Source organism: Silene latifolia, chromosome Y (genome assembly GCF_048544455.1).
Source record: "Silene latifolia isolate original U9 population chromosome Y, ASM4854445v1, whole genome shotgun sequence".
Lineage (NCBI taxonomy): Eukaryota > Viridiplantae > Streptophyta > Magnoliopsida > Caryophyllales > Caryophyllaceae > Silene > Silene latifolia.
Window position 1 is genome coordinate 262089737 of NC_133538.1, and position 72089 is coordinate 262161825.

Sequence of the window (72089 nt, forward strand, 5' to 3'; positions counted from 1 at the left end):
AGTTCCTCGTTATGTTCGTTTTGACATTTTGTGGCTGGGAGAACCTTGAGTTACTCCCCACTGACTGTGGCGTTCATGTTTACATGAATGACAGGTATTAGTGGTGCATTCATGAGGTAAAGACATGTGTGAGCTAGCGAGCACTTTGGCCTAGTAGTTGGTTTATTAGGATTGTTTAGACTTACCTTTTATTGTATTGTCATTCGAGGGATATATTTTCCCTCACCTCGACTATCACGTTTGTATAATTTAAACTTTATTTCCGCATTCTTTATTTGTGTTTTGTATTTTAATGAACTCGCGCTTTAAATTTTAAAAGTTTCAAAAATTTCCTATTTTTCCGCTTGAATTTATAAGTTTTGTTTTCCGCGTTATCGCGGGGTGTCACAGTTGATATCAGAGCCTATGTTGCTCCCGACGCACACACGTATACCCCAATTTTAAACTTGAACTTGACCTTAAATAACAAATGAGAGATAGGTAGATATAAGGACCTAAGGTGGTAGTCTATAGTGTGTTTGCTCTTTGTTAGGTTCTAACATGTTTGTTGATTGTCATTTAATAATTGTTGTGCCCTTGGATCAATGACCGTGGGCTTACCGACGTGAAGATCAAGATTTGGTGCCTATTGCCGGGAATTGAAGACTTGTTCAACCTTTGAAGAATGCTTCTACTTCTTCGAAGATATTTCTCATTCTTTGTGTACCTTGTCTTATTCCTTGCTTCTTTATGCTTATTTCTTCTCCTAAACTTTCTTTTCTTTTTCCTTGGGAGTTAATCTTGTACCCTCCGAATTCTTTATTCCTTGCTAATCCTCCTTTAACGCCTTTTGATAGTTCTCTTTTGTGGACTGCTAACTTTGGTTGGATAATTTGGCTTTGTGGAGTTTGTTTGTGGTTGGCCTATAACCCTAGATTTGAGAGGTTGTAATGTTAGAAAGACTTCGCTAGTGTGGTAGGATATACCTGGATGTTTCTTATGCGTAGTTGCTTGACATGAAGTGAGTGTGCTTGATTAATGGAATTATTAGTGTTGTAAAGTGTGAGTTGCATATGTTACTAAGGTTATGGAACTTGGCCTTGTTGTTTATACTTGGAATTTGAGAATTTGGTAACTCGAGTTTTGTTGCTTGGGTTTTGACATGGAGTATAGTTTATGATGAGAGCTTGGAAGGAAACACCTCTAGGACGTTGTTGGCCATTGGTGATGAAAGTGTTACTTGGAAATTTGAGTTGAACTCGAGGTTAGCATAGTCGGTATACTTTTGTGAGTGTTGTGATGATTAATGGGAACCATGTTAGGTGAGCGTTATAGCTAGTTTTGAAATCTTATTTGGGTATCCACTTTGCGGTAACGAGGATTAGTAGCCAGAGTTCTTGAGATATGATTATAAGTTGGGATCGATAGATTTTGAGCTGAGATGAGTTAGATGTTTTGGGTGGTTGTCTTGTATTTTGGAGAATGTCACCATTTATGCCTTAGGTTTCAAGAGTATAATAAGATCTCCTTGGGATGATAAAATGTGCAAAATAACTTTTGAATTTGGATTTTTTATTGATGGTTTACCATTTTGAGAAACCCGTAGTTGACTCTAGTTGGACATGTGTATAGCTTTGTTGGAAACTTTGACCTTGATCTTGTAGAAGTTGTTTGTGGATGTTTGAGGATTTGGAATGATGAGATCACACTTATTGTGGAATTACCTTGTTTCATGGAATAGCCTAGGATGAAGTAACGTAAGTGATTTGAGGAAATCCTTGGGAGTGTTGTGGTTATAAGTTTTGTGGTTAGGAAGTTTTTGGAACCGTTTAGGATGATGTTGTTACTTGAGATTGGAGTACCTGGCGTTTCCTTGTTATTTAATTCCCATTCTTCTTTGGCCATAAGCGTTACCGTTCATACCTCTCTTCCTCGTTTCATCATGCTCCTCCTTTAAATTGGATGCTCGTACCTGTGAAACTCTATCTTTGACATCTTTGTTGATTTGACTTCAATTCTTACCTCTATGGAGTTCGTCATAGCTCTTTTGTTGGTTAAGTTGGATCCTTTCTTAGCGTACCTTGTATTTATGCTGTCTAAGTTACTCTTCTTTTCGTACAATTTCTAAGCTTTTCAAATTACCATTTTTGATTCGTTGTCAAAAATCTATATTACTCTTACAAAATTTACCCATTTTAAAAGGGTTGAAAATAAAAAAATGATTTAGTTTCCTATTTGTTCTTTGAAGTATAAACTTACTATCGTGATTTTGATTGCTAAACCCGAGATTTATTTAAATTTTTCCCAATTTCCGTTAACTTTGATCTATTTATGATTTCTTTGTCAAGGTTTAATATTACATTTTCAGAAATTTGACTCCCTTTTGAGTTTAAAGGTGAAACCTTCATTTTTTTATTTTGCCTTTTGCAAAAGAAAATTTGAGTGGATTATCTTTTTTTCTTTTGATTTGACGTTGATCGGATGTTAGAACTCGTTATTGGAGACGTTTGATAACTTGTTCTATGCTTGTCGATGAATTGATTTTGTTTTAAATTTGTCTTTGACTCGGAAAGTTAGCGTTCTTGTGTGCACGACAAGAGCAATTTCGTTCCATGAATGAGACTTACACTTTTGAAAACTCTACGTTAATGTTTTTGAAAATTTTGATTTTTGATTTATAAAATGATTTACATTTCGATCTGGTTATGTCGGAAAATTTTATTTGAAGCTTTTGAACGAATTTTAATTCTTACGATAAGTAACCTTTTAATGTTTTGGTCACCGATTTTAAAAGTTCAGTTTTATTTTTAATAACCTTTCTTTTCTACCTTCAAGTTTCGACGACGAAACTTTTTAAAAGATGGGGTGATTGTAACACCCATGAATTTCCCATTTTAACATTTAAAATTTATTAAACCGTTTAATCACTTTATTATATATTTTTGAATTATTCAATTTAATTAATTTTATGTCAAACACGATTTTTATAAACGTATTATATAAAAAAGCTCATTTTTAAAAAAATATGTATTATTAAATTATACCTTTGAGTCATAATTTATACAAGAATAAATGTGTACATATTTTTGGTCAGATAATAATAAAGACAGTAATGATAATAATTCTCGTCTCAACGTCCGTCTAGCTGTAGACCGTCACATTTTACTTTGTACCCACTTTAATCCGGACCAACCATTTATCGACAACACCTCACACCCACCTACCCTTTTTCACTATACTTTTACATTATTATTATTATTATATATCATTATATATTATTATTATTATTATTATATATTTGATGTTGTTGTTGTCATAATACCCGCAACCCCACCCTTGTATACTTACCCCCTTACCCTTCTTCTTTTCGAAAACAACAAACAACAGCAACAATTGTACAAGTTCAGCTGCAACTTCATTTCAGCCATCTTCTACCTCAGATCTCAACCTCATTCCTCAACCTTTTTCGCTAATTCTCGCGCCATTAGCTTCCCCTTCTCATCCTCCTTCTCTAAAGGTAAGAAAGACGCCATCTTGCCCTCTGTTTCTGTTCGGCCGTTCCTTTATGGCTCGAATTTCCTTGCTAAACTCGTGTTTTGTGTTGTCTAGCTGCAAGCTTGGACGGTCTGGAATAACTTTGAGTCAGAATCGAGTTCGTTGAAGAAGTTATAAGGTAACGGTGATAGTTTACTCGACAAAACGTCGAAATTCCGTCTTAAGTGCCGTGTTATGTGTCTTTGTTTGATAAAGTTCCGTTCTTTACGCCTTTCCTCATTTGCATGCTCAATTTTTATCTCGTTATTTTTGTCTTTATGCTCGGATTCGCTGGTTGTGTTCATGAAGATATTGTGTCGAGGTTCCGTCTTAAAATAACGTTTGAATCAGACTGTTTTACACGAATTTCGAGCTGGGTTAAGTTATGTTTGATGAGTGTTATTCATGTTTAGCTGCGTTTTATTTCCGTCTCAATCCCACTTTATTTTTCCGTCTGGAAACTTAGCTGGTATGGACTGTCGATTTTAGTTTGGAACCGCGACAAGGGGTTTTGTGAGCCCTGTTTTGGGGCATTTTAGTACAGGGTTTGGGACTGTTTTTATGGATTGAGCAGGCTGTCATATGCTGGTGGGCGACTGTTTTATGGGTTGCTTATGGGTTGATAAAAATGTGTGCTTATACCTTATCATTTCATGTTAGGGTCGTAATTTGGCTAGGTCGTATTCTATGCGTTAAACCCGTCTTTTGGTTGGTGTTGGCCTCGGTTTGGGGACTATGTTGGGGTCGTATGGCCTGGTTGTGCTTGGGCTATGGCCTATTTCAGCATGGATTAAGGTTGGTTTAGCATGGCTGAAATTTAGGGTAATAATGGTGACTGTTGAGTGAAGATATGAGACGGTTTGGGTGCGTGTTTGATCTCTGTTTTGGGACGAGTGGAGTGAGTTGTTTTCGATAAATGGTTGGTCCGGATTAAAGTGGGTACAAAGTAAAATGTGACGGTCTATAGCTAGACGGACGTTGAGACGGGAATTATTATCATTACTGTCTTTATTATTATCTGACCAAAAATATGTACACATTTATTCTTGTATAAATTATGACTCAAAGATATAATTTAATAATACGTATTTTTATAAAAATAAGCTTTTATATAATACGTTTATAAAAATCGTGTTTAACATAAAATTAATTAAATTGAATAATTCAAAAATATATAATAAAGTGATTAAATGGTTTAATAAATTTTAAATGTCAAAATGGGAAATTCACGGGTGTTAAAACTGGTCTCTGGCCTCCCCCTCCCAAAGACGGATAAGGGCTCAGAATGACAGCAGATTGGGTCACCCATTACTGATGTGCCGCAGTATGTTGCCAAGGTTAGATGCATTATAAGAACCTCCTGACATGAAGCTTTCCACTTGGCATATTAGGGGATTTAATGATCCCCTAAAGCACCAAGAGGTTAGGAATCTCTTGGGTAGAAATAAGTTGGATATTCTTGGGCTTTTGGAGACTCATGTGAAGGCCCACAATGCTATTCCCATTTCTAAAAAGTTTGGCAATTACAATATTATAAATAATTACCTGGCTCACTATAATGGTAGGATTTGGGTCTTTTGGAATCCTAGAACAATTACAATGGTACTATTGCTATTCACCAACAGGTCGTCCACTGTGAAATTATCCATAATGCTACTAATCATAAAATGGATATTTCTATTGTCTATGCCTGTAATAATGCTACTGATAGAGAAGATCTTTGGAAGGATTTACTTCGAGTGTCGTCTTCTACCAGCAATTGGATTATATTGGGAGATTTTAACATTGTTAGAGATGTTTCTGAATGTCTTGGGCCCAATCCTCCTAAACCTTTAGAAATCTTGGCTTTTAATGATTGCATCAGGGACTGTCAGTTAGATGATTTAACAACCACTGGCTATGAATATACTTGGACTAATAAGCACAATGATGGGACTAGAGTCTGGTCTAGATTGGACAGAGTTTTGGTATCACCTTGCTGGCTTCAAACTTTCCCTACTTCTTCTGTAACTGTGTTGGATCCAGGGATATCTGATCATGCTCCCTTGATGGTCAATGTCTTTGAGGATCAGCAGTATAGAAAACAATTCAGTTTTCTGAATTGTTGGATTGACAATCCTTATTATATTGCTTATGTTACTGAAGGGTGGAATACTTGTTACACTGGATCTCTCATGTATCAAGTGTTTAAGAAACTTACTGCTGTTAGGAAAAAACTTACTCAGCTCCACACGTAGGACTATACTGAGCTCTCTAAGAGGGTTTTAGAGGTGGGGGATCAGCTTAAATTGTGCCAGCATAGTCTTAGAGATCACCCTACTAATGTTGCTCTTATGGAGGAGGAATCTCATCTGATTACTAAGTACAGGACACTTAAGACTGCTGAACTTGGCATGTTGCATCAAAGGGCTAAAATTCAAGGTATTAATCTCAGTTACTGTCCCTCTCAGTATTTCTTTGCTAAAATTGCAAAGAGAAAACAGCAGAGTATTGTGGGTTACATTTTAAACCATCATGGCATTAATGTTAAAGGTGTTGATAATGTTAACTCAGCTTTTGTGGACTATTATAAGGATTTACTGGGTACTTAACATACTATTCAGAGTTTTGACCATGAGCTGGTTACTAAAGGAGCCTGTATCAATTCTGATGATCATCACCTTCTTTGTGCACCTGTTACTGCCCTGGAAGTTAGGAAAGCTCTCTTCTCCATTGGCAATAACAAGAGCCCAGGTCATGATGGGTTCTCAGCAGGTTTTTTCAAGTCTGCTTGGGACATTGTTGGGAATGAGTTTACACTAGCTGTTCAGTCATTCTTTAAAACTGGAAAGCTAGTGAAACATGCCAATATTACTGTCCTTACCCTTATTCCCAAAAAAGATGTTGTATCCTCTGTCAAAGATTTTTGACCCATTGCTTGTTGTACTGTTCTTTACAAAACCATCACTAAGATCCTTGTGGCTAGGCTTAAACCTTTTCTTAGCTCACTGATTGGGAAGGAGCAGGGTGCTTTTGTTGAAGGGAGGTTTTTGAAAACATCATGTTATCTCAGTCTTTGATCAAGGGATACAGTCAGCAGAATTGTTCTCCAAGATGCCTAATCAAAGTGGATATTAGGAAGGCTTTTGACTCAGTTCAATGGGCATTTATTGAGAGTATGCTGTGTTGTTTAAATTTCCCCCCTCAGTTTGTCAAATGGATTATGGGATGTATTAGTTCACCCTGTTTTACTCTAAGGATTAATGGTGGACATGTAGGTTTCTTTAAAGGAGGAAGGGGTCTGAGGCAAGGTGACCCCTTGTCTCCTCGAACCTGTCTATATATGCACCAAAAGACTCATTCTCATCCTGTGGGAACCTGATGGTAACTAGCATGAGAACGGTCTTAAGGAACTGATGAACCCTAAGACAAAAGACAAACTAAAATAAAGCAAATAAAAATATCACCGTGTTCCCGGCAACGGCGCCAAAATTTGACAGGCTAAATGACACACCTATCAAAGATAAATCAACTGGCCTAAACTAATGTAGTAGAGGAAGTTGGGATCGTATCCACAGGGAGACAATTGTGTTCTATTTGCTAAATCTAAGTCTGTCTAAGTCACAAATTGGGGGTTTGATTGTTTTGTTTACTAAATAAAATAACAAATAAAGAGAAATTAAATGTATAAAAAGTATTTCAAATAATAGGAGAAAAAGGTTAGGAAATCGGCTCACCATGGTCAACAACGGTCAGAGGTAGGGTCAACGGCCAAGAAAAATACAATCTAAGGGTAATGAATAGGTCCTCTCGGTCCACTATTTGTTAGAAATCTATATCTCATTAATTAACATATTCATATATGTGATGATATAATTTAGTCATAAAATTAAATACAAATCTTATGCATGCAAACTAAAATAGATAAGTGAAGAAATCGTTTTCCTTACTATAAATTTCGGATTAAAAGGGCACCAACAAGATCTCCTTCTTGTTAGTTCCTGAGCATTCTAAATAATGGATGAACAAAGATTCAAGTATAGAATCTCTCCCAAAAGTGAATACCCAAGGAAACCTCTCAATAACAAATATTATTATGATCTAGTAATAATAAAAGTCTAACTTAAAAATGACACAAAATATTAATTTGTCTCTCTACTATTTCGGTGGAGAGGAGAAATTATTTGGAGTTTATTTCTCTAGAATTTACACAAATTGTAGAGAGCATGCATTTTTCTTACACTAGAAAAATTATGATAAGAGTGAATGAATAATTGTAGAGGAAACACTCTCTATTTTTCATGGTGAAACCGGTTGAAGGGAGTATATGTGCCCAATGCATGGGTAAGATTTTCTACCCAAGAAAATGATAGGCATGCAAGGCTAGTAGTTAGCTTTTATGATTGTGTTTTCCACTTAAAACAATTTACACAATTTTTCCACTAACTCCCTTCAATATTTCGGTACATGTCTATAAAATGGGAGGTCCATTTTATTTTGTCATTTGTCAATTTGTCACATGTAACATGTTACATGACATGTCACAATGTAATGTATTTTTAACATATTAAAAATCAACATACTCATAAAATACGTCATTTACAAAATCGACTAGTAATTCGTAATTACTTGTACCAAAATGGTTTGTCAATTATAAATCACAACATCTTGTATTTATAATAAATCATTCATTCAATCTCAATTCAATATCAATTGTTTCTTAAACAATAATTTTATCCAAGTAATAAAACAATTCGATTACTTAGACCGTATCTAATTTAATCGAATTACAATAAGACACGTTAACTTTACTCACAAAATCATCCGTCAATTTTAAGCAATTTAACTAACCCGTATCGGCATACGATTAATTAAATAATCAATTAAGAGTATTTCCCTATAGGTATGACCTAAGGGGATCAACTGATCACCACCGTCGCACGACAGTAATGTCAAACTCTAGTCAGCCAATCATTACCGATATGTGTGGACCAGTTGACTGTAAAATATTTACATCCCACAAGTATTCTTAAAATGAGACTTAAACATGTGATCATCATGATCGACAGTTGTGATCGCATTATTGTCGGAGGGCACATATTCCAACAATCTCCCACTTGTCCTCGACAAGTGTGCGTCACCAATTATCTTGTCCTATTACTATCTCCCACTCAATGCAAGGTGTCTTTCAGGTCGTACTTGCAAGTGATCATATCGAGAGTGGTTTTCTCGATCTGGAGAATAACTGATTGACCGGAGTTTATCTACCATAGATACCTTCCGAGCGTGGCCACGCATTTCCAGTTCATTACTCCTCGAGTGGCCCTGAGATATTGTTATAACCCTGACAAGGGGTGGACAATTCCTATCGCACTTATTCCCTTCGACTAGCCACAGCCATCATAACCCAAAATATGCCCATTTGACCCCATTTACGAAGGTCGTAGTAACACAAATCAAAGTTAATCTGAAACTGTGCCATCTTAGGCGAATAGTCTTTAGTCAAAAGAATCGACTCATTAGAATACTATAGTAGCTCTCGCCACGACCAGGCTATATAAATTTGCCAGAACTCTATAAGCGGTCATAAGGCCCGACAAGGTGTTCTTAACAGCCTGCCTATGTGATCGACTAGTCATTCTCATATGACTCCATGGCACTTGAACTTGCCATCAATCGCATCACACTCTAGTCACTTCGAGACGTCACCTCATATAAGTGACTATGGGCGAATACAATGTTAATCCGAGTTCACTTTAACGGGGTTCAATATTGTCTCTACAACCCGTTTGGATGTAAGAAAGTATAAAAGGAGTTTTCTGATTTAAAAACTCGAACGATAAATGTGATTATCACATGAGTAGTCAATACTTGATTACTACTTCATATTCTATAATCCAGTTTGATCTTGAATGTAGTTGTTCATCTCAATTCAATTGAAATGACATGACTCTTCATGTTAAGCCTATGAGAAGGCTTTGGTTAGTAGGTTTTATCAACTTCTTGTACCTCACTCAACCTTACTACATACTCGTTTTCCTTTGTAATGTATACATTTGCATTACAAAACTTTCTGAGTACGTGTCGAGATCTAATCAAGACATAGGCCCTCTAGCCTTAGAATAACTCCCACTGTTTTCACAGTGTGCGGGAATCATCCTTCTTGCACATCTCATGATTGCAAGTGTACTCAATTTCCGTTGTAAATATTTCTCATTGTTCTTTATTGCCTAGAACGATTCTAGAAAATCTATTTCTTAAATAACATAGCCACAATGGTATCTTTAACCATCCTAATGTGTTTTGATTATGGTTTTGTCGGAAACCATGCGCAATCTCAATTGTCAATTGTCACTTGTGTAACACCCTTACACAAAATTGCATCAAAAACACTTTGCATTACATCCTTAATGCTTCTGCAAACACTTAAGGGTAATCTTTATGGCTTACTTGGTAACTATTACTTAAATTCGATTTGAAACAATTCATCATACTCAAAGTATATGAAGTGTTATACATCATTTCCTATTTAATTGATTCGGCAGCGGAAGCAAATGGAATCAATCAAATGTGTTCAACTTGATTGAACTAGTCATGAATCTTATCAACATAAGACTTCTTATTTGACGCTAATATTATGTGGATTTATCTCCACAAATCCGGATATTAAGATGTATTATAATACTCCAAAAGTCTTAAATCATGCCCAATGATCAATATGTCATCCACATATAAGACTAATTAAAATTTCCGTAACTCCCACTAAACCTCATGTATAAACACAACTTCGAGAAAAGTTTTATTAACATGATCAAGACAGTGATTCCAACTCATTGATGTCCTACTTAAGACCCTCTCTTAAGTTGCACATTATCTCAGGATTGCAAGAATCTACAAAACTCAGGATATGTATTGAATACATTCCTTCTAATTGAAGAAGTGGGTTTTAGATTCACTTGCTATATGTATATCATCATAATGAAACACAATCCCTAAGAAGATCCAAATATACTTAAGCATTTCAACTAGTGCAAAAACCTTTGCTACCAATCAAGCTTTGAAATCTCTCTTTATTAGTGCAAAACCCTTTGTCACTAATCAAGCCTTTTATTTCGGATTTTCATGGTTCTAAGCCTTGTATTGAGTTGTGACTTAAACATTTTCATGTAAGTCATATGTTCATTACTTTCCAGAAGTAATTAACTTGAATCAAACAATTTCTTTGTAAGTTGTAAGCTCTTTACTTTCTTAAAAGTAACATGAATTCATCATCTTCAACAAGTGATGACTTTAACCTCCTAGGTTTTGAAGAAACAACGTCTTACACAAAACGTAAAAAACGTCTCATGTAGCCAAGAAAGACCAGTTTCTCGCGACATAACATTCTTTTGTGGCTCTTGAATAATTTCTCCCACTCTGTCTTCTAGAAACAAACTTGTATTCTCAAAAGACAGCTTCACAAGCCGCAAACTCGTTGTACTCGTGATTATAGTAAGGAAAAATGAGCATTTGTTTCTTTGTGAAAACTTACAAACATGGTACCCTACCATTTCATATCTCATATGATTCGTTTTAGATTTAGTGGAAAAATAATTTAGACAAAATGATAAAATCCCCAAAAGGATCAAGTAACTCAAAGTAACTTGATCGAAGTCCAAACCATATCGAATAGCGTTTGATTTCTTTATCCAACCACACATTATCCCATAATGTGTGCTAAGAGAGATTAATTTGTGATACTATATCACATTTCATTTGGCTTGCATCAAGGTCTTCACTTGATAATCCCATCACGACTAAATCGTGATTCCTTGAACTCTTTGAACTTCTTCAAAGATTTCTCTATTTACCTCATTAAGTGAACACATTAGCGTCAACTTAAATCGTTGGTAAAAGAAAATGATCAACCTATTTTGGATCAATGATTTACAACCTCGATCTCCTTTTCAACCAAAAGACACGAGACATCTTGCTTTGAATATAAGATACGCATATACCATAAGATCTAATGGTTTCAAGAGTACTCGATAACTCTTTGCGTTCATCATTCCAGAATTTAAGGTTCAATCTTGGGTTACCAATTTGAGTCTTGCATCATCTTCATGAAATATCATTCTAGTTTGGTTTAGAATATAATCACCTTGATAATGGGCTAGCCATACATCAAATCATGATGTATAGGGTCACAAAAGTGAAACCTCTTTTGTATCTTAACAAGTTTATATTCTTATTTAGAGTTTATGCACTTAATAGTCATAATTAAGTACAACTATAAACCCAAAACTAGATTGAGTACACAATAACTTTATCTCTCGACATTATTTGATGCTAGTCGTCATATTATAATCATCTTATGTATCAAGTACAATAATGAAAACCACCACTGGTTTCTAATATTGACGAAGTAGTACTAGCAAAATTTATGTCAATTAAATAAATAAAGAACTAAGTCTTATTAGATGTCCCACAACTAACTTGCTTATTCTTTAACAACTTGGGGTAGTTTCTTTTCTAGTGTCCAACATTTAAGACAATGGAAACTTTATTGGTCGGGATTGATAGGTTTAGTATTGTTATTCTCAATATCGTTACTTTTAACATTACCTTGTATCAATTCCATTCTAATTTTACTTCTTTAAAACCTTATCCTTTTCTTAACGGTTTAAGAGAATGCTCCCACTCATTTCAATGAGTCTTTGCTTTGAGAAGCAAAATTATATTCATGAAGACTACTCTTCATTCGTTTTTTTAGTCTTAAAACTTTCATTGAAGTGGTTGCGGTATTTTGGTCTATTACGATTTACTACAAATCTAATTACCAAAACAATTTATCGCTTCAAGGTACTTAATTCAATTAAGTATATGAAAAAAAATCCATTGTAAGTAGATGTGTTAGTCAAGAATCAAAAATCTGTTTGATAATGAATAACTTTTATCTATACTCTTCAAGAGAGATCCTTAGCAATGGTTCATATGAGGTTTTTAGAAGAAAATTCATATTTGTCTTTAGTTACGATGTTTTAATGGAGATTTGAATTAAAATCGAAATGATATCGTATATGAATTGTGGTAAAGAAATAGAACAATATAATAACGGAATAATGAAAACAAAACATTTATCGTTATAATAATACTTGTAAATAACAAGTAAAGCATTTACATAGTGACCTCTACCCAACTATGATAAATGATTCCAAGATCCAAATTCATATTAACTTGGGGCACGGTGTGCCGAAATACCCTTTATTAATATAACTCGGTGGATTAACTCTTTAATCGATTCTACTTTTAGAACTCTTGGTCGATAAAATTACATTAATATTTATCTTTAGCCCGAAACACATCCGGAAATCGTCGTGAATACTTTCGTTGAGTTCAACCCAAATTTCGAATAAATGTGTCCATGATCCAAACTCATATCAACTTAGGGCACGGTGTGCCGAAATACCCTTCATTAACAAAAATTCGGTGGATAGACATTTATCACCCACTTCCCCTACGTAACAAGGTTTGTACCTCGGTGTGGCCGAGTGCACTCCCTTATGAAATAGGTTTTCATGGTTTCTACTTTTTGGTAAGGCTAAGTCTCAATTGTTTATTTAGTGAGAGGTAATATCAATTTATTATCTATCACGTTTTAAGTGAACTAAAGCGGTGAACTACGATAATTGTAATTGACACGGTCGATAAATTCGATAAAATGATAATGCATGTTTTAGTTATGGCGATTTAGCGATGCATGCAACATATAAATAAAATGCAAAGCATAAATAAAATCCTAGTATGGCCTTCCTAAAATAGAAAATCTAATTAACTATTACATATTCGGAAACCAACTCCATTGGTCCCTTGAACTTCGGTTTTGGCACGCATCTCGAGGTAACACCGTCTTTATGTATCGTCTTCCTTGAGTGACACCGTCTTCAAGGAACTCCGAAATAAATAAATTACATAACAAATTACATAATTTCCTATTATACATTTGTAATAAAAATAAAATAAATCTATTAAATTACAAAACGGTGATACGAGATCACAATAAATTACAACCGAATCGATATTCCCATACATTTCGGGTAATACCAATTAAAAACTAGGGTTATTTCATGAGAATAATCCAAACTAAGCCCTCTCTTCCTATATTAATCCAACCTAATGTTTAACTGAGAAAAATCCGAACTTTAACATCATTTAACTTGTACTAAACTGATCTAATAATTTACCTGATATCACAAGTTTTCCAACAGGTGACTATATGGGGTCTATTTCTTTTCTATTTTTTCTGGTTTCTTTTCCCCTGGCTTGCTAATCTTCATCTTCCTAAGTCGATAATTTTCCTCAAATTAAAAACAAAACCCAAATTTCATCAAAATCCTAATCAAATAACCTTTACATGACCGTATTTCAAGCATCTTGAAAAGGAGAGAAATGAGATTGTTCCTAACAATATCATAATTGATGTGGTATTTGCGAAGTCCGTGTCAGTTTTGCACCCAAGGTATTGCCACAGTGGATTGTTCAATATATAATGTAATGATCAGAAACATATAGACAAAGGTGGTTTCCACCAACCACCGTATGTCGCTATTCAATCAATCATGCCGCCATGATCTACGGAAACCACCAACCACCGTCTGTTGCTATTCAATCAATCATGCCGCCTCAACACAACCACAAGCGACACCAACGGGCAAATATCTGGCTGCTTAATGCATGTTTTGATTAGAAATGTACCGACTAAGTCTCTTACATCGTTATTTTTCCATAATTATTAACTTTTTTTGTAGATCTGCTATTTAAAGTGACGATTTTTCCCTAAATATTAAACATTTTCTGTTGGAGGAAGTAATGGGTGACCGGAAAATGGTAGTGAGTTCGGAAATGGGAAGAGGAGAGGGGTGATCGGTGGCATTCGTTGGTCGCGGCTGGGTTGCATTAGTGGTGCTGGGTAGGGTGGCCGTGGGGTTTGGAAGCTTTGGGTTTTTGGTTTTTTAATTTTACAGTGAAAAGAAGAAATAGAAGACAAAGGGGGTGAGTAAATGGAAGGCATTCTAAAGTGAACCGGACAACCGGTTGTATAGGTAGCAGGTCGTCTAGTTTAATTTGAGAAGAGCATGGTTAAAGATAGGTTTATTATGAGTTAAAATGTTGGTCAGATTATTATGAGAAGGAGAGGCTTAATTTGGATTATTCATGTGAAATAACCCTAAAAACTAAGGCCATACTAAGTAAAATTACATAATTTAAAAAATTACATAAAATTAAATTATGACAATCATAAATAAAATGCAGCATTATAATATGTGTGAATATGCCCAATTTTATGCTAAATCGCCTTTAAGGAGCCAATATCGTATATTAATTGGTTTTTACGGATTTGCGTGATTCAACCTTTTAAAATCACAATAAATTACATAAAATCATATTTATGCACAAGTTAATTACCCTAACCAACTTAGGACTCAAAATTAGTCTCCACTAACATTTGACAATAATTAACTTATATTTCTTAAATTTTGTTCATTAATGGACTCAAAATTACAATAAAAAGCCATAAACTCCAAATAAATCACAAAAATTTCAAATAAATTCAAAATTTGAAATTTAAACTCATGAACATTCTGGAAAAATACCATGACACTCATAATGTCCAAAAACTTAGGTTAAAATTTTGAAAATTTATCGGAAAAAACAATGTTGCGGTTTATCGGATTTATCAAATATAATCATAAAAACATGAGGAAAATTATATTTATCAACTTTTCAATTTTAGATCTGAAATAGGTAATAAAATGCAACATGTGACGTTTTTTCTTAGTCATGAAGTATGTTTTAGCAATTATTCACTAATTAAAGTAACTATTTATGCTATTTTTCATCAAAAATTCATAAATCATGCATAAAGACTTAATAATAGCCTATTGTTTTACACACATCTTGTAAAATTTCATGTGACAACATACTAAATTTATATGACCAGATTCGAAATTTATCTCATATTAACCTATTTTCATTTAAATTCGATTTTTATCATGAAAAATCCATATTTCGAGCATAAAAACTCCAAAAATTCTGAAAATTTACAGGTCATCTAAAAATAATATATGTGAAAATGAGATTTTTATCATAAAATCACATTTTTAATGCCATTATTATATAAAATGAACAATAAAAATCCATAAATTAACCAAAATATCCTAAATACGTTTTAGGATCAGAAACTTTAACATACAAAATTGATTTCGTGATATATCATAATAAACACAAATTTATAAGTTTTATATGTTAATCGTATAACTCGGAAAAACTATAACCAATTTGCATGCAAACAACCTAAGGCTCATGATACCGCTTGTTAGAAATCTATATCTCATTAATTAACATATTCATATATGTGATAATATAATTTAGTCATAAAATTAAATACAAATCTTATGCATGCAAACTAAAATAGATAAGTGAAGAAATCGTTTTCCTTACTATAAATTTCGGATTAAAAGGGCACCAAAAAGATCTCCTTCTTGTTAGTTCTTGAGCATTCCAAATAATGGATGAACAAAGATTCAAGTATATAATCTCTCCCAAAAGTGAATACCCAAGGAAACCTCTCAATAACAAATATTATTATGATCTAGTAATAATAAAAGTCTAACTTAAAAATGACAGAAAATATTAATTTGTCTTTCTACTATTTCGGTGGAGAGGAGGAATTATTTGGAGTTTATTTCTCTAGAATTTACACAAATTGTAGAGAGCATGCATTTTTCTTACACTAGAAAAATTATGATAAGAGTGAATGAATAATTCTAGAGGAAACACTCTCTATTTTTCATGGTGAAACCGGTTGGAGGGAGTATATGTGCCCAATGCATGGGCAAGATTTTCTACCCAAGAAAATGATAGGCATGCAAGGCTAGTAGTTAGCTTTTATGATTGTGTTTTCCACTTAAAACAATTTACACAATTTTTCCACTAACTCCCTTCAATATTTCGGTACATGTCTATAAAATGGGAGGTCCATTTTATTTTGTCATTTGTCAATTTTGTCAAGTGTAACATGTTACATGACAAGTCACAATGTAATGTATTTTTAACATATTAAAAGTCAACATACTCATAAAATACGTCATTTACAAAATCGACTAGTAATTCGTAATTACTTGTACCAAAATGGTTTGTCAATTATAAATCACAACATCTTGTATTTATAATAAATCATTCATTCAATCTCAATTCAATATCAATTGTTTCGTAAACAATAATTTTATCCAAGTAATAAAACAATTATATTACTTAGACCGTATCTAATTTAATCGAATTACAATAAGACACATTAACTTTACTCACAAAATCATCCGTCAATTTTAAGCAATTTAATTAACCCGTATCGGCATACGATTAATTAAATAATCAATTAAGAGTATTTCCCTATAGGTATGACCTAAGGGGATCAACTGATCACCACCGTCGCATGACAGTAATATCAAACTCTAGTCAGCCAATCATTACCGATATGTGTGGACCAGTTGACTGTAAAATATTTACATCCCACATGTATTCTTAAAATGAGACTTAAACATGTGATCATCATAATCGATAGTTGTGATCGCATTATTGTCGGAGGACACATATTGCAACACTATTAGCCCTAGAAAACTAATTTAGCTCTCGCTCTAACTAGGATGATCTATTGTTTGTAACATGTTTAACTCTTTCCAATCTCGCGATCTAGGTCGGAGTTTTCCAAATCGAATAATCAATTACGTGCACTTAGTCAAGTAAATGCTATTAAATGCTACAATTAACAACACAGATTTATATGTATGCCAGACTTAATAATCTAATTATGAGCGTCTTATAACCATGACTTCCCTAAATCCTAGCGAAGGAAATTTAGCTATGCATAATTGAGTTAACGAAATTAACAATAATAATGAAAATCAAATTAAGCATGATGAAAATATGAGAATAACAATTAAACATAAAACAAGAAATAATAAAAGAGGAAGAACGAAAATAAATTAAGAGAATTAAATGAAAAACAAAGATTGATTAATTACCGAAATAAAGGAAGAAAGGTTACAAATTTTCAGATTCGAAATTAAGAACAAAGTAACGTAACAGCAGTTTTTAGCAATGAAGATAACCAAATAATGTTTACTAAGTCCTTCTTAAATAATAAGAGGAGTAATGGGCCGAAATTATAAAGCCGATTTCGACCAAACTAGAGATAGGTCGATCGACCAAGAAGAACAGTCGATCGACTTTTCTGTCGTCGCGCAGTTCCTACAATGCATACTGAACTTCAAACGGCCGCCGTTTTTCCGTTACTTGGGCAAATTGAGTGTTTTCGGTGGTGTTGGAAAGCTAACAGGACAAGCTTTCATCTCCAATTTGAATCTCTTTATTATCATTTGTAAAACTCGAGTTATGACTCTTCAAAGTATGCATTAACAATATGAAGCTTTTAACGTCACTCCAAACTATCACCAATTACCAAGTATAGGTCTAACTCACCCCTTAACCTCTTAAAATGTTTTATAAGCTTCCTTAGCAGTAGAAAGTCCGGTATATAGCTCTTCCAAATCTCCATATGCTCAAGAACCAGCTCGTAAATGCATAGTTTGGACACTTTTCCTGCAAAAACCAACATGCAGTACCAAAGTAACAAAAGCGGGGGAAAAGGCATATAAAACGACTCTTATAAGTGCAATATGGAAGCTAAATGCTATGTCAAATGAATCAATAAGTGTATACAAAATGCACTTATCAGCTAACACAAATCCTACGAAAGCAAAAATATACACCCGTCCTAATCGGACACTTCACAAAACTCAAATAAGGCAATTTTACGTCGAATTAAGCGCTAAAAAGGCCAAAAATTGAAAAGCGGCCACGACAAAGCAACGTGACCCGATCACGTCCTAATGTGACCTAAACTGTGTTTAGGGAACATGTCAAAGCAAGACGGCTCAGTTCGAGCCCAGACAGGTGCTTATTTCGTCAGCATAATAACGTATGACAAGGGCAAAATGCAAAGTTTTCACCCCTCGCATACGACAAGGGTTTCACATAGCAAAAAAGGTCTTCCCCGACTAAAATGCAACCTAGTTAGGTCCACAACTCGAGCAAACAAGCACAACATTGCGAAATGAGATGGTTTCACGCCTCATTCGCGTTTTTCGCACATTGGAGACGGGAACGGGGACCAAAATGCAAACTAAAAGCACCCCTATACTCCTAAACAGGTTTCTAACCTAATTCAAGCATCAATTGCACTCAAAAATGCGCAAATAAAAATGCCCAATTTCAATTTGAGACGAATTAGGGTTCGTCCTAATTCAATAAACACAAATACAAACAAAACCAAGTGGAATCGAGAGGATTGACATACCTTGAGATGGCATGATGGTAATAGCACGAATACAAGCAACAAGCGAGATCAACAATGGCGGTTTTTGAGAGCTTTTGGGTGATTTATATCGAAGAAGACGAATGAATGAAGAGCGAGCTGCTCTCGCGTCTCTTTTTAAGAAAATAGGGGAAGCCCCTTATGTCGCCACAGAGCTCGCGCCTCTTTGGGGTGACTCTATCATTTTCAGCAAAGTTTTGAGCTTTGGCCCAAACACACGCACAGTCATCATTTTTCGCAAACACAAAATTTCAAATGATGGAATTAAAAACCGTTATTTTCCTCACAACTACAAAAATGGCGAAATTTAAACTCGCTATTTTCACAAATTTTCAAATGACGGAATTAAAAACCGTTAATTTCCTCACAATTACAAAAAATGTCAAAATTCAAATTCACTATTTTCACAAAAAATTCAAATAACGGAATTAAAAACCGTTATTTTCTTCATAATTGCAAATAGTGATATCCGAACTCGTTATTTTTTTAAAATCCAAATGAAGGAAATAAAAACCGTTATTTTCTACCTTTCAAACTGCAAATAGCGAAATTCAAACTCGATATTCTTGCGAAAACTTCGAATGGCGGCAATAAAAACCGTTGTTTCTCCTCAAAATTAAAAATGACAGTAATTGAAGCCGCCATCCGCAGGAGCCAGGCCTAAGTTATAAGAGGCCTATCTCTCCCAAACACTAAAAACATCTCCTATAAACACCAAAAATTCCGCAGCGGAACCCCTGAAGACCTCCCCACAGAGTCATCCTTCAACAAACTAGCAAATCTACCTGCATAAGCAGCAATGACCGGGCGTCAAGCAAATCGAAATCTGGCACCTTCGTCCCCCAGCGGCATCGACATCGCTCCCCGGTGGTTTGGTTGGACAAATAGCCTCTTGAAATAGGCCCGATGATTCAGACCATTTCCCGCAGTTGATCACTCGACCACCAATGGTTGGCGAGTCTCTACGCACCGACAACAGATAAACTCTTGAAATAGGCCCGATGATTCAGGCTGTTTCCCGCAGTCGATCACTCGACCTTCAATGGTTGGTGAGCCTCTATGCATGAGCAAGGACAAATTAAGGACATATCCTGAAGACGCCTTAGGTATAACTCCTTCATATGGCTGACGAGCCTTTATACGTAGTCTAACGGACTTTAAACGACCCGCACCGGCAGTCGACAGACTCTAAACTGTTCCCGACGATAGGTCTTGACTCGAATCCCCGAGTCGCCTTGACGCCGCCTTTATCGATGACAAGTCCTTGGCTCAAATGCTTTTGAGCCGCCTCGACGTCGCTTTGGTCTTCAGGTTGTAATCTTCGATTGACCTGGGCTATACTTTGACTTTTGCCTTACCTAAGCCCAGTCAAAGTTGGGGCTTTGTAAATACCCGGTATCTGTGGAATCCCCAAAAAACACCCGATGATTATCGAACTACAATATATTTCGGAAATCGCTACATTTGATCGACGGTTTTTATAACTGTGTGTCGGAAAGCTCAGAAAACGTTTTCAAAAATGAAAAACGTGTTAAAACATTTAAAAAACACCTGGAGTGTTTTATGCACGATGACGGGGTTGCAATGACACTAATTAGAGTCAAAACTAATACCGGACCAAAAACCGACTCAAAATTCAAATCCCGACTCAACACAAAATCAAACCCTAGTCAAACACAAAATACCACCCTAAATAGCACCCAAACACATGCTTACATGGCTAAGCAAACACAATCAACCACAAAACACATCCTAATAAAACCTAGGATAGAACAAAACACAAATTCCAAATTTCCGAAAAAGACAAGACAACCCCTTGTGTCGCCCACGTACTAACGCCTCAAGGCCTATATGGCCACGTCGCCCAAAATGCACAACACCACACATTCCTCTATAAATACCCCTCAAGCACCACCATTTACAACCACGCGAGAGTCCGTCCCTTCTTTCTCCCTTCAAATTCTAGACCTCGACTTCTAAAGTCAAAAACCGACGCGTGTTTTCGACCTACCGATTGAAAACACGAGCCTTACACAGTGTTTGATACCGTCATCGTGCATTAAAACCACTTGACTTACCACTTCGACCAACTACACCTACACTAAAGAAAAACAACACTCCATATTTACAAAACGATTTTTTAAATCGAGCTTTCCGACTTTATACTGTTTTCATGACTTTAACATCATAAAACATGCATAACATGATTCAAAACTTGGAATGATCGGGCCAAAATTGAGTTTTGGCCTCAAACATAGGCTGGTTGCCTCGCCTAGGGGCTTGCGCCTCATTTGGATTCTCAGGTCAGAACTCAACTTGTTTGAGTTTATCATTCCTTATGTTTTATTTCATTTTTCTTTCTCTTCTCAAAATGATTTTTGCCATTTCAAATCAGTTTTATGAGAAACATTTTTAACCATTACTGAAATCATCCTTGGTTATTTATACCATGAAGGTTTTACCCCGTGTAACGATGATATTATTGGTTAATAACAAATTTATGGAGATTTGAATATTTTCATCTCCTATTTCTTTTATTTTTCATTTATTCATATTTGCAAACATTTTAGCCATATTCATAATCATCCTTGGTTCACATATACCATGCCGTTTTAATCCCGAGTACAATGATAAATATCGACTAATTACAAAGCAATGAACTTAACATAACTAGTTCATATCAAACACTTTTCATTTTATTTCATTTTATTTATCCTCTTTATCTTGACCATATCGGATGTCACCCTTGGCTAATATATATGCCATGTCGATTTAATTTGAGCACGGTGATGAAACGGTTAAGAAAATACATTTTACATGTTTATTTACAAAACTATCCGACGACGAGTATCATTAACATAATGATGAATATTCTGAGTCATATTCTACAATTTGACACAAAAGCGGTCTTAACGACCTTTTCAACAAGAGCGGTTTTAACAACCTTTTAAAGCAGTTTTAACAACCTTTTTCAAGCCCAAAATGCTCACTTTGGCGGCAGTCTGACACGCGCCCCAATGTCCTTCTGTTCTTCGCCTTTTACAAAATCAGGGGAGGCCCCCTTGCATTGCCTACGGGCTCGCGCCCCAAAGGGGCTGGCTGGCATTTTTCTATTTCATTTCCAGCACTTGTCTAGGACGATTTTAATTTTGCTTGATCCAAATACAAGACGGATCAGATTGACGAGTTTATATTTTGCATTTCACATTTTAAACACTTCTTTTTCAAACAAAGGGATACTTCCGCCTTTTGATGTTTAATGCAGGAATGATGCATTTGAGGAGTAAAGAAATGAAATAGGCATCGCGGAGTAGGCATGAAGGAATACACGAAGCATGGCACGGGAATCTATAAGAATGAAGGAAGAGAAGTTAAGAAGAAAACACGAAGAAAAGAGCAGAAACGAGTGATGCCTAGATCAACTTGATCCGGGCTCGATCGAGGAAGAGGTGACTCGATCGAGTAGCTCAAGGCTCGATCGAGGAACCATTATTCTCTATTTTTTCCGCAATTTTCCTTAAGTCGGTTACGTTTTATTATAAATACCTAATATCGTACCCTAGTTTATTTACGCTTTAATTTCCGTTTGTTTCGTAGAACTCCTCTAAAACTCTCTTAGAATACTGAGTTTAGTTTAATTATTGTTCTTACTTCCGGATCTAAGCTATTTTACGGTATTGTTCTAATCTTTCTTCAATAATTATTACTTCATTTACTTGTTCATCTTTTATGTTCTTAATTATGCTTTCTATTAATGCTATTGTTGTTATTATAATTAGTATGAGTAGCTAAACCTTTAATCTAGGGAGAAAGGGGAATCAAGGTTGTTAGAAGGGGATTAAACTAATGAATTGATAGTTAAAATTGCTTATTTTTTGTTGTTCATGTTATTGTTCTTTATCTAGTAAATTAATTACTGGTCAGAGTTAATTGACTAGTATAGCGAATTGAAACTTTCACCGACCGGGTTAGAATATATATAGGCTACGATAACTGAATAGTGATAATTTAATGATAGCGACTGCATGTTAAATTAGATCTAAAGGAATATTGAATCGACCGATCATATAACCTTAAACAATATAATTAGCTCTATCAATGAATTTAATCACACCCCGTATGACTTCCTAGTAAACCTGAATCCCTAGAGTCTTTAATATTACTGTTATTCATCCTTATTTTACATTGTTATTAGTTGCTAGAAAACAAACAATCAAAACCCCCATAAATTGTTACTTTAAGACAGACTTTGACATTAGCATATAGATTATTACCACCTCCCTATGGATACGATACCCTACTTACCGCTAGCTATTGTTAGTAGTATTATAGAATTTATTTTGATTAAGGTGATACGACTTTAGCCTTATTAAATTTGGCGCCGTTGCCGGGGAGGCAATAATTTTCTTGTTTGTTTTTGTTTATTTTTTTGTTTTGTCTCAGGGAGCATCAGTTCCTTGAGATAGTTTTATCTTTTCTTGTTGTTTTCATGTATTCCCAGGTCTAACAGGTTAGAGATTACACCTTTTGATCACGAGCCAGAAAAGACTTTTCGGTACAGACGAAAATTTCATAGAGAAGTAAGTCAGGTGGAAGACTTGAGTACACTTGACTACGAGCGGTATACTTTCACAGAAGATTCGTCCTTAGAAGAGGACACTCTTATTTCTGTACCAGTTACTCCCACAAAATCAAAGATGCCTACCTTGGCAAGTCACTCCGAACCCACGGTTGCTTCTATTCCTAAAGGCTTCAAGCTCCCTACCACTGACAAGGGAACTTTTGAGATCAAGCCTTCTCATATAAACTTAGTAGAGAGGAATATGTTTAGCGGAAAAGCAGAAGAGGACCCCGCAAAGCATATGGATAAGTTTGTTACTTATTGTTGTTCTATTCCTTTAACAGCTGGGGTGACTCAGGATCAGGTGAAACAGACCTTATTTCCATTCTCTTTGAGAGATGATGCAGCTAAGTGGTTACGGGACTTAGACATGGAGACCGAGCAATTACTAACTGGACTTCATTGGCTCTTGCATTCTACAAGAGGTATTTTCCACCATAGAAAACTAATGCTCTTAGAAGTCAGATTACAAGTTTTAAGCAAGGTTCCACTAAAGACTTTAATGAAGCTTGGATTCGTTTCAAATGGCTAGTTCGGTCCGTCCTTCACCATGGTTTCGAAATTTTGTTCCTTTGCAACCAGTTTTACAACGGGTTGTATGATGATCATAGAGCCTTGCTTGATTCAGCAGCTAATGGGAGATTCCAAGATAACACTAATGACGGTAATGTTTGGAAGTTGATTGATCAAATAGCTACTCACACAGCTGAGTATGGTAACCCCAGAGGTAGAAAGAGAGGAAGTGGGTCAGATAATGCTATTGCAGCACAGGTGGAGGCTCTAACGGCTCGTCAAATAGCCGAATGGAAGACTACTCAGTCTCTGAATAATAAGCAAGAGATGGTTCACATGGTTCAACAAGAAGTGTCCTGCGAGAGATGTGGGATAAATGGCCACACTACGGCCAAGTGTATGAGTACTATTGAGCAAGTTCATGCCTTCCAATCTTTTATACAAGGTACTCCTTATTCTAACTTCTTCCTTGAAAGGAGTTAGAATGCCTATGCTCAAGCCCCGCCACAAAGTACTTATATTATTCCTCCAAATCGTGGTAACCAACCACAAGGAAGCTTTATTCGGCAAAATCAAGGAGGTTTTCAACAAATGCAACCACCTCCTCAAGCTCCTAATAATGAGATGGCCGAGTTGAGAGCTCTCTTACATCAAACTTTGTCCATGCAACAAAAGCAAATGGCTCAAATCTCTGAACTCATGGCTCACAATAAGATGTTGGATACTCAAGTTGCTCAAATGGCGGCTCAAAATCCTTCAAAACAGTCTGGTCTTCCCCCCCAAGGTAAACAAGCGCATGAGCAAGTCAATTCTATTTCTTTAAGGAGTGGTACTTCTTATCAAGGTTCGGACATGACCATTAATGATGATGAAGTTCCCTACATGCATCCTAAGGGATTGGGGAATTTTGAGCTAAGTGACGATGAAAAAGAAATTGACGAAACTGAAACACGGGATAAGCAGAAAGACGATAAAAAGGGAACTAGCGTGGTGACTCGATCGAGCCAGCAGAGGATTGATCGAGGAACTAGCCTGCTCGATCGAGTACATTGAGGGCTCGATCGAGGCACCCCCCTGATGGTGATTTTTCACGTGTTTCAGCTACGGCATTGGAAAAAAAATAGGTTCCTCGATCGAGTGACTACTGGACTCGATCGAGTCACTCCTGTAACTGATGATAATACTTCCAAACGTACTCCTAATGCAAAAGAAGCCGAGCCAATCAAAATTCAACTACCTTTTCCTCAAAGATTGCAGAAATCTATGCTTGAACAACAGTGTGGAAGGTTCATGGAGGTAGTAAAGAATCTTCAAGTGACAGAGTCAGTTGCTGAATTGGTAACTCAAGTGCCGGCTTATGCTAAGTTTTTGAAAGAAATTTTGTCAAAGAAGCGGTCTTTTGATGAAGTGGAGACTGTCGCGTTCACTCATGAATGCTACTCCGCATTATAAGCCAATTCTCCACCTAAGCTTAAGGATCCAGGGAGTTTTTCTATTCCTTGTATTATAGGCCCTTTAACTATTGACAATGCTTTATGTGATTTAGGAGCGAGCGTCAGTGTCATGCCGTATAAAATTTGCAACCAATTAAACATGACTAAGCTTAAATGTACTAATATAACTATTCAATTGGCCGATAGGTCTATTAAGCACCCTATGGGTATCTTAGAGGATGTGCCAGTTAAGATAGGGAAATTTTTCATTCCAATCGACTTTGTAGTGATAGATATAGCTGAAGATTCTCGTGTTCCTATTATTCTAGGACGACCATTCTTACATACTCTAGGGGCGGTTATAGATGTTAGACATGGGAGTCTTACGTTCAACATTGGAGATGATACTATCACTTTTGGTCTTGACAAAGCATCACGTCCTCCTGATTTAAAAGCTTCTTGTCATATGATTAATACTCTTGATCCTACTTTTGATGATTGTCTTGCTTTGTGTTTTGACAGGAATCCACCTGACGCCCCTGCTGCTGCGTCATATCCATGGAGCAATGAAATGGATGAAATAAAGAGATTGATATATGGAGATGAACCTCCTCCTGAGATGGTTTACAGTTGTGATGAGAGTGTTGACATAAAAGCCGAGTTGGATGCTTTGGAAGCCGAGATTTTCAAAGAGGAGCCAGTCAAAGTTTTTGATGGAGCTCCTATGACAGATGAAGTGCCCTATCTCTCACTAAGTGAAGATGACATGAAAAGCAATGAACATTGCTCATCTTTTATATTAGATTTTGAGTTTGATGAGCCAGGACTTTATTTTTCGTTTCCTTTATTCTTTGCTTGGACTATTTATTGGTGCTAGCTATGCTTGTGTGTAGCACATGCGCTAGTTTTTAATTTCCTATTACGAGCTTTAAGTTGTATTGATTGTGATTTGTGTGCGCATTTATTTTAAATGCAGAAATCTGCTCGACAGGAAGGTTCCTCGATCGAGTGTCATGGGGCTCGATCGAGTACCCAAGTTTTTGGGTTTATTTCGTGACCTGGCAATGATAGGAATTGCGCGGTTAATATTTTTCCCCTATTTTGCCGCTGGTTTGGGGGAATTTCTATGCTCTTACCCGGTATTCTCTTCCCTTGTACCTTCTTTTGTTGTATTGTCTATTTCTTTTCCATTCCTCTTGTTAGTTGTGTCCTCTAGGTTGCTGGATTTGGGTGTGATTGCTATGCTGTAGGCGTCACAATGAGGACACTGTGACATTTAGGTTTGGGGGAGGAGTCTTTATTTCAGTGGTGTGATTTATTTATGTTATGTGCTTTTATATCAAAAATCCATAAAAATTTGAAAATTTCAAAATTCAAAAACATGTTTTTACTTTGTTTTAGGTCGAGTCTTGGTGAATTAAATAACAATGATGTTAAATTGCATTGTTTTTGCATTTGAATCCCATGTAGTTGTCTATGTACATTGTTTTGACCCGTTATTCATGGAAACAAAGCTCATAATTCAAGTCTAAACCGTATTGACATGCCTTATATTGATTAGATTTGACAAAATTATGTTGGTAAACTACTTAAATTCTGAGGTCTATAAAGCTTCCAAGGCCAGGAACATCAAGAAACTGGTTTCATTTGTCAATTAGGCTTGAGTGTGGTTTCTCCTTGTGAAATATTTAATATCAAACTGCATAAGTGTGACATTAATTTCTTAATACTTTTATTGCTTTCATTTGACTAAGTACATGTGGATAGGTGGTTCTTACTGTTCAAATAAGCCTTACATTATCCCTTTTGTTAGCCCGTTTGAACCCTTGTAGCCGTTCTATATCCTGCATTTATTAGCTACAATCCAAGAATTTGCCTATCTTATCGGGACAGTCGCAGTTGCTTGTTTATCATGTCTATTTTACTACTATGGTTGGGATTGGGATTATTATTGTCAATTGTGGGTGTAGTAGAACTATTTAGCAATTGTGTTTATCCTTGTGTTGGAAGAAGAAGAATATGAAGAAAAAGAAAAGAAAAAGAAAAAGAAAAGAAGAAAAAAGAAGAAAGAAAAAAAATCGAAAAAAAGAGAATTGAAAAAAAAAAAGAAAAAAAATATTGCTTCATTTGGTTTTATCAAGGATCAGAAGGATGGTTGTTAGAGTTTAATGCATATTTGGAGAGTAGTTTGTTAGCTCTCATGTGTTCTAAAGTTAAGATTATTTCTCTAAGATGGGTTCATTTGTATTCAAAGATTTTGTTTTTGGTTTTTGTTTAGCCCTGCGACTACCGTCTTAGCTCCACATATCCATAACGTGCTTTGGCACAAACCATTTCTATCCCTTTAACCCATTTGCCACCCTTATTGTCCTTGATACATGTACTTTTGTCTACATATTGTGATTGCATATTAGTTGGGGAAATCTCTATCACATTAGATTGGATGCATGTTTCATAAGTCGAGTAAGTGTTTCTACTTCTTTCTATCTTCACATATAACTCACCCTTACATACTTATGAGTGCATGAGTGCATGAGTGAATCCGCGAGAACCCGACTAATTTGTCTTGCAAGATCGAAAGGTATTTGGCATTTGTCTATAGTATGGTGACTTGAGACTTGAGCTGCGTTTTCTATTTCCCGTACCTTTGAATTTGTTTTATTGGTACATCTTGGTCATTACTTTGTTACAGATATGGATAGCTCGGGATTTGTATGTGCATCAACATTAGCTCTGAGTTGTTTATTCGCCATTTGTATGATTGACTTTTGTAATTGTGTGATGCTTTGCTTGAGGACAAGCAAAGAGATGGTTTGGGGGAGTTTGATGAGTCATAATTATATACATATTTATGCCTCCCCTTAGTTGATTTTGATATTGTTTTCGTGCTAGTTTATATCATTTACATGCCTTTTATGTTAGAATGTCGATATTTCCGCCTTTTGATGTTTAACGCAGGAATGATGCATTTGAGGAGTAAAGGAATGAAATGGGCATTGCGGAGTAGGCATGAAGGAATACACGAAGCATGGCAAGGGAATCTATAAGAATGAAGGAAGAGAAGTTAAGAAGAAAACACAAAGAAAAGAGCAGAATACTTAATCCGGGCTCGATCGAGGAAGAGGTGACTCGATCGAGTAGCTCAAGGCTTGATCGAGGAACCATTATTCTCTATAATATCCGCAATTTTTCTTAAGTCGGTTACGTTTTATTATAAATACCTAATATCGTACCCTAGTTTATTTACGCTTTAATTTCCGTTAGTTTCGTAGAACTCCTCTAAAACTCTCTTAGACTAGTTAGTTTAGTTTAATTATTGTTCTTACTTCCGGATCTAAGCTATTTTACGGCATTGTTCTAATCTTTCTTCAATAATTATTACTTCAATTATTTGTTCATCTTTTATGTTCTTAATTATGCTTTCTATTATTGCTGTTGTTGTTATTATAATTAGTATGAGTAGCTAAACCTTTAATCTAGGGAGAAAGGGGAATCTAGGTTGTTATAAGGGGATTAAACTAATGAATTGATAGTTAAAATTACTTATTTGTTGTTGTTCATGTTATTGTTCTTCATCTAGTAAATTAATTACTGGCCAGGGTTAATTGACTAGTATAGCGAATTGAAACTTTCACCGACCGGGTTAGAGTCAATATAGGCTACGATAACTGAATAGAGATAATTTAATGATAGCGACTGCATGTTAAATTAGATCTAAAGGAATATTGAATCGACCGATCATATAACCTTAAACAATATAATTAGCTCTATCAATGAATTAAATCACACCCCGTATGACTACCTAGTGAACCTGAATCCCTAGACTCTTTAATATTACTGTTGTTCATCCTTATTTGACATTGTTATTAGTTGCTAGAAAACAAACAATCAAAAGCCCTATAAATTATTACATTAAGACAGACTTAGACATTAGCAAATAGATTATTACCGCCTCCATGTGGATATGATACCCTACTTACTGCTAGCTATTGTTAGTAGTATTATAGGATTTATTTTGATTAAGGTGATACGACTTTAGTCTTATCAATGGTGGTGGCCTGGTGTTGAATCGCTGGTTGTGTAAATGGAGGGCATAAAGTTGGGTTTAGAACCCGTGTCGAGCAAATTTAAGATGCTTGCCTGAAATCAACTCGATCGATTGATGTGTGGTGTAGTGGGCTGCTGCTGTGGTGAACCAAGGCTGGCTAAGGTGGCTCGATTCCAGGCTACTGGTGTTTCACGAAGGTGTTGCAATTGGTGGTTGATTGGTGTTGTTATGGTGTGTGTGTGTGTGGGGGGGGGGGGGGGGGATATGGAGATGACATGAAGGTGATGATAGGAGGTTGAGGTCAAATAATTGACCTTGACTTTGCTTTTTTTTTTTTTTGCCCAATTGTTCATATTTGATTCGGCTCAATCTCGACTCATTCACTTAATCATCGTCTTATTCTTGCAACTCGATTCCTATAAACATTAAGCAAACAAAAAGCGATAACCAATTCACGAAAATATGACAATTATCTGTATATTGTTTGTAATAAAACTAATAATATCTAATTAGTTAGTAAAATGAGCTTTAATTCAATAAAAGCACACAAAATCGAGTAAAATATAAGATATAAGCATGGGCAAAACGACCTTAAATTACTACTTATAAAATCTCCCCACATTTAAATCTTACTCGTCCTCGAGTAAACTCATTAAACTAAACTAAGGACCCTTATTAAAGCGAAAACTAAGCTATCCTACTAATATCCGATGAGAGGCAATTAACAGGCCTTCTACGTCCCTTCAACTCACAACGAAACACATTGAGGTATGTGCTTCCTTGCAAGGCAAGTGGGTGCTTGCTGAAAATTTTGACACACCCAAACATTTAAGCACATGAAAAACACATAGGATTCATCTACAAAAGGCGAACCGCTTTCCTCATCTAAGCGGCCGGGTTTCATTTCAAAGACCGAAAAGTCTCGGTCGGGAGATACCAACTCAAAGTCTCAACGTGGTGCCAATCCCCTAAGAGTGGCTGAAGCAAGCCACACAATGCAACACCCAAGATGCCAAGGAAACGAATTCAAAAGCGGGGAAAAAGGGAAACAAGCTAGACCTTCGAGATCTATATGACTCAACACAAGATTCAACCAAGATTGACCCATGACTAAGGGAGATTTGGATTACGGAACTACTCTCGGTTTTCCCTCATCACTCAATTTGAAGAACGAGTGGCTTTATGTGACAAAAAGTAACCAAACCACTCACCTACTACGATTCGTGAGACATGCCCGCAATCTAATGTGACATGAATGCAACTAAAATATATGTACAAGTTATGAAAATGCACTAATAACTACATGCAACAATTTATAACTAATCATGCAACAAGTTCTAAGCCTAAAAGCACATCATCGACACACAACCACAAGTTCCAAAAGGAACATCTTCATCAACATAATCCTGTCCTCCTCCATATGAATATATACAAAAGAAAAAGAAATGTAAAGGAGAAGAGATTGGAATGATTATACCAAGCGTTCTTCTAGCTCCTAATGCCTCCAATGTTCCAAGTGTGCATGTGCAACTTATTAGACAAACATAATATATACAATGCATGTTTTTGAAAATTTTCAAATTTTTAGATTTTTTGGAAATTTTTTCAATATTTACAAATATTTAAAACCATATAAAAATATTTACAAATATATACATGGTGTAGATATTTCCCTCCCCACACTTAAAATTTACATCGTCCTCGATGGAACGAATGGAGGGAGAAGAATGAGGAACATAAAGAACATATTTTTGTAATTTTTGTTTTTTCTCAAAAATAAAGACATGTTTTTGGATTTTTATTATTTTTTGAAAATTAAAAATATATTTTTGGATTTTTAAATATGAAAATTTCCTCCCCGCACTTATTTATTTATATATGGGAAGAAATTGAAATAAAAACATGTTTTTGGAAGATTTTCAATTTTTCAATTTTTTTATTTTTTATTTTTGGATTTTTAGGAAGAGGAGAGACAAATTAAAGACATATTTTTTGACTTTTAAATTTTTTCAAAATGTACATGAAAAGTTTGGGTTGCCTCTCAAGAAACGCGTTATTAAGGAAACCGCCAAACTTATGCTTTGTCCTGTAAGCTAACCACTACTAAGATAATGCGCAATAGTGACGGAAAATCTAACGGAAAAAAAAAGCCGTCGGATAATAAAAAAAGCCGTCGGATAATACGGGAATTGTGACGGAATTTCCGTCGGAACTGTGTTCCTGACGGATAATCTGTCAGAGATAAATGGCGCGTTGAATAATGATATTGGCGCCACACTGAGTGACGGAATTCTGACGGATATTCCATCAGGAATTTGTATTTACTGACGAATATTCCCTTAGTAAGGTTCACATGACGGGAAAGTTGTCAGATAGACTCACAAATACAGGGTTGGGGAAAATTAGAAAACACGGGAAACTGACGGCAATTCCGTCGGAATTTTGATATTTTTGACAGTAATTCCGTCAGACCAGTTCTCTAAACCAAAAAAAACACGATACTCATTTTCACCCTTACTCTCACTCTCACTCTCACTCTCACTCACTCCCAAACCCTAATCCCCCAAAACCCGGCACTCCCTCCCTGCCTCCGGCAACCTCACCTGCGTCATCACATCGGCCGGCCACCACCGGCGTCCCTCCCTCCGACAACCTCTCTTCCTTTTTTTCTTTCTTTCCCTTTCTCCTTTTCTCCTTCCTTTTCTTCTTTTTCGGATTCTCCTTCTCCAGCCACCACGGGCCACCCCGTCGTCCTGCTGCTGCTGTCGACCACCACCACTGACGTCCACCACCACCACCACCATCTTTTCTCTTTGTCTCTTGTAATCTTCTCTTTCCTTTTTTTGTTTAAGGTATGATTTCTTCTATTATTTTTTTGCTTTAGGTTGATACTGAGTTTATTATTGTTATTTACATACATTATTGAGTAATAAATTGACTAGCTTTTATCATTTGAAGAGATATTTAGAATTGGTTGGTTTAGGGTTTTGTGAAATTGGGGAAATTAGGTTTTATTTTTTAATTATTTGATTTATGTTTCAGCTATTGTAAGTTAGGGTTTATAGAAATTTGGGATTTTGACAAATTACTTGTATTATTGAAGGTAATATGATATTTGTGAGGTTGTTTGAGTCACATTTCTGCGGCCGAAGTTCGTTATAAGGTTCGCCTTTCGAGTTTCTCTATTTTGCTTGTCAAGTTAATTATCTAGATTTTTGTTTGTCATCTAAGGAATTGCAATGATTTTTGTTCTTAGTTTGTCTGGTTATGTGAATTGAGTTTCTCTGATTGTTTTGAGAAATTAAGCTGCATATGGTTTCATGGCTTTTGTTTGTTATTAATTTATTGGTGTTTAGGCTAAAAGGTTGGCCAAGTTTGCCAAAACATTAACGAAATTACGAATACGACCACATTTGGTGTCTGTGTGTCTGTTTGTATATAATGCTATAAGTATTTTGTGTTTGTTTAAGCTTAGTTTTATAAAATGGTTACTGTTCGACATCATTACCTTGACCCAGGAAAACGTTTTTGAGAATTGCTTGTTAACTGTTTTGTTTGTTTTATAATACTATGCAGATGCGAACTTGTTTTTAAGAATTGCTTCGTGTCCCAGGAAAAAATTTTGGGAGAAGAAGGAAAAGGTGATAATGTAATGACATTTTCCTGTGACAATGAATGACATGATGAACATTTTTAGAGTCAATAGATAGACACAAGTGTTTTCACGATCTCGCCTTAGTATCGTCATACCATTAAATAGCTTTATGTTATGAACTAAGAGTGTAACACTATGATGGTCACTGCGCACAATTAAAGAACATATATCAGTAACAATGTAACATGCTGAGAATTTGGAAACAAGAAACTATTCTGATGGAAGCTATTTAAAAAGTCGTCTTGTTTTGAAACATTTTTGCTCTTTCTCTGGCAGGAGTATACGTTATGATGTCGGGGCTGGACTTGGAGAGACTTGTTTTGGCAGCTGGCCCGCTTGGTATTATGCAAGCTTGCCTTGATATTGTTCTACCTTACACCCGACAAAAGGAACAATTTGGACGTCCGATTGGAGAATTTCAGTTTATACAGGTCCTTTTTTAATCACAATTCCAAAATGTTCGAAAAAGTCTTATTATTGTAGTATTTCCATCAATTAATGAATTGCATATAACTACTTGCTTGCTTATTACAGGAAAAAGTGGTGGACATGTATACTTCTCTGCAATCATCAAGGTTTTATTCATTTAAGAAGATGTTCCTTCTCTCATGAACAAGGGTTGAGAGTAACTACTAACTAGTTACCTAATGTTGTGAATATCTCGTGCAGGTCTTACGTGTATTCTGTTGCAAGAGACTGTGACAATGGAAATGTAGTCTCAAAGGTGCATTTTTTTATCCGCTTTGCCTTTATTTTCATCTCCTCTATTTCAGGTTCTAGTTCATACTCTCAAGTGTGGTGCTAATTTATCTTCCATTCATCCTTATATGTCACAATATGTAGCCATAGTGCTAACTGCGAAGTCTCCAAGCGACATCAAAAAACGGCAATAGTTTATAGAGTAATTTTAATCAGACTCATGGTTTAAGCTTTTATTCAAAGTGCTTCTGAAGTTCTCGGTCATCCATTCATCCATATGAACAAATCTATCAACTTAGGCTATATAGCTAATGAATGCTAGAGATAAAAAAAAAATATAGGAAAAAAATCTTGTAAGAAGTAAAATATTAAAAAAAAAAAACTACAAATTCAAATTATTCAATAATATTGAAATCAGGTACTCTTGAGTCTTGCACCATTGAATGCAGTTTTTGTGCTAAAGAAAATAGAGGACACGAGTTCCATTTACTATTTACGGGCCTGTTGGATTATCTTCTCTTTTAATCCATGCATTTACTGAGATTCTCATTCATTATCATGAACGACTATTCTTCCTAAGGCAGATGAATTTTGGTTGATGCATTAAGAAGTGTTACTAGATGGTATATTTAGTCTTCCTCCTTGAGGTTTAATCAAAGGTTCATTGTTGGTGTGTCTCCCCATAATTTCATATTCATGGGAATGTCGTGCACTCAGGCACTCGAGTAATCGTGTTTGCATATTTTGCAGTATTGTATTCTTAAGGATCCAAATTGTCTTTTTCAGTAAAGTCTGTCTTCTCCACATATTTTGGTATGGGTCATGTTTTCGTCTTTGGTGCAAACAAAATTACAATTTCATGACACCATGCGGATTATTATGTATCATCTTTTTTAGCATTTTTTTTGCTCTTCTAATGTCTTTTCTTGTTCTTTTTTAAGTTTCTTCTGATGGTTTTCGGTGTACACAGATTTAGAGAAAATAAGCATATTAACATGGGCTCGGAAAAGGGGTTAGATATTGAATCTTGGAATTCCACTCAAGAATGCTTTGATGTTCTGAGATCTCGTGGATATAGGATTGCCACAACTTATCTAGGAAAGGATACTGTAAGCACCCCATTCTTGCTGATAATAGCTTGTCATACCTTGATTTCAATTTATAAATATCACAGCAACTTTCAGTCTTCATATACATACTATACTAGGCTCTCCGAGATAGATGAACAATTAACATACGAGTCCACCTCTCTTTATGCTTTTTGATGTGAACAATGATGGGCTCATATCGTTCAAAGAGTGAATACTTTGGAAGCAACATCTGTATACATTTCACCCATGTAGTCTTTCTATTCCATGTACAATGTCGACTGATAATGTTCTTTTACGCATTTAATTTTTTCGTTGTTGACATTCATTTGACCTGTTTGTAAATGTTGTGATTTGTTTTGACAGTTATGGCGCCGATGAGAGCTTAGCATAGGCAAGGAGCTAATCACAGTATAGGCTTCGTGTGGAGATTAAAATTGGGGGAGCTGTAGAAAATGGGGGCATGGTTGAGTACTTCTTTGGTGAAGATGGTGAAACAAAGTTGCATTATGACAAATTTGTCAGTGTAAAGTAATCAGTAATGACATACAATGTAAAATACTCAGCAATAACCTGTAGGGCCTATCAAAACAGCATTAAAGAAAAAGATTAGAACGGCCTCAAGGGAAAAATCCCTCGACACTAAAAACAGACAAAATTAAACAAATAAATAAATAGTTGCCTCTCCGGCAACGGCGCCAAAATTTGATATCGTCGTCAGGTACCAAAAATAAAATACCTAGTTACACTAACAGAAGTTAGCAGTAAGTAGGGTCGATCTCCACAGGGAGGCGGTTACTATCTACTTGTCTACTCGGTCTATCTAATGTCACAATCGGGGGTTTTGGTTGTTTTGACTAAACTAAATAGATTAAGGCAAGAGAAATAAAGATAGAGAAATTAGCAAGAAAGAGAGAAAACTAGGATGTCGGGTCATCAATGAACGTCAGTGAATTGCAGCTAAGATCGTAGATTAGTCGATTTGTCGGTCTATGGAGCAGTGAATATCTCCTTCTGGTCTCAATTCGCCCTAAAATACTATTAGCTTAGCTTCCGCCCTCACTAAAGCATTTTATTGTTCATTGCAGGTCTCACCCCTTCCAACCTTCCGGTACAGGTCAAGGCTGACCAAGGTTAAAAAGGCTAATTGCATCAATTCAATCAGCAAGATACAATTAAAACAGCGATTAACAACATAGACAAAAACGACGACAATCTGCAAACTAATTAGCAATTAACATTCATTCATCGAATCCCCTAATCCTAGCAGAGAGAATTAGCTAGACATGATAAAGGGAAGAACAGAAATAAAGGGAAGAAAAATAAATATTAAATAAAAAGAGAGAAAAGGGAAAAAGAGAGAATTACAGTAGATCCGGAAAAAGAGAGGAAAGCAGTCAACAGTAAAAAAGAGGAAAGAAATTATGAAGTGTCTAGGAACAGTGTCCAAGATCCGTAACAGAGAAAAAAAAAAGAGAGCCATAATGTGTATCTTGTCTTCCTATTTATAGGAAAGACGATTTTATTTGACCTAAAAACAAATTAAAGCTAAAAAGCCCGAGCCCAATAGAGATTACTCGATCGAGGACTTTTATATCACTCGATCGAGCAAAACCAACCTAAAACCTCTCGATCGGGTACTTTCAGTACTCGATCGAGCACTTATTAAATAGGCACTACTTGATCGAGTAGAAAAGGAGTCGATCGAACACAATTGTACTTGATCGAGTACTTTCCAGCGCACAATTCCTGCTTCGCGCACTGAACTTCAAACGGCTTCCATTTCTTCGTTACTTGGCCAAACAGGGCGTTTCTGGTGGCGTTGGAAAGCTAAGAGGGCAAGATTTCATCTCCAATTGGAATCAGCTGGATAACCGTTTTAGAACTCGAGATATGGCTCTTCAAATTAGGCATTAGCAATTTGAAGTTCCTGCTTTACTCGCCTAGCTATCTTACTTCTTTGCGCATCTCAAAATAGTAGTTTCTAAGCTCCGACTCAACTCATCTCCTAAATGCATGCATAGGGACATGTTTTAGGCTTGATTATGCTCATTTCTGATTCATATCTGCAAATAATACAAGACAAACCAAAGTAGACAATTCGGGGGACATTTGTTGCTAAACACTACACAAAATGCATAGAAATGCGTGCAAATAAAGTACAAACTACCTATATAAAATACACGCATCAGTAATGATAAAGGCCGTCTTCTCGCCATGAATATTAAATACTTCTTCGAGACTTTCTTTGATTTTTATGCTTCCTCTATTCCTAAAACTTCAAATAGTGCATCTAGTTCTTCCACCACTACTAATATATTCCCCCATAATAATAAGCAATATGATACATTTAACTTTGGTGCTCTCTTGGGAAACAAATTTGAAATGGAAATGGGTGGGGCAGAAAAATGAGACAAAAGGTATTTGAGTGATGATCGGGAAAGTAGGCAAACTACTCTTAATATTTTGCAATGGTGGAAGGATAACCAAAAACGATACCCTTACTTGCTAAAATGGCTCGGGATGTGCTAGCCATTCCCGTTTCTATGGTGGCATCGGAGTACGCTTTTAGCACGGGAGGTCGGGTTCTTGATTCTTTTCGGACTTGTTTGAACCCTAGAGTGGTGGAAGCTCTTATATGTGCCCAAGATTAGCTTTGTACCTCCCATACTCCAATGATTACTGAAGAGATCTTATTTGAGATGGAGAATATTGAAGAAGGCGAAGGCAAGTTGCTTGTTTTTTATATTTCAATTGCTAACTCATTGTTTTGTGGTTGTTTTTTACATTTCAATTGTTAACTCGTTGTTTTGTATTAATATGAATATTGATTTTTTGCTTTCATTTTCCTTAAAAATTGTAGGTATGGAGGATTTGGTGTTACAACAACCACTTATGGTTATTGATGAGACGGATGGTTGATGTCTTCTACGAAGATGCAAGTTTTTTATTTTGTTTTGGAGTTCTCAACTACGGACAATTTGTTATGTAATTTGTTACCTTTCGAGTTAAATTGTATGGGTTTCACTTATTTGTATTTTAGGACTTCTTTATGCATAAAGACTTATTTTAAAGTTGTCTTGTTATACATGAACTTTAAACTTTTAGTATGGGAAAGTTAGGTTTTTAAAAACAAGACAGGGGGCTTTAAGAGAAGAACAGGCTGACTGACTTTGTGTTCTTATGAAACCGGTGGCAAAATCGGTGTGGATAATCCGGTTTCGGTTTCAAATCTTAAAAAAAAAAATGGTTTACCGGATTAATCCGGTTTGGATTCGGTGCAAGAAAATGACAACTTTTAAAACCGGTTAACCGCTCCGGATTGCAAAACCGGTGCGAATAACCGCTTTTGCTCAGCCCTACTTTCTACCAAATCCCAAATAATACATGTGACGGATTAGCCGTCAGTATTCCGTCAGAAATGCGAATTACTGACGGAAAATCCGTCAGGATTGCGTTTTTTGTGACAAATCGTAGTGACGCGCATTCCTGACGGAAAAATCCGTAGGAATCCGCATTTCTGATGGATAAGGGCTGTTATTGACGGATTTTGTCCGTCAGTTTCCCTTGTTTTCTTTGTAGTGAACCGGGATCTCACAATCGGTGGCCGAGGCCACTCATCACCTTGCCCTTATCAAAATAGCTTATGTCTTTGAGCATCTTCCAATTCTCTCAGCTTTGATCATTCTCCTCATCGAGTTCAAATTCAACAATCTAAAACATCTCCTCTTTCATTGGAGGAGGATAATCAAAACCGATAACTAAGGGACAACCAACAAGATATGAGACTCGATTAGTCTCCTTGTCCCTCATTCTTTCTTCTTTTCCCTTGCCAAATATCTCCTTCAAGCAACCCTCAAGAGTTAAACAAGGAGCCACAATAACCTCCTCGGAAGGGTTGTCACACCCATCCTCGACAAACATGACCTCAATCAAGGGGGTAAGAGAAATCAGGTCTAAGGAATCAACGGGTTCAAAAGATTCATCATCAACATGAAAGAAAACATCAAATTTCTCCAAAATAGGCTTCTCAAATAAATCAACCTCAAAATCTCATTTACTTTCACTCCAAGAGTCATCACAAGTATCATTGTTCTTATCATTCTCCTTCATTGACTCTTCCTCACAACTCTCATTATCAATTTTAAGTCTAAGAAGATCTTCCCTCATAACCAACTCCCTCTTTACCACCCCATGGTCCACATCAAATGACACACCCTCAAATTCGCATAAGCCAAAATCCTCAAAGTTCTCACTAAGAAGGCTATTTGGCTCATTCAACCACACATTATCATTATCATCATCAAATCTCACACTTTCCAACTCACAATCCACAAAGAAAGGTGTAGGTTGTAATAAAGGGAGCAAAAATTGTTTTGAAAAGGGCAAGATAATTCAAAAGAGGGATCAAAGATATGCAAGTCACTATCATTATTCATCGTATTAATTAACATGCATGGGTGGTGGAGAAATCTCCATGAGCATAAAGTTTTCGTCCCCTTCTACATCAAGAGTGTTATAAGTCACCCTTAAACATTCCTCATCGTAGGGAACATCAATAATTGCATACTCATCCCAAGGAGTTTTCTCACCTACATAATCATCAACACATTTCTCATTCTCGAGATTCACATCTAATTTTTTTTTTATAAAAGGTTAATTCTCATTAATCAAACAAACCACTTACAAAGCAAAGCTAATACATCATCACTCCTAGCTAACAAAGGAACTCATCATCTCCTCACTAGGCATCTCATTTTGCCAAGCAAACATCCTTAAAGCCACATTATATTTAATGCGATTTACAATTTGTCTAACAGTAGAATAGTGTTCCCTAAAAACTCGAGCATTCCGTTCTTGCCAGATGGAATAGATAACTGCAGCCAAGCTACATATATTGTTGGAATATGTGTCCTCCGACAATAATGCGATCACGACTGTTGATCATGATGATCACATGTTTAAGTCTCATTAAAATGAATACAATTGGGAAGTAATATTGTTTCTTCAATCGGTCAACATATATCGGTAATGATTGGTGACTAGAGTTTGACATTCCGTCGTGTGACGGTGGTGATCGATTGACCCCTAGGTCATACCTAAAGGGCAATACTCTTAATTGATTATTTAATTAATCGTATAATGTTACGAGTTAATTAAATTACTTGAAAATTGACGGACGATTTTGGAAGTAAAATTTACGTATCAAATTGAAATGTGATTAAATGAGATACGGTCTGAGTAATTGAATTGTATCATTACTCGGATGAAATAATTGTTTAATGTAACAATTAAATTGAATGAATTGTTATAAATACAATCAGTTGTGATTTATAAATTGGTAAAATTTTTGGCACAAGTAAATATGAAATTACTAAGTCAATTTTTGTATGTGACGTATTTTTATTAATACGTTGATTTTTAATATGTTAAAAATACATAACAAATATATGTGACATGTGACATGTGACATATAGACAATTGACAAAAATAATATGGAATCCATATTATAGAATGGGCCGAAAATTAGAAGGGTTTATACTAATTATATGTTGCTTGTAATTAGTGGAAAACACAATGATTAAAAGGAAACCTAGCCATGCAAGCCTATTGTTCCTTGTGAAGAACAATTTCTCCATGCATTGGCTCACCCTAAAGCTCCTCTTACACGGTTTTGGGGAAGCAAATGTGATCATTGTTTTTTCTTTAATTTTGCCTAATAATAAACTAAAGGTAGTGTATTATTTCCATTCCATTCACTCATCCAAAAACACAAGTTCTAGTGAGAAGAAAAATCCTCTCTTCTTCTCTCTTAAAAATCGAAATTTATAAGAGTTTTATAAAAGTTTTTGGTTCAATTTTCTACTAAAATTAATATTATACTAGTATTGTAATATTAATTAGATTAAGTGTTAAGCCTTGGGTATAATACATAGGGAGAGATCTTACACTTAGATCTTTATTCTTCCATTGGAAAAGCTCAAGAACAAGAAGAGAAAGGTGATCTCTCTTGTGCCCTAATAGCCGAAATCTACTATGTAAGGACATGATTTCTCCTCTATTTATATTATTGTTTGCATGCATAAGATCCGTAATTAATTTTATGACAAATTATTTAGACATATAAGAGTATGTTAACATGTATATGAATCTACATTTCCTTCAATCGGTATCAGAGCCAGGTTGTTTGCATGCAAATTGGTTAAAAGTTTTTCCGAGTTATATGAATAACAAAATAAAACTTGTAAAATTTGTGTTATTATGATATATCACGAAATTATTACATGCATGTTAATATTTCTGGTCCTAAAGTGTTTTAGGATATTTTGGTTAATTTTTCGGATTTTTATTGTTCATAATTTACAATAATGGCATTTAAATGTGATTTTATGAGTAAAAATGTCATTTTTGGTCTAAAAAATAGCTATACTTCGAATTTTCACTTGGTTTTTGGATATGTTGTTACATATATTATTTTGAGATAACCTGTAAATTTTCATAATTGTTGGACTTGTTATGCTCGAAAAATGAATTTTTCATCATTAAATTCGGATTTAAGAGAAAAATAGGTTAATATGAGTTAAATTTCGAATCTGGTCATAGAAAATTAATATGTTGTCACATGCAATTTTACAAGATGTGTGTAAAATAATTGGCTATAAAGAAGTCATTTAGCATGATTTATGAATTTTTGAAGAAAAATAGCATAAATAGTGACATTATTAGTGAAAAATTAATAAAACATAATCTATGACTTAGGAAAAACGTCTAATGTTGCATTTTATTATATTTTTCAGATCTAAAATTGAAAAGTTAATGAAAATAATTTTTCCATGTTTTTATGATTATTTTATTATAAATTGATAAACCGCAACATTGTTTTTCCGGAAAAATTTCGAAATTTTTAACCTAAGATTTTGAACATTATGAGTGTCATGGAATTTTTCCAGAATGTTCATGAATTTAAATTTCAAATTTTGAATTTATTTGAAATTTTTAGATTTATTTGAAGTTTAATGGCTTATTTTTGTAATTTTTGGTCCATTTTGAACAATTTTATAAATAAAGGTTAATTATGGTCAAATTATTAGTGAAGACTATATTTTGAGTCCTAAGAGGTTAGGGTAATTAACTTATGCATAAATATGAGTTTATGCATTTTTGTGATTATAAAATGTTGAAATCACGCAAAACCGTAAAAACCGAGTAATATACGATATTGGCTAATTAAAAGGCGATTTAGCATAAAAATTGAGCATGTTCATACATATTATAATGCTGCATTTTCTTTATGATTGTCATAATTTTAATTTATGTAATTTTTGAATTATGTAATTTTACTTAGTATGGCCTTAGATTTTAATTGGTATTTCCGAAATGTATGGGAATATCGATTCGGTTGTAATTTTTATTGTGATCTCGTATCACCGTTTTGTAATTTAATAGATTTATTTTATTTTAGTTACAAATGTATAATAGGAAATTATGTAATTTATTATGTAATTTTATTCATTAGGAGTTCCAAAAGACGGATTACTTCAAGAATGGCGATACATAAAGACGGTGTTACCTCGAGATGTGTGCCACAACCGAAGTTCAAGGGACCAATGGAGTTGGTTTCCGAATATGTAATAGATTAATAATTTTTCTATTTTAGGAAAGGCCATACTAGGATTTTTATCTTTATGCTTGCATTTTATTTTATGTCACATGCATCGCTAAATCGCCATAACTAAACATGCATCCTTATTTTATCGAGTTTATCGACCGTGTCAATTAGAATTATCGTAGTTCACCGCTTTAGTTCACTTATAACGTGATAGATAATAAATTGACATGACCTCTCGCTAAAACTATCAATTGAGACATAGCCTTACCAAATAGTAGAAACCATGAAAACCTATTTCATGAGGGAGTGCACTCGGCTACCCCGGGGTACAAACCTTGTTACGTAGGGGAAGTGGGTGATAAATGTCTAATCCACCGAATTCATGTTGATGAGGGTTTCATCGGCTACCCCGTGCCTAAGTTAATGTGGGTTTGGATAATGGACACATTTATTCGAAATTTGGATTGAACTCAACAAAAGTAATTGATAAGGGTTTCATCGGCTACCCCGTGCCCTTATTGATGTGTTTTGGGCTATAGATAAATATTAGAGTAATTTTATCGACCAAGAGTTCTAAAAGTAGAATCGATTAAAAGGTTAATCCACCGAGTTATATTGATGAGGGTTTCATCGGCTACCCCGTGCCTAAGTCGATATGAATTTGGGTCTTGGAATCATTTATTCTAGTTGGGTAGAGGTCACTAGAAAAATGCATAAAACTTGTTTAAATCATTCATTTTTACGAGTATAATTAAAACGACAAATGTTTTACTCCTTATATTTTGTTTTGTAGACCACTTCTTATTCATAACAAATGGCAACACCAACTCCTAATGCTACACCACTCGCTACTTCATCTTGGCTCCGATCCTTTATGGATCGATGTAAACTTGAAAAGAATGGGTCAAATTTCTCCGAGTGGGATGCCCAACTCAAATTAGCCGAGGGTGACGACAAGCTTCGTTACCTTACCGAGGCCTCTCCACCCGAACCCTCCGCTAGGTCCACCGCGGCCACTAGGGAAGCCTATGAGGCTTACCAAAAGGAGTCCGCCGCAATGAAAAATGTATTAATATTTGCGTTGGAGGCGGAACTCCAAAGGAGAGCCTTCAAAATGGGCAATGCTAATGAGATTTACTCCAAACTTGTGACCATGTTTTCACAAACTCCGCGGATCGTCCAATATGAGGCGGCGCGGCATTCTTTGATCTCGACTTCAAAGAGGGCCAAAAGGTTAGCCCTCATGTGCTCAAACTCATGGAGCTTGTCGAGACCTTGAAAATTCAAAAGGTTGAAATCCCCAAAGAACTCATCGTAGATAGGATTCTACACTCCTTGTCTAAAGTCAAGGCATATGTGCAATTCCGGGTGAATTTCAACATGCAAGACAAGGACGTGTCTCTTGAGGAGTTGCACAAGTTACTTGTGCAAGCCGAGAGGGACATGGGGTTAAATGTGAACCCTCCCAAGGATGTGCTTAACATAAGCACAAAGAGTAAGGGGAAGTTCAAGAAGAGTGCAAGAAAGGGTAAAAAGCAAGCTCCCACATTCACCAAAGCTAAGTCTTGTGAAGCTAGCACCTCCAAAGTCAAGAAGGGTCCTCTTGACAAATGCCATTATTGTAATGGCATGGGACATTGGAAGAGGAATTGTTCCAAATACCTTGGTGATATCAAAGCTGGAAAGATCACTCCAGTAGGTAAATGACTAACCTTCTTTTATGTTTCTAAATTCAACTATGGTATTATGATGCAAAGTTGTGATAATGTATCTCCCTTTTTATTGTAAATAGGGCCTCCACCAAGCAAAGACAAGGGAAAAGAAAAACAAGCATGAGAAACCATGGAGAAGCTAAGGATAGCTTTTATGGAGCTTTGTTTTTCATTGTCTTATTTTAAGTTATGTTTTGGATTCTAGAACTTTGAGTTTCCGTGTTCGACATGGAAAATTATTTTTGATAATGAATTGTATTTTGGATGATAGTGACTTGGTTTGCAACCCAAGTCACCCGTTTTATCATTTATCCTTTTAATGTTCTAAAATTCATCTTTAAATGCTTGCGTTTTGAAACATAAGATCATTCACTTAAAGGTGATCTAATAGACAATTATAATGACGGGTTTCATTATATGTCCACATGCTTAAGGCTTGTGTATGATCATTTATGAAGTGATTTTGAGTCTATGAACTCTCTTAAAGGTATGTCAATCACCAAGTACACACATGAAATCAATTACTATTAGTCTGTCTATGAGATAGTTCTCCTTATACTTCAACATCATTGATTAGTGTCTCATATACTATCTTTGAATATATAGTGTATTTATTCTAAAGATAGAGTGGGAGAAAAATGAGGACACAACACACAAGGCAAGATAAAATTGTGTACTTGTGTAAATGTAGATCTACACAAGAGAAAATGATTTGAATAAAGGTATATCTATTTACATAGTATACCAAATAGATGAGATCTATGGTCTCAAGTTAGTTCTATATAACTAATGAGACCAAGTGTAGTAATCATAAGAGTAAATTCTCAAAATAACTACACGAGGAGACCAAAAGAAGTTTTGGATAAAAATGACTAATGTAAAGTCTTAACAAGTTTTGACTAAGTTCTATATGATAAATTTTGACCAAATAGTTTCAATCATGAGTTTTACTTAAGAGCCTAAATGAATCAAAGTAACATACTAGTTATGATCAAGATTAAGTTGCAAAGATTGATATTCCGATATCTTCAATAGCCAACGTTTTAACCACGCAAATGTCATTGCTTAACCTCGCTAGGAAATGGTTAATCCTCCTTCCGAAAGAGTATTCTGAAGGACGTATTCTAGATATTGTTTATATTTGAATAATGACATTACTACACATCATTATGACATGAGTGTGTTAGAGATTTAAAAATCTCTTTCCGTAAGGTTGAGATGAGACCACTTCAAAATAGGCTTTTTGAAAGGATATGATGGGAACATATATGGTTTTATCCTAGTAACTTGGCAAAGCAATTTATATTTATATCTTTGACAAATTTCGATCGAGAAGTCAATTTCGAAATATGTTGAATTGAGTGGGAGTTAGGAAATTCTCATGTGAAGACATGGAATTTAGTGGGAGCTATCATCCTTGAATGTATAAAACTCATTACTCATTAAAGAATGACGAGCTAATACCTTCTTTCATAAAGAAGCTTTTGAGTTTTCAATTCTGGATGAAAATGGACAATGATGAATCCAATTACATCATGGGATGTTGGATTAGTATTAAAGAGATACACATCGTATCAACATATACATAAGATATTCATATGAATGAAAATGAAATTAGCATTAGCGATCATGGTAGTTTATTGAACACGAGAACGGTTGATCTCATGATTATCAATAACTAATGTTTCCGCCATTAGAATAATCATGTACATGTCCAATTTTGAATCATATGCATAAGAGCATAATGATTGGTTGGTGAGCCATAATAGAAACGTCATGAATTCTCAAGTAGAATCCGATGAGCGATTTCGGTGTTTGTGGAATACTCGATTATGTGACAATAGGTTGCACATATATATGAAATCCGAACACAGGTAAAGATTTATGAGAATCCTAAAACTTTCGAGCTAGAAAGAGAAATGAGAAGCTTTGGAAAGATGCTTGGTTGAATAAGAAGTTATTCAAAAACAATCTTTCCTAGTAAAGCTAGGACTTGTGAGAAGTGCTAAGCTGAATAATCTTGTAAATTGTTACAAGATTCTACAAAACATATACCTAGTGCATTGTGTGTGGATGGAACACTTGATCAATACAAGTTGTATTATTCATCGCAAATTCGTTCGTTATGAGATGAGCGATAAGAAAGTTCTTTCAAATTAAAGAACCAAAACCAAGGTCGAGAACCTTGATGTGCACTTGGTAAGATTCATGCTATGAGAGAAAACATGAATGTGAAGGAAAATGCAAGTGTAAGAAGTTTGAACACATGGACACATGGGATGTTAAACTTCTATTGCAATCAATAAGTGTTTACACTTATAATAAACATCACAAGGTTGCAATATGATATTGACTACCCAAGTGTGATGTCGACATTTGTCGTATGAGTTATTCTTAACTCACCCCCGTACATTGTTATATCCAAGCGGGTTGTAGAGACAATTGAACCCCGTTAAAGTGAACATGGATTAACATTGTTTTTGCCCATAGTTACTTATATGAGGTGACGTCTCGAAGTGACTAGAGTGTGAGGCGATTGATGGCAAGTTCAAGTGCCATACAGTCATGTGAGATGACTAGTCGATCACATAGCGGATCGTTAGGAACATTTTGTCGGGCCTAATGACCGCTTATAGAGTTATGGCAAATTTATATAGCCTGGTCGTGGCGAGAGCTACTATAGTATTCGAATGAGTCGATTCTTTTGACTAAAGACTATTCACCTAAGATGGCACAGTTTCAGATTAAATTTGATTTGTGTTACTACGACCTTCGTAAATGGGGTCAAATGGGCATATTTTGGGTTATGATGGTGTGGCTAGTCGAAGGGAATGAGTGCGATAGGAATTGTCCACCCCTTGTCAGGGTTATAACAATATCTCAGGGCCACTCGAGGAGTAATGAACTGGAAATGCGTGGCCACGCTCGGAAAGTATCTATGACAGATAAGTCCGGTCAATCAGTTATTCTCCAGATCGAGGAAACCACTCTCGATATGATCACTTGCAAGTACGACCTGAAAGACACCTTGCATTGAGTGGGAGATAGTAATAGGACAAGAGAATTGGTGACGCACACTTGTCGAGGACAAGTGGGAGATTGTTGGAATATGTGTCCTCCGACAATAATGCGATCACGACTGTTGATCATGATGATCACATGTTTAAGTCTCATTAAAATGAATACAATTGGGAAGTAATATTGTTACTGTCAACTGGTCAACATATATCGGTAATGATTGGCTGACTAGAGTTTGACATTACTGTCGTGTGACGGTGGTGATCAGTTGACCCCTAGGTCATACCTAAAGGGCAATACTCTTAATTGATTATTTAATTAATCGTATAATGTTACGAGTTAATTAAATTACTTGAAAATTGACGGACGATTTTGGAAGTAAAATTTACGTATCAAATTGAAATGTGATTAAATGAGATACGGTCTGAGTAATTGAATTGTATCATTACTCGGATGAAATAATTGTTTAATGTAACAATTAAATTGAATGAATTGTTATAAATACAATCAGTTGTGATTTATAAATTGGTAAAATTTTTGGCACAAGTAAATATGAAATTACTAAGTCAATTTTTGTATGTGACGTATTTTTATTAATACGTTGATTTTTAATATGTTAAAAATACATAACAAATATATGTGACATGTGACATGTGACATATAGACAATTGACAAAAATAATATGGAATCCATATTATAGAATGGGCCGAAAATTAGAAGGGTTTATACTAATTATATGTTGCTTGTAATTAGTGGAAAACACAATGATTAAAAGGAAATCTAGCCATGCAAGCCTATTGTTCCTTGTGAAGAACAATTTCTCCATGCATTGGCTCACCCTAAAGCTCCTCTTACACGGTTTTGGGAAGCAAAATGTGATCATTGTTTTTCTTTAATTTTGCCTAATAATATACTAAAGGTAGTGTATTATTTCCATTCCATTCACTCATCCAAAAACACAAGTTCTAGTGAGAAGAAAAATCCTCTCTTCTTCTCTCTTAAAAACCGAAATTTATAAGAGTTTTATAAAAGTTTTTGGTTCAATTTTCTACTAAAATTAATATTATACTAGTATTGTAATATTAATTAGATTAAGTGTTAAGCCTTGGGTATAATACATAGGGAGAGATCTTACACTTAGATCTTTATTCTTCCATTGGAAAAGCTCAAGAACAAGAAGAGAAAGGTGATCTCTCTTGTGCCCTAATAGCCGAAATCTACTATGTAAGGACATGATTTCTCCTCTATTTATATTATTGTTTGCATGCATAAGATCCGTAATTAATTTTATGACAAATTATTTAGACATATAAGAGTATGTTAACATGTATATGAATCTACATTTCCTTCATATATACCATTTCTTTTTCCAGTGAACCCCTCGAAATTGAGCTTGTCTATACAACTCATGCTTCAAGGACAGTGGCCTCCTCGTTACGCCTAACCAATGAAGGATGTCCTGCAGAATAGAAGCTGTAAACCTGCATTCAAAGAATAAGTGACTCCCTGTTTCACATGCTTCCTGGCAGAGAATACACCTACTAACCAGACTAATCCCCCTTCTAATCAGGTTGTCATGGGTGGCAAGACATTTCCAAGCAGCAAGAATGCTGACAAAGTGATGCCTGGGCATCACCACAGAATCCAACAAAGGGTTGACCCAACCAACTCGAGGTCTATCAGGTCTGAAAACTTCATAAAGAACTTGTGTTTTCTGCTGCTTATCCTCCCAACTACCTATCACCTGAAAAACTACAGCAAAGCCTCCACACCTCTGAACAAATTCATCCCTGGTATGCAGTAATGACCTCCAGAACATAGAACAATTGGTAGGGCATTGAATAGTGAAGATATCATTCTTCTTTTGTGTAACATCCCCATAGGCCGGGACCCTTCCTCCAGGCCATTCCCATCATATGGAGGTATCAAAAGCCTTGGTCTCCAAAGAGTGTAGTGCGAACAATAAGTAAAGAAGTAATTTAGATAACATAAATAGTTAAGTTGTAGAGTTAAGTGATCACAAGTTAAGGGATATAAAAATCATCCTATTAGTACAACCAAATCGAATGGAGTCTAAATGTCAAAAGCTAGATAAGAACAAGTGACGACAACAAGTGACGACAACAAGGTAGACCTCTCCCAAGCCCGCTACTCAACACATGCACTTGTCGACACTGCTCCCCATATGGGCGGAAATCACCATATGGTTCATCACAGACATTCAAATCCAAGTGTTAGCCAATGATATGAATGTTCAATAATAGACAAGAGATGCAACAAACTTACTAGTTTAATGAGGTATGTAACATGACAAACATCCACCAAACTCATCTCCGCCAACCGTGATCGGGACACCCCTACGACATCACCAAAACAACAAAGGTACTCGAAACACGTCCGTCGTACCGGACCTGAGTGCGACTCGAGTCCCCTGCCAGACTTGAGCGGAAGAAGGTTTCCCAACCACCTTCCGTCTCCAAAACCATCACCAACATTCTCCAACAATACCCAATGTCAACAATTCACCAACAATAAGAATAATTAACCAAACAAGCATGCCATTAAATTCATACAACAATCAATTCATGCTCATAAATTCATTAATTCATATTCTCTTCTTTTAATTGCTTATTAACATGTTATAGTGCAAGATAATTAATGCTAGAGTCATTCACCATACTCATTCTTCCGAAAATAATTATGAGACCACAATATGTACCAAACCCTAATTATCCAACACATGTTATAATGCAACTACTATGAGATAAATGTAATTAATGATATTAAATGCACAATTAAACACTCATAACATCATAGCTAAGTAGGGAAACCCTACCTTGAGCTTATCTTCACAATCCCACAAGCTAATCCCTAGAAATGCTCCTCAATGAAGCTTCCTACACATATTAGTTATTATAATTAACACTACAATCTATTATAACAACATACTAACTTAACCCCTTGAATTCTTATAACATAATTAAGTAATGATTAACTTGCTAGCTAAATAAAGTTGTTAAGACAAGAAAGAAGAGAAGAAGTGTAGATCCACTTACAATAAAGGAGAAAGGCTAAGGAGGCAAGAACTCTTTAATGGAAACTTAGGGTTTTGAGAGGATTTGAAGGTGGAGAGTTTTAGAGAGAAGTTGCTGAAGTTTAGAGAGTGGTGAATAGTGTATGAGAGGGGTTTTGGTGTAGGAAATATGAAAGATATGGTTATGAAAGCGACACCTCACCAAACATTTCCCGTGTAAAACTCACTCGACCGTCACTCGGTCAAGTGGAAGCCCACTCGATCGAGTGGAGGCTCCACTCGGTCGAGTGGATGGTCACTCGGTCGAGTGACTGACTTCTCAGGCTTTCCAGCCTATTGTATTGGCTCACTCGGTTGAGTGGAGATGCACTCGGCCGAGTGGGTTCTTTATTCGGTCTAGTTATACTTGGATAAATACGAGGTATTACAATCTATCCCCCTTAAAAGAAATTCGTCCCCAAAGTTCACTCCCGACACTAGGTGATACGTGCATATTGTATAGTCTTTTTAGCCTATTTTAGCACGTATTTCCATGCATTCTTGTACTGTTTATATAGTATTTTGCCCCCGAATTGGCTACTTTGGTTCGTTTTGTCCGTTTTGTAGAAATGACCGCGAAAGTAGTGGAATCGTACCATTTTTCGTCCTTTTTGCATGCATTTTGAGGAGACGAGATTTTCTGGAGTGTGTTTCTGCATTGGGATGCATGAAGGCACGGTTTACGAGGCAGTCGGGCACGAGTTTAGGCTGATTTGAAGGAAGAAGACTCGATCGAGTGGTTTTATTACTCGATCGAATGGTTTCTACGTCATTGGTTGATCGATCGAGCACTTTTATACTCGGTCAAGAAGTGCTGAAAAGAGAGGTTACTCGATCGAGTAACTATTCTACTCGATCGAGTAGATTTTCTGGAGTTTTGCTCGATCGAGTGGATTTATTCTACTTGATCGAGTGGTTTGGTGTGGCGTGGGCTTTAATTAGCCCGTAAGCTTGTTTTAGCTTTTAGACTTAGTTTATTTTCTATTTAAACGCAACTTTACTAGGTCATTAGCTATCTTATCATCTATCATTTTTAGCATTCACAGTAAAAACATTACGTTGCTTTTCCCTTCTCTACTGTAACTTTATTTTCGGGGTTATTTCGCTCGGATTTGTGTGTTCTTTACGCCGGATTCTCATGATTATAATCTCTTTCTCCTTTCTTAATAATAATCTCTCTTTCGTTTGCTTTAATTGTTCGTTTTACTTCATTTAATTTCTGCCTTAATTACTTTTTATGCAATTTAATTATCGTTTTAATATGTTGAATGCTGGTTATTTATCTGCTGTTAGTTTTGATAGTATTAATAGCGATATGAGTAGCTAAACTTGTTTCATGTTGAGATTAGGGGATCTACGGTAGAAATGTGACGATGTAGTGAATAAGTTAGATGAATTAATTGTGAAATTCTGTCACCATAGCAATATAACTGTATTTACCGACTTAGTTGAGTGCACGCTTCTGAGTCACCCCTTTAATCTGGTTAAATTTAATCCTGGATCGGAAGATTGGACTAAATAGACCTGCTATGAACAGTAGACTACCCTGACGAGGACGGAAGTTAAGTTAGTGGAAGTTTAGGGTAGAAAGTGGACAGGAAGGACCTTTCCATATCCGTCTCATATTAATTTGTCTAAGTTGTTTACAGTTGAGTCACTGGACTACCGTAGTGAACCGAAATCCTGACATGTCCCTTCCCTATTTGATAGTTTAATTCTATTTTCCTGCCTTTATTGCTCTTTCTCTGCTTCTCTTTCCTTTAAACCTTTAGTTTAGAAAACCAATTTAAACACCCCCCCATTTATGACCAAATAGACGGACTTTTACAGATATATTGCCTCCCTGAGGAGATCGACCTGACTTCCCTAGATATATAGTTAGTTTAGTTAGTTTATTTTTGATAGGTACACGACAACCCTGTCAAATTTTGGCGCCGTTGCCGGGGAGGCAATTGCCCTATCTGTCTTTGTTTCGTTTATTTTATCCGTCTCAGGGAATTTTTATTCCTTGAGGCAGTTCTTATTATTCTTTTTCAGTGTTGTGTATGCCCAGGTCAGACAGGTTTGAGTTAGTTTCAGCTGATTCAGAACCAGAGAGACTATTTAGGCATAGACTCCGTCTGCAAAGAGAATCACGAAAGGAAGCCTTGAGTACTTTCGAACCAGAGCTTCAACATTTCCTTTTTACAGAAAATCTGACACGGCTATCGCAACCCTATCAAAGATAAAACCTAACGGTCTCAACTAAAATGTAGCAGAGGCAGTCGAGTATCGAATCCACAGGGAGGTAATGTAATTATAGCTGTCTAATTTTAATCCTATGGTAACAATTGGGGGTTTGTTTGAATTTTGGTTCTAAACTACGAAGTTTGAAAGGAAGAGAAATAAAGTAAGGAGCAGTAAAGGCAATAAAAAATGATTTAAACTATCAAGAAGAGAGGGACATGTCGGGATTTCGGTTCACTACGGTAGTCCAATAACTCAGCTGTAAATGATTCAGACGAACTAATGTGAGACGGATGTTAAAAGCTCCTTTCGGTCCACTTTCTATCCTAAAATACCACTAACTTAACTTTCGTCCTCATTAGGGTAGTCTACTGTTTATAGCAGGCCTATTTAGTCCAATCTTTCGATCCAGGATTAATTTTAGCCAGATTAAAGGTTGACATAGAAGCGTGCACTCAACTAGGTCGGGAATTACAGTTAAATTGCTATAGTGACAGAGTCTCGTGATTAATTCGTCTGATTCATCTACTAAATCATCATCTTTCTACCGCAGATTCCCTAATCCCAACATGAAGGGAGTTTAGCTACTCATATCGGTGATTGAACTAACAGCAGACAATTTCCCAGCAGTGAACATTATAAATAAACTAAAACTCGCAATAATGAAAATTAGGGCAAAGGAAATAAGAACACAAACGAGAAATTAAAGCAACAAATGATTATTATTAATAAAGGAAGAGAAGGAATTACAATCAAAGCGAATCCGGCGTAAAGAACAACTGAATCCGAGCAATAATAACCCCAAAGTAAAGTAACAGTGAAGAGGAATAAAAGTAACGTAGTCCAAGTTTTCTACTGTCAAAGATAGAGTAAAAGTATGATAAAAGATGATGTCCCTTAACCTAGTTAACATAGGTTTAAATAGAAAAGAAACTAAAGCTTGCGGAATAAAACATCACACGAACTGATTAAAAGCCCATACCCATAAAAACCACTCGATCGAGTGGATTAAACCACTCGATCGACCAACTTCTCAGCAAAAGTTACTCGATCGACCAAATGGTTACTCGATCGAGAACTTGGTCTTTGTGCAGCTTAGTGGTCGAGTAAAATGTTACTCGATCTAGCATCAGAGGGTGTAGAAACCACTCGATCGACTGGTAAACAGCTCGATCGAGTGACTATGTCTTCATTTCAGCTCACGTCTTCACCCAAGTGCCTCGTAGTGCGTGCCACGACGCTTCCAATTGCAGTATCTCACTCTGGGACAATCCCGTCTCCTCTAAATGCATGCAAAAAGGACAGAAAGGAGTGTGGTTCCACTACTTTCGCGATCATTCCTACAAAAAGGACAAAATACACCAAGGTAGCCAATTCGGGGCAAAATACCATAAAAACAGTATAAAAATGCATAGAAATACGTGCTGAAATAGGCTAAAAAGACTATACATTAGGCACGTATCAAATCTCCCCAAACCAAACCTTTACTCGCCCTCGAGTAAACTCAAAACTAAACTAATGGAACGGAAATGATAACTTAGAGCTAGCTTAACTTGTCTACTTGAACCAATTTAATGCAACAAAAATCACGATTAAAGCCAAGCAATACGCAAACGAATTATAAAACATTCGTAAATAAAGTCGACCTATCGACCTTGCAAGACCAACAAAACTGGACTCTCACGTGGTCACTCTTCTCTCATGAAGCAAAGGGCAAATGTTGTATGTAAAAGAGAGAAGAAAAGACAGTCACTCACCTAACTGCGACCTACATAGCATGCATGCAACAAAAATGAAAGACAATTTAAGTACTAATGCACAAATTTCAACCAATAATGTCCGTCACAGCCGAGGGTTTGCAAATAATATGGGAATAGTGAGGTTCAGGTGAGAAAAGGCAAAACAAGTTATGGAAATGTGGAGGTAAAAGCGTCAAGCTAGTTCCTAACAGGACCATAGTGAAACCATCCGGATCTCAACTGACTGAAAGACTAAGTACAAGTGCCCTTCATTTGGCACAAAACTCACTAGACTCAAAGCACAATCTCCTCAAAAAAATATGGGATAGAACGGAGGAGTCAGACGGTCACAAACTTCCCTTTTTTAAACACCGTCTGAAACAACTAACTGAAACAAAGCAACCCCCTTTCTATTGTACGTCTTCGAACATCTTCTCAACTCTGACAAGAGGGCACAATTGTTTTCACATTTTTTTTTAGTTCCAGCTTTTTTTTTTTTTTTTTTTTTTTTTTTTTTGTTTTTTTTTTGTTTTTTTTTTTTTTTTTGTTTTTTTTTTTTTTTTTTTTTTTTTTTTTTTTTTTTTTTTCTGTTTTTCATATTTTTTTCTTTCTTTCACGTTTTCTTTCTCTTTTTTCTCTTCTTTTTCAATACTTTTTTTTTATTTCCTCCTTCCTTAATACAAACACCAACTCCAAACAAGAATTACGGACCAAACTGCAGTGGAAAACATACCACAAAAGAACATACTAACTAGCTTGACTAGGCAGGCTTAGTTTGGAATGTAGCTAATGGGTCAAAAAGGCAAGTTTTGGCTAATGTGGAGCTAAATGGGTGAAAGATATAAAGAAAGGGGAATTTGCAAGACCCTCCCTGCATGTGACACCAACAACAAACCCGAGTATGTGCATTTGACAAGAAATTGAATGTCATAAATGTGCAAATGAGATGAACATGCTATGCAAGGAGTACTACTCAAAATTCCTAATGAACTGGTCATGAATGTCACCAGTTTAAGGCTCTAAAAACTCAGAATTTTTAAGTAGTTTGCCAATTTATAGGTCAAGTCTAAATAGTCAGCTTATATTTGAACAGAAATTCGTAGATTATGCGTATGACAAAGCTAAAAACTATCAATAAGGTGCAAGGCTCAAGTAAATTGACAAGTTATAGTGCATTTTCATCACGGAAATCTACCGTTCCGACTCAACCTATATGCAAAAGTAAACGTGAATTTTTTTTTTTGAATTTTTGACATTTTTTCTAATTTTTTTTGGATTTTTTGATTTTTTATTGAAAATAAACAACAATGCAAGCTGAAAAATTAAACGTGAATGCAAAACAAATGCAAATGCAGACTTAAAAGGATGCAATACCCTCCCCAAACCAAAACGGACAACGCCCTTGTTGTCCTCCAGCATACACCAGCAGAAAAATGGGGAAAGGGAATATACAACCAAAAGAAAAATCAAAACAAAAATAAAGGAGACAAAATAAAAGAGTAAGGGATACATACAAGGTACGAACTTCCCCAAACCAGCCAGAAAACTGGGGAAGTGAGTAGACCAGTAGCTACTCGTCATCTCCAGTCACATCCTCCGCACCTGGTGTAAATGGGGGGTCCCTCGCCTCCTCTCTCGGCGGCTCGTTTGTGCCTCTGCTCGGCCCGCAACCGCAACTCTCGTGCTACGGTGTCTCCTCCACCTCGTCCCTCGAGTCAGAAGGGAGTGGAGGGTACCCACCCTCTGGGTATCGGTAGAAGGAGGGATGCGGCCACCCTGCTGGAATCGGTCGCCGTGCTCGGATATGGAACTCTTAGAGCGGGAATAGGGCCAAGGCCTCATCCCGTCTCATCTCGGAAATGTACCTGCACATATCCAGAAGCAAGGCATCACGACGCCCTTGGTCCATGACCTCGGGCGCCCCTAAAGTAGGAGGGCAAACAAAATTGGCCGGCAGGGCCGAACCAGAAGGAGGAGGGGTAAGTGAAGGTGTGGGCGTGGATGTGGGTCCAGTCTGAGCCGGAGTCTGAGCCTGAGAGCCAGAAGACTCTCCGGCCTCCCGCTTCCTCTTCTTGGAAGAGGTAGAAGCAGGGATGAGGGTGAGGTGGTAGGTGGGAGGAGGTGGCCTCGCTCCCTCAGCAGCAGTCGAGAGCGGTAAGAGTGGAGGAAGGGTAGGTCACGGCAAGGTGACAGACGTGGAACCACAAATCTTCCACGTCCTCGCGCCCTTCGTCTTTGGGAACCAGGTGAAGTCAACCATGGCAGCCAAGTCAAGGTAAGCCTGCTTATGAGGCGCGGTAAGTCCAGGCTCAGAGGGGTAAAGATGGCGGGCTATCCTGGTCACTAACCCGCCGCAGACAACAGAGGTCTTGACCTTCTTCCCAATTCCGTTCCAATGCTGAGCTACCAAATAAGCAATGTTTAGAACAAACGGGGTACCGTAGTCAATGTTAAGGTACCCCGCGAGAATCGCTAGCTCAGTGTTGGTCACGTTATTGGGCTCAGGTCGCCCAAAGATGGTCTCTCCTATAAGTAGCAAGAAATAACGGGGAGCAGGTAAGTGTACGTGGGCTCCCTTCCGTGTGGGGAAGGGGGTGTGAGAAAGCGCAGCCCAAAGCGGCTGACGGATATCCCGAGGGGGGTCGATGGGGCCGTCACTAACGAGGCCTAGAACCTCCCCAAACCTGGCCAAAGTCCAATGGTGCGACTCATTGCGGAGTCGGAAGTGAATGCAAGGACTAGAGTGGTTGGAAGCGTAAGAGTCGGTGTCAAAAGAGTAGGAGATGAAGAACTCGTATGTAGGGATACGAATAGCAGCTTCCTGCAAGGTAATCAGACCCGACATTCCCGTACCGTTCAACAAACTACAGACCTCCTCATAAATTCCTAAGGTCTCTAGGTCAGTCCGTGCAATGAAACGGGTAGAGGAGAGAGGGCAACGAAGCAAACCGGATAACCGAGTCCGGTGATCCAAGGAAGCGAAACGTACCGTGGGTAACTCCGGTAAAGGAGTAAGAGCGGCCTCCCTCGTAACAAATGCCCCGGAAGTAAGAGCTGGAAGTAATGGCTAACAGCTGCTAGCCTTACCGACTCGGCCTAGGTGGCAGCATACCAGGCGTCGGGAAGCGAGGCGTGAGTCCTCTGTCCAGCATGGAGAAAGGCCTGGCAGGGGTAGAAACAGTAGCCAAAGCTGCAGTGGTGGCTAAGGCGGAGCTAGTGGCAACAGCAGGGGCCACTGACTCGCTCAAGGACGGGCTGGAGGACGAACTAGTGGAGGGTAAAGAACTAGTATCCATCCTGCAACATGGTAAAGGGCATGATAAGAAAAACGGCTGCTAACCGTGGCTAAAACAACACGTTAACCAGCATGTGACAGCACGTAAAGGCCCTAACAGTCGAAAAAATTCGACTTACAGCAAACAATTTCCAATAATTCCTCTGAAATTTCGAAAAAGCAGCATGTGAATGGTGATAATGTGACAATGTAATGACTGCCAATGGAGACTAAAACAACACGAAAACTGTATATGACAGCTTGTAAGACTCCTAGCAGTCGAAAATTTCGACTCACATTACTTGAATCCCAACAATTTACAACATATAAAGGCGATAGGAGACGGAAAAAGCAGTCAACAACAACATCAAGTAAGCAAGAACTGAAGTTAAACAAAGCATGAAAGCATGTAGACCGTCTAACAGTCGAAAAAAAAATCGACTTAGAGGCCCTAATCGCGGAATTCTTGCGCAAATTTCGAATTAAACAAGCAACAACAGCGAGGAATTGGGATATGATCATCAAGCAAGCTAATTAAGGGCATATAAACACAATTAAATCGAAAAATTCGACTAAACATGGATTTTCGAAACCCTACTTCAATATCACCTCATGAAATCCGAATTAATCGAAGAGAAAATGCAAAGAGGGTGAATGAAACACTTACTTGATGATGATGAACCTACAAATACAATTAATCCTCAAGTAAACAAGCAACAAAGGCGGATTTCAGTCAAAAAACCCGCAAACCCTAAATCCCTTTTAAGACCGCGAAAATGGACACAAATAGAGGGGAAATCAAGGGGCTTTTGAAGATTATATGCAAGCAATGAAATGTAGGTGACGGATTTGGTGATTTGGGCAAGAAAATGGGGATTTGGGGGAGTTGAAATCGCAATTAGGGGAAGGGTTAGACGGAATTAGGGATGCAAATGAATTAGAAAAGGAAATAAAGAGTTTAAGTTAGAAAACTCTCGTGTCCTGTTCATTTCACTCGATCGAGTGATTTTAAATCACTCGATCGAGGACTTTTGATGTCCCTATTGCTCGATCGATAAACACTCACTCGATCTACCAGTTACTCTTTTGGCTTTTCTCGATCGAGTAAATAAACTATTCGATCGACCATATTTCCACTCGATCGAGTACAAAAAGTACTCGATCGAGGACTTTCCTCTTGTAGGCTCTTGAATTTCGTCTTTTCTTCCTTGAATTGCGTGAAACTTCCCCAAACCTGCATAAAAACACATCCAAGAGTTTCCCAAAATACCAAATACGCAAAAGCACAGTCTATAGTCTTACGTCTATGCTAAAAATTGTCTAAACTAATTGTCCTAATTAAAACGCAATAAAACAAATTCAAAAGAAATTCAAATAAATTATCTATTACAATGTGTTACACGGGGCATTTCCCCGTTTAATTCCCATCAAATTTCAGTAGCCCCTTCGTGGGCTTCTGACTGGAGGACGTCACCTCAGCAACGTTGACTGTCCTCTTCATCGTCCATGAGCATGAATTATCACTTGAAACGGGAGGAGGAGAGTAGCTCGCATCCACGTAGGCGTCAGCTTTCCTCGTCCTTCTTCCTCTATCACCGTCTTTGGCATCCTTTCTTCCAATTTGATCGATAATGGTTGCACCATGTCCCTTGACAGCCCCATCCTTGCTTTCATCTGTACCTGCAGTAAGGAAAACAGACGAACTTTCCTCCTTTTTGCTCTCAATCTGAGGCGGAGGGTTAACAATAGCGGCACAATTCTCCAAATTTTCATTTGGAGTGACAATAATAGGAACAATAGAAGAGAGAGCATTACAAGACTGGGCTTGCATGGGAGCTCTCCGGAACTTGGACTGATGAAAAATCAGCTCCTCACCCCCCCACCTGAAAGGTCAAAGTCTTTCCCCTGACGTCTATTACTTTACGGGCAGTGGACAAAAATGGTCTCCCTAAAATAATAGGGGTGTGTGCATCTTCGGGGATGTCTAAGACAACAAAATCAACCGGAATAAAGAACTTCCCGATCTGAATAGGTACGTCTTCTACTATACCTAGTGGCCGTGATAAACTACGGTCGGCCATTTGGACGGTCATGTTGGTGCAACTCAGTTTTGTCAAACCAAGTCTCTTAGCCAGAGACAAAGGTAAGACACTTACGCTAGCGCCTAAATCGCATAGCGCATTATCAATCAATTGCATACCGATATGACACGGAATTGAAAAACTACCCGGGTCTGATTGCTTAGGGGGTAACTTATTTTGAAATAGGGCTGACCCCACCTCAGTCAAAGCTACGGTCTCATTGTCATTAATAGTCCTCTTATATGCTAAAATTTCTTTCATGAACTTTAAATAAGAGGGTACCTTAGTCAGCAATTTAGTGAACGGCACGGTGACTTCCAAGCTCTTCAAAAGTTCGACAAATTTGCCGAACTGTTGATTAACTTTGGTATTCTACAGCCGCCTCGGGAAGGGAACCGTGATTGGTATCTCGAGTCCCTTGTTTCTCGCTTCCAAAGTGTCTTCCGGAGCAAGTTCAGTATCCTTTGGACGCTTCTTACCTCTCGAACGAGGTCTCTCCGGTGATTTCTCGCTTAAACGAGCACTAGCAGGCTCTCGAATAAGCTTCCCGTCATCAATACCACTCGATCGACCAAGTTCCTCACTCGATCGAGCTGTTTCTTCATCATTGTCAGTCGATCGAGTAACATTTCCACTCGATCGACCAACTGAACTTTCCTGTTCACTCGATCGAGCATAAAAACCGCTCGATTGACCTGTTTCTTCACCATTTCCACTCGATCGATGGCCAGTTTTCAGTCGATCGAGTAGTTCCTTTGTTGTGAGCCCTTTTTTCTCGACAGTACACTGTTCATCACCAGTTACAGCTTTCCTCGGGTCTGATTTTGACACCTCCGGTCCCTCATAAGAAAGACCGCTTCTCAGTTCTATTAGATTTACCGTCTCATGTGGATTCTTCTCATTTTGAGTCGGTAATTGACCCGGCTTTCTCGAGGATTGATTCGCAGCAAGTTGGGCAACTTGAGTCTCAAGTGCCTTAAATGACGCGTCCTTTTGTTGTAATTGCTTTGAAATGGACTGCATCATAGACTTTAACTCACTCATTTCACTCACCCCACTTGGAGATGATGCACCTTGATTAGGAGGGTTGAAAGAAAGAGGCTTCTGATAGCCCTGTTGATTCTTGTGTGGAGGAATATACGGCTGCTGCTGATGCGGAGGGGCAGTGGGATTGAGTACATTCTGACTAGTTCACCTCAAATTAGGGTGGACATTCGGCTCGTAGTAACTGTTGTTCTGCCTGTAGTGTTGGAAGGCAGCACATGACTCATAGGAGTTGGGACAGTTATCTGAAACATGCCCCTCTCCTCCACATCTTCTGCAGCTGAAGGGACCGTCTGTTACAGCATTAACCTGGTACATGCCCCCCTTGGAAGCTCCTCCTAACTCATACTTGTCAAACCTTGCAGTGAGAGCTTCAAGTGCAGCGACAGAAGAAGATTCAGCAGCTCTTCTTTGATTTCCTCTCGAGTTCCCATATTCAGCTTTATGGATGGCCAAATCATCTATGATCTTCCACCCCTTGGTTGCTCCCAAGTTTTCAGCAAATCGGCCATTGGCTGCAGCATCCAAAATAGCCCTCTGATCGTCATACAGTCCATTATAGAAATGATTGCACAAGCTCCATTTTTCGAAACCATGGTGCGGTATGGTTCGCACTAGCTTCTTAAATCAAACCCATGCCTCGTGAAAGTTCTCGTCAGGCCCTTGTTTAAAACTCGTTATCTGAGCTCTAATGGCAATAGTCCTTGATGCTGAAAAGTACTTCTTATAGAATGCTAAAGCCGGTGAATTTCGATCGGTTATACCGTGAGCGGCTCGGTCCAAATCCCTATACCACTCCCCTTGCAAAGATCGCGGAGTGAGAAGATAAACATGGTTTCTTTTATCGATCCATTTGTCACGCCAAAGTGGGAGGGGGTATGGAGCAGCAGTAATCAATAAATGTCTCCATATCTTTGAGCCGCATCTTGATTGCAGCTCCCGAATCGATTTCTCTCGATCAAGCGATATAAGCGGGTTTTGTTCGAATTTTCTTGCCTCCCCTGGTAGTACAAATCCTTTATAGAGATCCTCAACTGTCGGTTCAGAATGACTGGCAATGGTTGCTTCTTCGGCCATTTGTAGAAAGTCCGGAGAAGTAACTGTCTCAGTTGATGAATTGGAGACTGGAGATGAAGACGGATTTTCCTCGAAAAGCTCGTTCTCGTGAAAGTTCGACAGAGTACTTAGCTCTTCCTCTGTCGGTAATACCCTTTGTGATCACCTCAACTCGCGCAGAGATTTCTCAAGCTCAGGATTATAAGGCAATAATTCACCGCCCTGTGACCTGCGCATAAGAGGGAACTACAAACAGGATATAAGAATAGTCTAAGGAACGGATGTTCCTTAAACTGAAAGAGGACTAAAATAAAACAACTAATAAATTGAACAATTGCCTCCCCGACAACGGCGCCAAAATTTGACACGGCTATCGCAACCCTATCAAAGATAAAACCTAACAGTCTCAACTAAAATGTAGCAGAGGCAGTCGAGTATCGAATCGACAGGGAGGTAATGTAATTATAGCTGTCTAATTCTAATCCTATGGTAACAATTGGGGGTTTGTTTGAATTTTGGTTCTAAACTACGAAGTTTGAAAGGAAGAGAAATAAAGTAAGGAGCAGTAAAGGCAATAAAAAATGATTTAAACTATCAAGAAGAGAGGGACATGTCGGGATTTCGGTTCACTACGGTAGTCCAATAACTCAGCTGTAAATGATTCAGACGAACTAATGTGAGACGGATGTTAAAAGGTCCTTTCGGTCCACTTTCTATCCTAAAATACCACTAACTTAACTTTCGTCCTCATTAGGGTAGTCTACTATTTATAGCAGGCCTATTTAGTCCAATCTTTCGATCCAGGATTAATTTTAGCCAGATTAAAGGTTGACATAGAAGCGTGCACTCAACTAGGTCGGGAATTACAGTTAAATTGCTATAGTGACAGAGTCTCGTGATTAATTCGTCTGATTCATCTACTAAATCGTCATCTTTCTACCACAGATTCCCTAATCCCAACATGAAGGGAGTTTAGCTACTCATATCGGTGATTGAACTAACAGCAGACAATTTCCCAGCAGTGAACATTATAAATAAACTAAAACTCACAATAATGAAAATTAGGGCAAAGGAAATAAGAACACAAACGAGAAATTAAAGCAACAAATGATTATTATTAATAAAGGAAGAGAAGGAATTACATTCAAAGCGAATCCGGCGTAAAGAACAACTGAATCCGAGCAATAATAACCCCAAAGTAAAGTAACAGTGAAGAGGAATAAAAGTAACGTAGTCCAAGTTTTCTACTGTCAAAGATAGAGTAAAAGTATGATAAAAGATGATGTCCCTTAACCTAGTTAACATAGGTTTAAATAGAAAAGAAACTAAAGCTTGCGGAATAAAACATCACACAGACTGATTAAAAGCCCATACCAATAAAAACCACTCGATCGAGTGGATTAAACCACTCGATCGACCAACTTCTCAGCAAAAGTTACTCGATCGACCAAATGGTTACACGATCGAGAACTTGGTCTTTGTGCAGCTTAGTGGTAGAGTAAAATGTTACTCGATCGAGCATCAGAGGGTGTAGAAACCACTCGATCGACTGGTAAACAGCTCGATCGAGTGACTATGTCTTCATTTCAGCTCACGTCTTCACCCAAGTGCCTCGTAGTGCGTGCCACGACGCTTCCAATTGCAGTATCTCACTCTGGGACAATCCCGTCTCCTCTAAATGCATGCAAAAAGGACAGAAAGGAGTGTGGTTCCACTACTTTCGCGATCATTCCTACAAAAAGGACAAAATACACCAAGGTAGCCAATTCGGGGCAAAATACCATAAAAACAGTATAAAAATGCATAGAAATACGTGCTGAAATAGGCTAAAAAGACTATACATTAGGCACGTATCAAAATCCATCTTTTGAAGAAGATACTTCTAGTACTGTAAGCCAACCAGTAAAGATGCCGAACATTGCTAGTCACTCGGAGCCTAAAGCAGCTTCAATTCCAAAGGGTTTCCATCTCCAGACTGAGGATGGGAATACATTTGACATCCGTCCTTCTTATATCAATCTGGTGGAGAGAAATCGCTATAGAGGTGTGGCAAGTGAAGACCCGAGGAAGAACATGGAGGTCTTTACGGACTACTGTTCTACTATCCCCGCCACAAAGGGGGTAACTCAAGACAAGATTAAGGAGGTTCTGTTTCCTTTTTCTTTGACTGACTCAGCCAGGGAGTGGTTGACTGATTTGGACCGCACGGCCACATGGGTTACCAACTGGGAGACCCTTGCTCTTGCTTTTTACAAGAGATATTTCCCTCCACAGGGCACCAATCAGCTGAGGGCAAAGATCACAAGTTTCAAGCAAGCACCTGATGAAACTTTATATGAAGCGTGGTCCCGTTTCAAGAAGTTGGTGAGGTCTATTCCTCACCATGGTTTTGATCCGTGATTTCTGTCTAACCAGTTCTACAATGGGCTATATGATGATCAAAGAGCCATACTTGATGCGTCATCTAACAGAAGATTCCAAGAGAACACTAACGATGATAAGGGATGGGCCCTTATTGAAGAGATGGCAAATCACTATGCTGAGTATGGAAACCCGAGGGATGGTATTAGAACAGTTCATGCAGTCGATAAGCAAGTTGTGGCTCAGCTGGAAGCTATGAATGCTAGGTTTCATAAGTTGGAGTTACATTCTGTTGGGGAGCCTCAGACGGTCCATATGCTTTCTAAAGGGGAGACCATCACATGTGAGAGGTGTGGGAGCAACGACAGCCATACTGCTATTGGCTGTCTTACAGAGAAGGAACAGGTCCTTGCCTTTCAACAATACAGGCAAGGAGGGGTTCCTATTATAATAACCAAGGGGCAGTCCATCCCAATTTGAGGTGGACATGTCAAAATGTGCTCAATCCTACCCCTCCTCCACACTAGCAGCAGCCGTATGTTCCTCCACATAAGAATCAACAAGGCTTTCAGAAGCCTCCTTCCTTCCCTCCCAATCACGGTGCATCATCTTCCGGAGGGGTGAGTGAGATAAGTGAGCTAAAGACGATGTTTCAATCTTTTATAAAGCAGTGGCAGCTGAGTGATCAACAGAAAGATGCATCCATCAAGGCACTTGAGACTCAAGTTGCCCAGTTAGCCGCGAACCAATATGCAAGGAAACCGGGTCATTTACCGTCACAAGCTGACAAAAATCCACATGAGACGGTAAATTTAATCAATTTGAGAAGCGGTCGTTCATATGAGGGACATGAAGTGTTGAAATCAGACCCGAGGAAGGCTGTAACTGCTGATGAACAGTGTTTTGGCGAAGAAAAGGAGCTGACGGCTAAGAAAGTACTCGACCGACTAGTTTCTGGGGGTCGATTGAGTAAAAGTGTTTGTTTGGGCTAAAAATAGCACAATAAGGAAGGCCCACTTAATAAAATAAAATGCTAGGGGAGGAGTAATAAGGAGGAAGGAAGCCCGAAATTAGGAGAAAAGGGAAACGGGCTAAAGGAAGATCAGGAGCCCATCATAGAAGGCGTCCGAATTAAGGAAAGAGAAGTTAGGGAGAAGTTAGGGAGATCAGGGAGAATTGGGGAAGGCGGCCAAATATGGAAAGAGTTCTTATGGAAATTATATTCCCTTTCCATAATCAAAGTAGGACATATCTAAGGTTCTTACCCTATAAATAGCCAAGGAAGCAAATCAAGAAGGACATTCACACATTCACATTCAAGAACACATCAACACCACGACATTAGCATATTATTATCAAATATACATCCGTTCAAGATCTTGCAGGCCAGACGCCTAGTGCCAGCAGGATTAGCCTTGCACCTCAATTGTAATCATCCTCCTATTCAAGTATAGCGCAATAATTGGCAGGGTACCGTCCCTCCCGCGGTTGTTCCCACATTGGGTTTTCCGCGTCACCAAATCTCACGTGTCAATTTACTTTATGCGCTCTATTTATTAAACATACGAACGATCATACAATCAACCAACGAGTAAGACCACATTGACCTTAATTAATCAACTCGGTAAAAATACCTAAACAGTTTGGCGCCCACAGTGGGGCATTGTGGTCGTCAATCGTTGATACTCTAGATACACAATGGATAAGAAAGCATCGAAAACCGTGTCAGGGAGCAGACAACCATCACCACCACCGCCCTCTACTCAAAACCCAACATCAACGGTGGCTACGCAGGCTCCCGGACACACCTCAAGAATCATACCGACAACAAAAACCTCTTTACCTCCTAGGACTCCTGCTGTCGTGGCCCACGCCAGATCAGATAATGTAGCAGCAAGTTCAGGCCTCACCCCGCCACCTAGTCCCACACAAATCTTACTCACCGGCGTAGAAAATCTTCAGAATGCTATGGAAAACATGAGAGAAGACCAGAGGAAAGCTGAAGCTGAAGCAAGAAAAAGGGACAGAGAGCTCTGGGCATAGATAGACATCCTGAAACAGCAATATGCCACCCCAGCAAACAGGGCAGACGTGGGAAGGTCTCCACTAGTATATCTGACACAGGGGGCATCAGGCAGCAGGAATCACTTCGACAGATACCGACTGAACTGGTAACCAGGTTGGATCTGTCCACAATACCATCAGATGGAAGAATAACCCCACAAGGGCTGGGATACCTCACACCGGATAACTGGCCCGCGGCTAGCTGTATGGAAGCACGAGCAGGTAGCATCCCCGTCAGTAGCCCCGCCACAATCGATCAGACACCTGGTGTAGGATCCGAGTCAAACCAACAAATGGACTGGCAACAGGGGACAATCGTTACAACAACTCCTCTAGCAGCTGGAACACATCAGAACCTTCAAGAGCTCGGATCAGGAGGCAATATATTGAACCAAAGAAAATCGATAGGCGGACCCAGCATTGCAAAGATAACAAATCAAGAAAGATTGAATTAAAAGAAATATCGAGCGGTCGCAGGATTGCCACTCCCACTCGAGAAAGCAAAGATTAGACGCCTATGCCGACTCACCATTCGTGGACACCATATCCATCACAGCTATGCCAAAGGGATTCACGAATCCAAATATGCCTCTCTTCGACGGCACAGTAGATCCCTTCGATCATATAAGCCAGTACAAGCAAAAAATGATGACAATAACAGTTGTAGGGCAAGTCAAGGAGGCTTGCATGTGCAAAGGGTTTGGGTCCACCCTAACAGACCTAAGACTTCGATGGTTTGTGAGCTCGCCAATGTGTCGATATCTACATTTCTTGAATTGGTGAACGCATTTACTCAACAGTTCGCAAGCAGCAGAAAACCACAGAAACACGCAGGAGATATGTACAGAATCGTCCAGGGGGCAGGAGAGAGCATTGGAGAATACAATACTACGTTTAACAATGAGAAGGTAGCAGTACGAGAGTGCGATGTCTCGACAGCAATAGAAGCCTTCAGAAGAGGCCTCCACCACGACTCCGACCTATACAAGCAGCTAACTATGCATCCCTCGCCACGTTTCGAGGCGGTGCGGAGAGAGCATTTGCACTGCCGCAATCAGATTGGAGGAAGATATTCTAGCCAGAGCCAGCTTACTAAGCACGCCAAGTATTTCTAGTACCTCAGCCGTGGAGAAATCACGAAGAAATCAAACCACCATCAAGAAGGATGAGAGGTACAGACCATATGGAAGGGGAGTCAACAGAATCGAGGAAAATCAGCAACTCCCCACTCTGGCAGAGTATGGATTCACTACAGGTATCGGGGGAATCTTGAAGGCACTCAGGGAGATGGGAGATGGAGTCAGGTGGCCCAACCCACCAGTGGGAGAGCAAGCATGGAGAATGGATAACAAGAAGAAGTGTGAGTTCCACCGTGATATTGGGCACAACACTGAGGATTGCTACACATTACGAAGATAGATCAAGCGCCTGTACGAACAAGGAAAGCTGAGCCACCTATTACCACGTGGGGGCAAGCAGCAAGATAAGGTAGGCTCCGCCAAGCCTGCAGATCCACCCACATGCACCAAAATCATAAACGTGATAACAGGCGGCTCATACTTAAGCGGACTGACATACTCAGCAGCTAAAAGACGTGCCACCGAGACCAAAGGAGACAGGCCAGCCAATTCTTGTAGGATTTCTCACAGTGACCTACCAGTGGCCAGCTTTGATAAAGGAGATACATATGACGAGCGAGAAGATCACGACGCACTTATTATCACCTTGTCAATGGCCAATTGCACAGTCAGGAAGGTCTTGGTAGATACAGAAAGCTTGGTCAATCTAATCATGCTGAAAACTATAGAAAACATGGGATTCAGCGAGAAGGATTTGCAAAAGAAGACTATTCCGCTAGTAGGCTTCAGTGGAGAAACAGCCAGCTCATTAGGCGAGATAGTCATCCTAACCTATGTGGGAGGAGTCAACAAGCAAGTCAGATACCTGGTTATAGACGGCCCCTCCACCTACAACGTCATCTTGGGAAGACCATGGTTGCACCAGATGAAAGCAGTCCCCTCAACATATCACCAGTGCATAAATTTCCCCACGCCATGCGGAGTAGAAACAATAAGAGGAGATCAGGAGGAAGCTAGAGGCTGCTATAAGAAGGCACTTAAGTGCACTGCCAGCCCTCCCGCATAGTAATTACAGAAGCAGCCTATCCAGGACGAATATATCGAACCCCCAGCAGAAGAGCTGGATCAAATCAACCTGGACAAGCTGCACCCAGCAAGAACCGTGCTCATTGGAGCAGGATGCACAAGAAGCTTAAGACAGCAACTAGTCAAGTTCTTACAGGATAACATGGATTGTTTTGCGTGGTCACATGATGACATGATAGGAGCGTGGTCACATGATGACATGATAGGATAACATGGATTGTTTTGGGTGGACCCAAAGTGTAAACCCATCCAGCAGAGAAGAAGAAAGTTTGCAGCGGAAAGAAACAAAGTGATCAACCAAGAGGTAGATAGCTGTCTAACGTAGAGGTAGAAATAAAGTGATCAACCAAGAAACAAGAAACAAAGTGATCAACCAAGAAACAAAGTGATCAACCAAGAGTTAGAAACAAAGTGATCAACCAAGAAAATAAGAGAAGTAAAATATCCAGAATGGCTGTCTAACGTAGTGGTGGTGCCAAAGAAGAATGGAAAGTGGAGAGTATGTGTGGACTTCACCGACCTCAACAAAGCATGCCCTAAAGATCCATTCCCGCTGCCTCATATTAATGCAATGGTGGACGCAACAGCTGGACATGAGATGCTGACATTCCTGGACGCATGGAGTGGGTACAATCAGATTAAAATGGATCCTGCAGATCAAGAGAAGACGCCATTCATGTCCGAAAGAGGAATATGTTGCTACAACGTCATGCCATTCGGCCTAAAGAACGCATGCTCCACATATCAAAGGCTGGTTAACCGAATGTTCAAAGAACAGATAGGAAGAACAATGGAGGTGTATATTGATGACATGGTGGTGAAGTCAGAGAAGGCCAAAGATCACATGCGGCATCTGGCAGAAACATTCAGTACCCTCAGGGAATATAAAATGAAGCTAAACCCATCTAAATGCACCTTCGGAGTATCTTCTGGAAAATTCTTAGGCTATATTGTAACTCAAAGAGGGATAGAAGCCAGCATCGAGCAAATCAAAGCTGCTTACAACTAGAATCACTTGAAAAGCCTAAGGATGTTCAAAGACTAGCTGGAAAGGTAGCAGCCCTGAACAGGTTCATTTCAAGATCTTCAGATAAATGCAGGCTGTTTTACGACATACTAAGGAAAAGCCAGAAGTTTGAATGGACCTCGGAGCACGAGCAAGCCTTCAGAGAGCTGAAACACTACCTCAGCAACCCGCCGCTGCTGTCGAAGCCAAAGCCAGGGTAACAAATATTCCTATACCTGGCCGTCACGGAGGTGGCAGTGAGTGTTGTCCTGGTCAGAGAGCAGGAAAAAGAGCAGAAGCCAGTATACTACGTGAGCAAGTCTCTGCTGCCGGCAGTGACCAGGTACACATCCCTTGAAAAATTAGTGCTAGCATTAGTAGTAGCATATCGCAAACTGCACCCCTATTTTGAGTCCCACATCATACATGTCGTAACCAACTACCCGCTAAAATCTATCATGAGGAAGCCTGAACTATCAGGCAGAATGTCAAAATGGTCTGTGCACCTCAGTGGGTACGATGTCCAGTATGACCCCAGAACAACAATCAAATCACAAGCACTGTCCGACTTCGTGTCAGACTTCAGCCCAGCCATCTAGAATCTGGCAGATACGGAGATCCTCACCCTAGAAGGAAGCAAGGAGACAGAAGTCTGGCAGATGCATATTGACGGAGCCTCCAACCAAAGGGGGGCAGGTGTGGGATTAATCCTGCGATCACCACAGGGAGACCTGATAGCGCAAGTAGTAAGATGTGAATTCAAGGCAACCAACAATGAAACAGAATACGAGGCCTTGATATTGGGAATGAAGCTAGCTCTGGAATTAGGGGTCAGGCACCTGCACATATCCAGTGACTCTTTGCTAATAGTCAACCACGTAAATGATGAGTTCATAGCCAGAGACTCAAAGATGATTGCATACTTGAAAATAGCGAAGGAATTAAAACAAAAATTCGCAACTTTCAAGCTTAGGCAGATTCCCAGATATCAGAATGTGGAAGCGGACGCCTTGGCAACTCTGGGGGAAACATTTAAGCCAACAGAGCTATCCAGCATTCCAATAGCACACATGCTGGAGCTTTCTATCCAAAAGGCAGACGAAGTAGACAAAGGAGAACTGGAGGATCCACTAAATGAAGAAGGAGCCCAGGCGGTTATAGAGGAAGGTGAGAGCTCACAGTCACCTGATCAAACATCTGAGCAGGCAGATGACTGGGATTGGCGTACACCTTACCTAGACTGGCTGCGTCATAACAAGCTGCCAGACGACAATAAAAAAGTGAGAGCTTTCAGAGTGAGGGCTTCCAGGTTCATACTCATTGATGACATATTATTCAGAAAATCACTAGCATGCCCCTACTTACGGTGCCTGGACAAGAAAGAAGCACAGACTGTGTTACATGCTCTCCACAGTGGCGAATGCGGAAACCATGCAGGGGGCATGAGTCTGGCAAACAAATCCCTCAGGCAGGGATACTATTGGCCTACAATGAAGGCAGATGCAGCAGAGTACGCACGCAAATGTGACGCCTGCAAGCGCTCAGCACCAATGATCCATCAGCCAGCAGAACCCTTACACCCTATCATTTCCCCCTGCCATTCATGGCATGGGGCATGGACATAGTAGGACCTCTGCCACGAGCCACAGGAAATGTAACCCGGATGTTTGGCGATGATGATTACTTCTCCAAGTGGATAGAGGCAGAAGCATTCATAGAAGTAAAAGATAAATAGGTCATTTCGTTTTTAAAACGAAACATCATTTGCAGGTTTGGTATCCCATCAGAAATCATATGTGACAATGGCTCACAATTCATCTCTAACGATACCGAGGGATACTGTGCCAGGTGGAACATCACCCTAAAAAAGTCAGCACCTAGGACTCTAAAGTCCAACGGGCAAGCTGAATCCAGCAACAAAATCATCATGGATAATCTAAGAAGGAGGTTACATGAGTTAGGAGGAAAGTGGGCAGATGAATTGCCACTAGTGTTGTGGTCAGACAGAACGACACCAAAGATAGCAACAGGTCAAACACCCTTCAGCCTGGTGTTTGGCGCGGAAGCAGTCATTCCGTTAGAAGTCCTAGTTCCCACTCACAGGTATGAAAATATGACAAGGGAACTAAACAATACAGAGATGACCAGAAGCCTGGACACAATTGACGAGCTGCGAGCAAGCGCAAAAATCCGTCTGGCCGCCTACAATCAGTCAGTGGCCAAGAGCTATAACAAGAATGTAAAAGTCAGGCTCCTGGAGGTAGGAGACCTGGTTCTCCGAGAGGTGTTTCAAAACACTAAGAATCGAAAAGCAGACAAATTCGCCTACAAATCAGCCATCAGGCTGACCAGGCTGGTCTAAATCAGCCTCTTAGGCTGACACGGCCACTCCTCCTTACATTGCGGCACATGCCTAAATCAGCCATCAGGCCGACACGGCAGCTAGCTCAGTCAGAGCGTCAGCCTTTTCAGGATGACAGGACTCGCCTAAATCAGTCAAGCAGGCTGACACGGTAAACCTCCTAAACTAAAGAAACTAGATAACAAGCACACAATATGAAGGATAAAACCTTGCCAAACTATGGCAAGGGGCATTCCAAAGGATGGCCAAAATACGGCCCCAAGTTTAACCGCCACCTTGGCGGAGCAACCACAAAAAGAGAGTTTTAAAATTTACAAGTCTGCCACCTCTGGGCCAGA

General features: G+C 38.0%; 2 protein-coding genes across 3 annotated transcripts; both read left to right on the forward strand.

Annotated features, from left to right (window-relative positions):
• Positions 1-5180: 5180 nt before the first annotated feature.
• On the forward strand, positions 5181-5750 carry LOC141630557 (uncharacterized). The gene has a single exon (XM_074443351.1). It carries the CDS (start codon positions 5181-5183, stop codon positions 5748-5750), a length of 570 nt encoding a protein of 189 aa, XP_074299452.1.
• A 26250-nt stretch (positions 5751-32000) lies between these two features.
• Positions 32001-35568, forward strand: LOC141634150 (isovaleryl-CoA dehydrogenase, mitochondrial-like). Of its 2 annotated transcripts, XR_012538901.1 has the most exons (8): positions 32001-32371; positions 32623-32682; positions 33096-33160; positions 33451-33605; positions 33709-33749; positions 33844-33898; positions 34844-34982; positions 35328-35568. XR_012538901.1 is itself a non-coding variant. In XM_074446429.1 (5 exons), exons 2-5 carry the CDS (start codon positions 33462-33464, stop codon positions 34847-34849), a joined length of 246 nt encoding a protein of 81 aa, XP_074302530.1. In that variant the 5' UTR covers positions 32001-32371; positions 32623-33461; the 3' UTR covers positions 34850-34964. The 2 variants fall into 2 exon arrangements, 1 of the variants encoding a protein (XP_074302530.1); XM_074446429.1 differs by lacking the exon at positions 35328-35568 and having other exon boundaries at positions 32623-33605; positions 34844-34964.
• Positions 35569-72089: the final 36521 nt, after the last annotated feature.

Coding starts and splice junctions, on each gene's coding strand:
- LOC141634150 (XM_074446429.1), top strand. CDS start 33,462: ATGATGTCGGGGCTGGACTTGGAGAGACTTGTTTTGGCAGCTGGCCCG. Junction 33,606..33,708: donor GAGAATTTCAGTTTATACAG/GTCCTTTTTTAA, acceptor TGCTTATTACAG/GAAAAAGTGGTGGACATGTA. Junction 33,750..33,843: donor ACTTCTCTGCAATCATCAAG/GTTTTATTCATT, acceptor TATCTCGTGCAG/GTCTTACGTGTATTCTGTTG.
- LOC141630557 (XM_074443351.1), top strand. CDS start 5,181: ATGGATATTTCTATTGTCTATGCCTGTAATAATGCTACTGATAGAGAA.